The following is a 72,089-nucleotide window of genomic DNA, read 5'->3' on the forward strand; positions in this document are numbered from 1 at the left end:
AAAGATCTTGCTCCAATTCTCGGATTCAGGTAGAAAGTAAGAGCAGTAGCATATTCGTAGGAGAGATTTTTTACTTGAAATTACTAGTCCTCGTAGTTGGAAAAAAGCTCTAAATACAGATTTAAAGCATCAATATAGGTAGTCCAATCAATATATTTCCCTTTTTCCAGTCTCTGATCGGATGATTGCCGCTTGTGTGAATTTCATTGTTGTGGGTCCCATGTGTGCTCGAATAATATTATTTTAGGATTCGATTTAGTTGAATTTCTTGACTCCGCGGTGCTGGTTATCGAGTTTATGGCGCCGCCGACCATCCAAAAAGTCAAAGATGGCGCAGGCATTTACTTATTATGGTCTCTTCTAATAGTGGCCCCTTGGTATTCAGGTTGTAAAATCCTCATAGGAACGTCGATTGTTATACCTTGTTTTTGTAATGGTCTATGTTATTTAAAAAGCCGAAAGATAAACAAGCTCTTGGAACCGAAGGTATGTCTGAGCATTCTGGGCAGGTCGCAAGAAGCCGCTTTTAGAAGGTTTGGAGCAACCGCAATTTTTCACCATATTACCCGCTTCCAATTTTTCACCATGCCACCGTGGGACCGCTTTCGCGAGCTCTGCCTTCTCCGGTTTGGCCCCCCCATCCGTGGCAGCCGACTGGCAGCCCTCGGCCGCTTACCGTTTACCTCAACGGTCCAGGACTACGGCGACCGATTCCAAGCCCTGGCATGCCACGCGCCAGGCATATCCGGGACTTCAACGCCCTCACGATGACATTCTGGCGGCTCGGACGACAAATTGGCCTTGGCCTCCTCCTCCTCCTCTTTATGTCTTTTTTGAGCTAAATTACCTAATTATGTCTTTTTTGAGCTAAATTACCTAATTATGTCTTCTTGGAGCTAAATTGGCTAATTATCTCATTTTAGAGGAAAACAAGCTAAGTTTGGAGGAGAAACTTACCGTAGTGGTCATCAAGGAGGAGAAACACCACGGTTGCTCGCGCCGGCTTCGTTTGGAGACGGTTGCCCTGGAGAAGGGTCGTGCGATGCCGCTCGGGAGTTATTCTGCAGAAAAGATATTTTGCAATGTCTCAGTTAGCATGATGACACTCAATTATTAATACTAGTTTATAATGAAACTCACCGTGCCAATCGAAGAGAAGACGGGCATCGGCGGAGGGACTTGACCGCTCTTCTCGCACAGACCCTGAAGAGTGGGTCGTACTAGTTAGTATTGAAACAGACATTACACACATGATTTGGCTAATGTGAAAAAAAAACATACCACAAAAAGCTCGTACAGGGCCCGTTGACCCGCCTCATTCCGGGCCCTCTCCTCCTCAAGCAATCGTGCCGTGCTCTGGTCCCTCTCATCAAGAGCAGCCTGAAGAGCAGCCTGGCTTGCCAATCTCTCTTTCTCAAGAGCAGCCTGGTTTGCCGCTCTCTCTTTCTGAAGAGCAGCCTGAAAAACCATTCCTCGTTACCACAGTAATGATCTATGGTGACACACATAATGAAATGGATGAAAGTGTTCTTAGTCCGTACAACTAACCTCGATGGCAAGTTCGACTGGCCGTGGACGACACGTTATCTCAGGACAGTTGCTCGACTGGCGCGCCTTGATCTCCGGAAGAGTGAGTGGACAACGTATTATCCCATCTCCAATGGCTATCGAGCCATGGGGCCTCCGCCACCAGATATCATCACCAGCTCTGGATCCAAAGGTTCCTGGCTAGGGTTAAAGTCATCCCCTTTCGTAGCCTTCCCCGCGTCCCTGTATGCCACGAGCTTCTGGTGGGATGATATGTTGGTGAAGTTATTGGGATCATCCAGGTCAGACTCAGAGAATGCCTTCGCCTTCTTGTACGAGGCAGTATGGGCCATGCCATAAACGTCGTACAAGTGTGGCATCTCAGTCTTATTGTGATGCGCCTAAAAGAGAGGAACAAAATATTAGCATAAGAATGAATTGCATGAATCATGAAGCAAATCACATACCCAGTTTCGTCCAAACTGAAGTAAGTTGGCGCTGCCTTGATGGTGTGGCACACCAACCATTTGGCTACGCCGATCCTTCGCATTATCGTGGACGGCTCGCCAGCTGCCTGTGCACCACTCATCAACCAACGCCTCCCAACAATCCATCTTATCCGCACACCATCTCGGGGGCACCTGTAAGTTATTAGAAAGAATTTTCAGCGCTACGCCTATGAATGAAATCAAGAAAACTACGTAGAAGGACTTAAGAATAGGTAATTACCTTCATGTATTGCTCCTTCTTCAGAAACTTTCCGCGGCAATCCTTCTTCTCCTTCTTAATACCACGCGTGGCGTAGTAATCTCGAATAGCCTGCGGCCGAGCCTCGTGGCGCAAGTTCTGTAGTAACCGCCTACACTCGACCTCGAGAACCCTGGCCGCCGGCTCCTCATATCCATCCTCACACCTATAGAAGGTCTGCAATCAAACGTGAAAACACCGATTAGTACAATAATGAGGTATATGCTTAATTTTAGATTCTGTAAAAGGATAATTTACCCAAAAGCTCCTGATCACCATCTCGGCCCTCGTGTGGCACAAGACACCATCTATAATCTCTTCCGGTGGGGCCTGCGCAGCCTGGTAGTGCTCCCAGGTAAATCCTAGTGTAGGAACCTGACCCTCACCAGGCAACGTGACAAACCCCGGGAAATTTGTCCGGCAAAGCACACCAAGGACGGAGTTCGGCCTGCGGACTCCAAGAGGGTGTACCCATCCCCTGCAGTATGATAAGGTTAGCGCATTAGATATTTGAACAAACTTGAAGGCAAAAGCTAAAAAAAGGGTAAATGTACTTACCTATCTCCTTCAGGTTTTATCACCGGCCTCTGCTCGCGGGTAGCCGGGGCGACCGGGAGACGTGTACTACCACGCTTGTACACGGTAGTCGGGGCCCCGTCCACCTGCACATCGCCCTCGCTATCCGTAAGCTCATCCCCGCCATCCCCGCACCCTGAGCCACCCGGACACTCGGTCCAATCCGGCAACTCGGTATGATCCGGCCAAGGCTCCCATCCGGACCAAGCCACGTCGGGTGAAGCCTCCGGAACCGTAGTCTCCTCCGGCTGCTCCTAGGCCGAATGCACCTCGACCCGAGGCTGCTCCTGGACCGGAGTCTCATGGGACGAATGCCCGTGAACACCAGGCTCCTGGACCGGAGTCCCCGTAGCCTCCTCCGCAAACGGGTCGACCATACTAGTCCTATGCTCGGGTGAATGAGCTGGTGGTGGTGGCGAGGACGGCTCAACAGTCCTCCTGGATCTTCCGCGGCCACCACCTCTCCCTGTACCCTTCCCCTTCTTCCCTACCCGACCAGCACCTCTACCAGCGGGCAATGCCGCCGACGAAGAAGAACCCCCGGCTGGTGTCGAAAGACTGTCTGCCAAGGCTCTACGGAGAGATAGGGGTGGAAGGGAAGTACCACCCCTCGTGTGGGGCGCCTAGGAAGAACCCGTCGAGCGCTCTGGACCCGCGCCCACCATCTTTCAACACCTGCCATGATAAAGATTAAAAGAAATTAGTACAACATAAAAAAATTGAATGATTGACATGAATAATAATATGTACATGAATAATAAATATTAAAATATATAGATATTATCTTCTATTGCCCGGCTCTCCAAGGAGCCGGAACCCTAGCCTCCGCCGCACCTAACCCTAGCCGCGACGGCGCCATCTCACCGGCGCGTCCGCTCCAGCCCTCGCTCCCCTCCTCCCTGCCCTTACAACCTACGCCGGAGGCCCGGTAGGAACCCTAGTCCTACCAATTTGGTATCCAGAGATTCCAGGCTGATCATGTCGCTCCCTCCACCACCGCCGCCGCTCAACACCACCACCGCCCCACTGCCGCAAACCACCACCACCGCCCCGCTGGGACCCAACCCCCGCCGCCGAGCGTCGCCCCCAATACCTACGGGCCGCCGTCGCTGCCGTGGGCCACCCCGGCCTTCCAGCCACTCCACGGAGGGGCGCCGCCACTGCCGCCACAGCTGCTGCTGCAGCACTACCACGCCGCGGGCTCTCCCTGGCCGGTGTGGCCGGCCACCACCGCGCCGCTGGGGGGGCTGCCCCAACAGTCGCTACCGGCCACCACGGCGCAGGCGTCGGGGGTCGGGGTAGGGGTTCGGGGGTCGAGGGTGAGTGTTGTCGGGTGTCGGGGGTCGAGGGTCGAGGTTACCTATAAAACTTTCTAGGTTACCTATAAAACTTTCTAGGTTACCTACCAAACTTTCCAGGTTACCTATACTACTTTATAAAACTTTCCAGGTTCCATAAAAAAATATTTCATGCCGGGGTGTCGTCGAGATGTCGTGTCGGGGCGTCGTGTCGGGGTTTCGGGGCATCGTGTCGGGTGTCAGGGGTGTCGTCGAGATGTCGTGTCGGGGCGTCGTGTTGGGGTTTCGAGGCATCGTGACGGGTGTCAGGGGTGTCGTCGAGATGTCGTGTCGGTGCGACAACTACTATTGCGAGCTGTTGTAATATCCTCAACGTTGTGGCTAGTGCAAGCATAGGCGGCGACCGGAGGGCTCTACACGGTCAACTACAAACCTAACAACTAACCTAACACACAGTAGGTAATTAACAACTAACCTAACAACTAACCTAGCTCGAGGGGTAATACCACTAACAACTAACAAGTAACCTAACTAACCTAATTACCAGTACGTAACCACTAACAACTAACCTAACTAACCTAACTAACAATAGGTAATTAACAACTAACCTAACTAACCTAATTAATGAATTAAACGAAAAAAGGAAAAAAGGACTCACCGAGGAGGAGGAGGGCCGCAGGAGGGGGGGCGCAGGGCGGCGGTGGGGTGTGTAGGTGGGGAGTTGGGGGGGGGAGGTGGCGGCGGTGCGGCGGCGGCGGCGGCGGTGCGGCGGCGGCGGCGGCGGCGGCGGTGGGGCGGCGGCGGCGCTGGGGGCGCAGGGAGGAGGAGGAGGCCCGCAGGGGGGGCGCAGGGCGTGCGTGGGAGAGAAAGAGAGCGCGTGGGAGAGAGAGAGAGTGCGTGGGAGAGAGGAGAGAGGTAGGCGCGCGGCGCCGTTAACTTTTCGGGGGTCCATCTCCTTTGCCGCCTGCCACTGATCCCCTTTGCCGTCTACCACGGACGGCAAAGCTACTCAGGCAGACGGCAAAGGGGTGGGTGGGGCCGGGGTGGGATGGGGAGAGAGGAGGGGTGGGGTGGGACAGCTTTGCCGTCGGCCATCCCTACCTTTGACGTCTGTCAGCGGACGGCAAAGAGGTGGCTGATGGCAAATATTTATTTTGCCATCAGCCTCCTCTTTACCGTCTGTTTTTTGCCAACACACGGTAAAGAGGTTCTTTGCCGTCTGTCAGCAGACGGCAAAGATTTGGCGGACGGCAAATATAGGAATTCCAGTAGTGCATCCTATAGCCAATAATAATCCTCTATGGGATCAATTCATCCTTATCATTAGGGACAACGGTAATACCTCCCTTCTTAGGGACGGAATGCACCGGACTTACCCAATCACTATGAGCAGCAGGATAGATAATACCTGCTTCCAGGATCTTTAGTATTTCTTTTCTTACTACCTCTTTCATCTTAGGATTTAATCTCCGTTGACGATCGGCGACTGGTTTGGAATCAGGATCGGTTTTAATTTTGTGCTGGCATAGAGTGGGACTAATGCCCTTAAGATCATCAAGAGTATATCAAATAGCAGCACGGTGCTTCCTCGGAGTTTTTAGTAACTTCTTTTCTTCATGTTCTGAGAGGCTAGCACTAGTAATAACAGGATATATCTCTTTTTCATCAAGATAAGCATACTTAAGAGTATCAGGCAACTATTTAACCTCGAACACAGGATCACCCTTTGGTGGGGTGGATCTCCAAGCAGTTCAACAAGTAAATTATTCTTAAGGATAGGATGTTGTTCAAAGATAACTCTATCTATCTCATTCCTTTCATCCATATGCATATCATTTTCATGCTCAAGCAAGTATTGCTCTAAAGGATCAGTAGGAGGCACGGCAATAGAAGCTAGAGCAATAATTTCATCCTTACTAGACAATTCTTTTTCATGATGTTGTCTACCAGACTTGGAGAAACTAAACTCATGTGACACACCTTCAAAGCCAACAGTGACAGTTTGCTTCTGACAGTCAATAAGAGCATTGACAGTATTGAGAAAAGGTCTGTCAAATATGATGGGACAAAAGCTATCTTGTGTGGTAGCAAGAACGAGAAAATCAGCAGGATACTTAGTTTTACCACACAAGACTTCAACATCTCTAACAATTCCCAAAGGGCGGATAGTATCTCTATTGGCAAGCTGAATAGTGACATCAATAGGTTCCATCTCGATAGGTGCAATCTCGTCTTTAATTTCATCATACAAAGATTGAGGTATTGCACTAACACTAAACCTGTCTTTAATTTCAACATAGCTTTTGTCCCATCTAACCATGATAACAATGATCTTCTATCTTAACAGAAACAACAGGCGTGCCAACAACACGCCTATGTTTGTCTCTAGAATGTGGTTTAGCAATTCTAGCAGCATCTTCACAGAAGTGAATATCATGGCCATCAACATTGTCGGACACGAGATCTTTGATAATAGCAATGCTAGGTTCAACTCTAAATTGCTCATGGGGTGTAGGTGTTCTAATGTAGACCCTACGTATCACAGTTGAAACTTTAGAATGATCCTTTATCCTAACACGGAATGGTGGTTTCTCAATGTAAGCACTCGGAACAATAGGATCATTATAAGCAATGACTTTTTCTTCAACTGGATGGGGTTTAACTACATTGACTTCTAAGGGAGGATGATATTTAAACCACTTCTCTTTAGGGAGATCAATATGAGCAACAAATGATTCACACAATGAAGCTACTATCTCAGAGTCAAGTCCATATTTAACGCTAAAATAACCAAAAAGTATTTGTTTCAACAAAGGATTTAACGCAATCGAACTTAAGATTCATACCTGGCTCCTTACCTTCATCAAACTCCCAATCTTCAGAGTTGCGTTTAATTCTTTCCAATAAATTCCATTTGAAGTCAATATCTCTCTTCATAAAAGAACCGGTACAAGAAGTGTCAAGCATGGTGCGATTATCATGAGAAAGCCGAGCATAGAAGTTCTGAATGATAATTTCTCTCGAGCGCTCATGGTTGGGGCATGAATATAACATTGATTTAAGCCTCCCCCAAGCTTGAGCGATACTTTCTCTGTCACGAGGCCAAAAATTATAAATATAATTCCGATCACGATGTACGAAATGCATAGGATAAAACTTTTGATGAAATTCCAATTTCAATTGGTTGTAGTTCCATGATCCAGTATCATCACATAGCCTATACCATGTCAATGCTTTATCCCCCAAATATAAGGGGAAGACATTCTTCTTGACCTCATCCTCGGGCAAACCTGAAAGCTTAAATAAACCACAAACTTCATCTACATAGGTTAGATGCAAGTCGGGATGTGATGTTCCATCTCCTGTATAAGGATTAGCCAGCAGTTTCTCTAGCATACCCGAAGGAATTTCATAACAAGTATTTTCAGTAGGTGCAGAAGGTTGAGGAGCAACTCTTTGTGCTTCCGTTCGAGGTGAAGATACCCCGAACAAGCTCCTCAAAGGATTAGTTTCCATAGTGACAAGTGACAATAAATTTCAACACACTGTATAAATGTCTCCTTACCAAATTCCACTTACCAAAGGCGCTTCACTCCCCGGCAACGGCGCCAGAAAAGAGTCTTGATGACCCACAAGTGTAGGGGATCTATCATAGTCCTTTCGATAAGTAAGAGTGTCGAGCCCAACGAGGAGCAGAAGGATCTGACAAGTGGTTTTCAACAAGGTATTCTCTGCAAGCACTCAAATTATCGGTGACATGTAGTTTCGTGATAAGGTAATTCGTAACGGGTAGAAAATAACAAATGTAAAAATGGTGCAGCAAGGTCACCCAATCCTTTTTGTAGAAAAGGACAAGCCTGGACAAACTCTTATATAAGTAAAAGCACTCCCAAAGACACATGGGAATTTATGTCAAGCTAGTTTTCATCATGCTCATATGATTCGTCTTCTCTACTTTGATAATTTAATATGTGGGTGGACCGGTGCTTGGGTGCTTGCCTTACTTGGACAAACATCCCACTTATTATTAACCTCTCTTGCAAGCATCCGCAACTACGAAAGAAGAATTAAGATAAATCTAACCATAGCATGAAACATATGGATCCAAATCAGCCCCTTATGAAGCAACGAGTAAACTAGGGTTTAAGCTTCTGTCACTCTAGCAACTCATCATATACTTATTACTTCCCAATGCCTTCCTCTAGGACCAAATAATGGTGAAGTGTCATGTAGTCGATGTTCACATGACACCACTAGAGGATAGACAAAATATATCTTATCAAAATATCGAACAAATACCAAATTCACATGATTATTTATAACAAGACTTATCTCATGTCCTCGGTAACAAAGGTAACTACTCACAAAGCATATTTATGTTCATAATCAGAGAAGTATTAATAATCATTAAGGATCTGAACATATAATCTTCCACCAAATGAACCAACTAGCATCAACTACAAGGAGTAATCAACACTACTAGCAACCCACAGGTACCAATCTGAGGTTTTGAGACAAAGATCGGATATAAGAGATGAACTAGGGTTTGGAGAGGAGATGGTGTTGATGAAGATGTTGATGGAGATTGACCCCCTGTCGATGAGAGGATCGTTGGTGATGACGATGGCTTCGATTTCCCCCTCCGGGAGGGAAGTTTCCCCGGCGGAAATAGCTCCGCCGGAGCTCTAGGTTGGTTATGTCGAAGTTCCGCCTCGAGACGGTGGTGTTGCGTCCCGAAAGCTCTGATATGGTTTTTTTTTCAGGTGAAATCCTTCATATAGCAGAAGATGGCCACCGGAGGCCAGCCAGGGGGCGCACAAGCCTGCAGGGTGTGGCTAGGGGGGTAGGCTCTGCCCCCTGACTTGTGACCTCCTGGTGGGTCCCCTCTGGTATTTCTTTTGCCCATTAATTTTTTTATATTCGAAAACAATTCTCCATAACTTTTCAGGACTTTTGGAGATGTGAAGAATAGGTCTCTCAGATTTGCTCCTTTTCCGGTCCAGAATTCCAGCTGCCGGCATTCTCCCTCTCCATGTAAACCTTGTAAAATAAGAGAGAAAAGGCATAAGTATTGTACCATAATGTGTATTAACAACCCATAATGCAATAACTATTGATATAAAAGCATGATGCAAAATGGACGTATCGGGGTCCATCTTACTTTTTCTTAGAGGTGACCCTGATTTATCAAACCCACGAGATGAAGTTGCCCTTCAAGCAAGGGTTTCTCAAAATATTTTGTGAGAGAATTAAATTCCATCTTTTGACTAGATCATAAATCAAGTTGACACTAAAAACACTTATACTAAAAATATACATGGGTTTGTGAACTTATGCTTACAACTATATATTCGTGTTCGAATCACATTGAACCGGGGGCCGATGTGTCCAAATTACGTCTTGACTGGCATGCGACCTACGATAAGAGTCAGTTCTCCAACCGAGGGCCCTATCTGTCGCGTGGGGTTTCCCCGGTAATTAAGATAACAATAATAAAAAAAGCAATGGACGTTTACCTAGAGATAAGATATATGTTACTGTACTAAACCTTATTGTCACTTGTGTTCAAAATAACACGTCACAGTCTCTCTACCTTTAGCATATTCGTGGCTCGCTCTCCATGATCCTAGGTCTACCTGCAGGGATGAAGAGCGCGAACAAGGCAAGATACAACTATGGAGCAACTTCATGCTACACATCCAAGACGTTAATCCAAAGTACTTCTACTGATCCCTCTAACAAATACATTGGGTTGCATGACCTTCCCTCAACCATGAGCATTCTGAAATACTCAAACATGGAGATCAGATCACACGGAGAACTCGGTAAATAACAAACCATGAAGATTGATTGATTTATAACATATCTTACAATGCATGTAGGGTGTGGTACATGATTTTAAGTATGGCTAGATGGATGAGAACTATCGTGGTAGCCAAGGTGGCGACTTTGGCGATGTATATGTGAAACAGCGACGGCTGGGGTGGATGGAGATGACTTCTACGAAGATGACGATGTAGCGGTTTGTTTTGATGCTCATTCAGCATCGGGTCTTTTAAAAGGGCTGCTTAGGTGGATCACATGCCTCGGTCAGCACATCATACGAATGGTGGTATGGAATGTCGTCTTTGCTTTTGGTTCCTCTTCTATGATTCCAACTGTTAGAAATATGCCCTAGAGGCAATAATAAATTAGTTATTATTATATTTCCTTGTTCATGATAATTGTTTATTATCCATGCTAGAATTGTATTGATTGGAAACTCGAATACATGTGTCGATACATAGATAATACACTGTCCCTAATAAGCCTCTAAAGGACTAGCTTGTTGATCAAAGATGGTCAAGATTTCCTGGACATAGGCATGAGTTGTCATTTTATAACGGGATCACATCATTGGGAGAATGATGTGATGAACAAGACCCAAATTATGAACGTAGCATATGAACGTGTCAGTTTACTCGTACTCTTTTCTGCATGTCAAGTATCTATTCCTATGACCATGAGATCATGTAACTCTTGGACACCGGAGGAATGCCATGTGTATCAAACGTCACAACGTAACTGGGTGACTATAAACGTGCTCTACAGGTATCTCCGAAGGTGTCTGTTGGGTTGGCATGAATCGAGACTCGGATTTGTTACTCCGTATGACGGAAAGGTATCTCTGGGCCCACTCGGTAATACAACATCACAATAAGTTTGAAAGAAATGTGACAAAGGAGTTAGTCACGGGATCTTGTATTCTGAAACGAGTAAAGAGACTTTCCAGTAACGAGATTGAACTAGGTATAGAGATACCGACGATCGAATCTCGGGCACGTAACATACCGATAGACAAAAGGAACAACATTAGAGATTAATTGAATCCTTCACACCGTGGTTCGACCGATAAAGATCTGCGTACAATATGTAGGAGCCAATATGGACATCCAGGTCCCGCTATTGCTTATTGACCGGAGAGTGTGTCGGTCATGTAAGCATAGTTCTCGAACCCGCAGAGTCTACACACTTACGGTTCAGTGACAATATAAGCATAATTGAGTCATTGTGTTGGTGACCGAAGGTTGTTTGGAGTTTCGGATGAGATCCTGGACGTGACGAGTTACTCTGAAATAGTGCGGAGGTGAATATTGATATATAGGATGAAGGTCATCGAAGTGTGGAAGTGTTCCGGGGGGCACCGAGGGAATGAAGGAATACCGAAAGGGGTTCCGGAGGCCCTAGCAATTGTTGGGGGGATCATGGGCCAAGGAGAGGGGGAACTGCAGCCCACCAGGGGGCTGGGCGCAGCCCCTCACCCCTGCCCACTTTGGCCGAACGGGAGGAGGCCTCCTCCTAGGGCGCCACCAGCCCAACTTGGGTGGCAAGGCACCCAAGTTTGAGGGGCCACCCAATCCTAGCCACCGACCCCTAGGAGAAACCCTAGGGCACCCTCCCTCTCCCTTCCCCCTATATATAGAGAGGTAGAGAGAGGGCAGCCACACGACAACATGTCGTGACGCTGCTCCTCCTCTCCCTCATAATTTCTCTCCTCTAAATACCGCACGTGAAGCCCTGCTGAGCTGTCACCACCAACACCTCACCACCCCGCCATGCTGTCGGAAGACTCATGCTGCTACTTCACCATCACTCGCTGGATCGAAGAGGTGAAGGTGTCACCAATATGTACATGTGTTGAACGCAGAGGTGCCGTCCGTTCGGCACTTGAGCGGGAGTTCGCGGGACGGTTCGTGATTGGATTGCGAAGATGTACCACTACATCAACCGCATTCTTCAACGCTTCCACTTAGCGATCTACAAGGGTATATAGATTTAGTCTCTCCTCTCATAGATGTGCATCTCCTAGATTGATCTTGGTGAGCATAGGAATTTTTTTGTTTCACATGCAACGTTCCCCAACAATGGCATCATGAGCTAGGTCTATGCGTAGAGTAGAACACAAAGGAGATTGTGGGCGTTGATATTCACACTGCTTCCCTCCTTATTCTTTTCTTGATTCAACGATATTGTGGGATGAAGCGGCCCGGACCAACTTTACTCGTCCACCTACGAGAGACTAGTTCCATTGACTGACACGTAACTCGTTGCATAAAGATGGCTGGCGGGTGTTTGTCTCTCCTACTTTAGTTGAATTGGATTCGACGGAGGCGGTCCTTGTAGAAGGTTAAATAGCAACTTGCATATTACCGTTGTGGTTTTTGCGTAGGTAAGAAGCATTCTTACTAGATACGCATAATAGCCACGTAAAAAATGCAACAACAAATTAGAGGACGTCTAACTTGTTTTTGGAGGGTATGTTGTGATATGATATGGCCAAAGACATGATGAGATATATTTCTGATGTATGAGATGATCATGTTGTAATAGTTAATATCAACTTGCATGTCGATGCTACGTCACCCGATAGGAGCAATAGGGTTGTTTTAAATTATTGTATGACCTGCATGCAATTCATTAAGCGCTATGTGATGCTTTACTTTATCACTAAACGGTAGCAATAGTAGTACAAGCATCGTTGGTGCAACAACCTTGATGGCAACACAATGATGGAGATCATGGTGTTGTGCCGGTGACGATGGAGATCATGCCAGTGCTTTGAAGATGGAGATCAAAAGCACAAGATCATTGCCATATCATGTCACTTATGATTTGCATGTGATGTTAATCCTTTTATGCATCTTGTTTTTCTTAGGACGACGGTAGCAATATAAGGTGATCCCTCACTAAAATTTCAAGATAAACTCATGTTATCCCTGAGTGTGCACCATTGCAACAGTTTGTCGTTTTGAGACACCACGTGATCATCGGGTGTGATAGACTCTACGTTCACATATAACGGGTGCAAGACAGTTTTGCACACATGGAACACTTGGGTTAAACTTGACGAGCCTAGCATGTACATACATGGCCCCACAACACAAGATACTCAAAGGTCGAACATGAGTCATATAGTAGATATGATCAACATGAAGATGTTCACCATTGAAACCACCTCATCTCACGTGATGATCGGACATGGGTTGGTGTATTTGGATCATGTAGCACTCGAATGACCATAGGGATGTCAATTTGACTGGGAGTTGTTTAGTAATATGATTAGCTAAACTCATTATCTTGAACAATAGTATAAGTAATATTATCATATTTTATGTTGTAGATCAATGGCTCGCGCAGTAGCACCCCTGGATTTTAATGCGTTCCTAGAGAAAGCCAAGCTAAAAGATCATAGGAGCAACTTTGTAGACTGGGCCTGCAATCTAAGGCGTGTCCTTGCGGTTTCCCAAAAGAGTATTGTCCTTGATACACCGCTTGGTGATGCGCCCCCCTTCCCGGCAGCTGAAGACGTTATGAACGTATGGCAGTCGCGTCTAGATGACTACTAAGTAGTTCAGTGTGCAATTTTGTATAGCTTAGAACCGGGGCTTCAAAGACGTTTTGAACGTCATCGAGCATATGAGATGTTCGAGGAATTGAAGTTTATCTTTGAAATGAATGCCCGGATCGAGAGGTATGAGACCTTTGATAAGTGCTATGCTTGAAAGATGGAGGAGAATGGGTCTATCAGTGAGCACATACTCAGAATGTGTGGGTATTCCAACCGTCTAGCTGAGTTGGGAATTGTTCTCCCGCTAGAGGCAATCAGTGACAGAGTTCTTCAATCACTTCCACCTAGCTACAAAAGCTTTGTGATGAACTATAACATGCAAGGGATGAATAAATCAGTCGCCGAGCTATTTGCGATGTTGAAAGTCGCTGAGTCAAAAAATCAAAAGGAACATCAAGTGTTGATGGTCAATAAAACCACCACTTTCAGGAAAAATGGCAAGGGCAAGAAAGGTAACTTCAAGAAGAGTGTCAAAGTTGTTGCCTCTCCCGTGAAGAAACCCAAGGCTTGACCCAAGCCAGAAACTGAGTGCTATCATTGCAAGGGACTGGCCACTAGAAGCGGAACTGCCCCAAGTATCTGGTCGGCAAGAAGGCGACCAACACCAAACAAGGTATATATGATATACATGTTATTGATGTGTACCTTACCAACTCTCATTGTAGTGCGTGGGTATTTGATATCGGATTGGTCACTCACATTTGCAACTCAAAACAGGAACTGCGGAATAGAAGGAGGTTGGCGAAGGACGAAGTGACGATGTGCGTGGGAAATGGTTCCAAGCTTGATGCCATCGCCATCGGCATGCTCTCACTTTAATTACCATCGGGATTAGTGATGAACCTGAACAATTGTTATTTAGTGGCTGTGTTAAGCATGAACATTATATCTGGATCTTGTTTATTGCGAGATGGTTACTAATTTAAATTGTAGAATAATGGTTGTTCTATTTATATGAGTAATATCTTTTATGGTCATGCGCCCAATGTGAGGGGTTTATTCTTATTGAATCTCGATAGTAATGACACACATGTTCATAACATTGATGCTAAAAGATGTAGAGTTGATAATCATAGTACCACTTTATTATGGCACTGCCGCTTAGGTCATATTGGTGTAAAACGCATGAAGAAACTTCATGCTGATAGACTTTTGGAGTCACTTGATTTTGAGTCACTTGACACATGTGAACCATGCCTCATGGGCAAGATGACCAAAACTCCGTTCTCCGGAACAATGGAGCGAGCAAGTGACTTATTGGAAATCATACATACTAATGTGTGCGGTCCGATGAGCATTGAGGCACGCGATGGATATCATTATTTTCTCACCTTCACCGATGACTAAAGTAGACATGGTTATATTTACTTAATAAACACAAGTCTGAAACGTTTGAAAAGGTCAAGCAATTTTAGAGTGAAGTGGAGAATCATCATAACAAGAAGATCAAATTCCTACGATCTGATCGAGGAGGAGAATATCTGAGTTATGAGTTTGGCACTCACTTAAGACAATGTGGAATTGTTTCACAGTTGTCATCGCTTGGAACACCGCAGCGTAATGGTGTGTGTGAATGTTGTAATCGTACTTTATTGGATATGGTGCGTTCTATGATGTCTCTTGCCAATTTGCCATTATCATTTTGGGGTTATGCATTAGAGACAGTTGCATTTGCTTTAAATAGGGCACCAGAAAAATCCGTTGAGACGGCGCCATATGAGTTGTGGTCTGGCAAGAAACCAAAGTTGTTGTTTCTTAAGGTTTGGGGATGTGACGCTTATGTCAAAAAGCTTCAGCTAGAAAAGCTGGAACCCAAAGCGGAGAAATGTGTCTTCATAGGATACCCAAAAGAGACAGTTGGGTACACCTTCTATCTCAGATCCGAAGGCAAAGTGTTTGTCGCTAAGAACGGAACATTTCTTGAGAAAGAGATTCTCTTGAAAGAATTGAGTGGGGGGAAGATAGAACTTGATGAGGTTGTAGAACCTTTACTTCAACCATAGAGTAGTGCAGCATAGAAAGATGTTTCTGTGAAGCATACACCAGTTGAAGAGGAAGCCAATGATAATGATCATGAAGCTTCAAATCAAGTTTCCATCGAACCTCATAGGTTGACAAGGGCACGCACCGCTCCTGAGTTGTATGGCAACCCTGTCTTTAACATCATGTTGTTGGACAACGATGAAACTACGAACTATGGAGAAGCGATGGTGGGCCCAGATTCCAACAAAGGGTTAGATGCCATGAAATCCGAGATAGGATACATGTATGGAAACAAAGTGTGGACTTTGGTCTTTGGAAGTATTACGTGACAGGTGAAAGGCCATTCAGAATAAATGGATCTTTAAGAAGAAATGGATGCGGGCGGTAATATGACTGTCTATAAAGCTTGACTTGTGGCAAAGAGTTTTTCACAAGTTCAAGGACTTGACTACGATGAGGCTTTCTCACCCATAGGGATGCTTGAATCCGTTAGAATCATGTTAGCAATAGTTGTATTTTTCTGTTATGATATTTGGCAGATGGATGTCAAAACAACGTTCCTTAACGGTTTCCTTAAGGAAGAGTTGTATATGATGCAACCAAAAGGTTTTGTCGATCAAGATAATGCTAACAAAGTGTGCAAGCTCCAGCGATCCATTTATGGACTGGTGCAAGCATCTCGGAGTTGGAATTAGCGTTTTGATGAGGTGATCAAGGCATTTGGGTTTTTACAAGTTGATGGAGAAGCTTGTGTTTACAAGAAAGTGAGTGAGAGCTCCATAGCATTTCTTATATTATATGTGGATGACATATTGCTGATTGGAAACAATATAGAATTTTTGGGAAGCATAAAGGATTATTTGAATAAGAGTTTTTCAATGACGGACCTAGGATAAACTGCCTACATATTAGGCAACAAGATCTATAGTAATAGGTTGAGGCGCTTAATAGGACTTTCACAGTGCACATACCTTGACAAAGTTTTGAACAAGTTCAAAATGGAACAGTCCAAGGAAGGGTTCTTGCGTGTATTGCAAGGTGTGAAGTTCAGTAAGACTCAATGCCCATTGACTGCAAAAGATAGAGAAAAGATGAGTGTCACCCCCTATGCTTCAGCCATAGGCTCTATCATGTATGCAATTTTGTGCACAAGACCCGATGTAGCCTGGCCTTAAGTATGGAGGGAAGGTTTCAAAGTGATCCAGGAATGGAACACTGGACAATGATCAAGAATATTCTGAAGTACCTGAAAAGGACTAAGGAAATGTTTCTCGTGTATGGAGGTGATGAAGATCTCGCCGTAAAGGGTTACGTCGATGCAATCTTTGACATTGATCCGGATGACTCTAAGTCACAAACCGGATACATATATATTCTCAATGGGGGTGTGGTACGCTGGTGCAGTTCCAGGCAAAGCGTGGTAGCTTATTCTACATGCGAAGCGGAGTATATAGCTGCCTCGGAGGCGTCTAAAGAAGGTGTCTCGATGAAGGAGTTCATGATAGATCTTGGAGTTGTGCCCAGCGTGCTGGATCCAATGATTCTGTTCTGTGACAACACTCGTGTCATTGCCAATTCAAGGAACCAAGGTTTCAGAAAAGGACCAGACACATAAAGCGACGCTTTAATTCCATCCGCGATTACATCCAGGAGGAGGACATATGTATTTGCAAAGTGCACACGGATCTGAATATTGTAGACCCATTGACTAAACCTCTGCCACGGGCAAAACATGATCAACACCAGAACTGTATGGGTGTTAGATTCATTATGATGTAAATCACATAGTGATGTGGGCTAGATTATTGTCTCTAGTGCAAGTGGGAGACTATTGGAAATATTCCCTAGAGGCAATAATAAAGTAGTTAGTATTATATTTACTTGTTCATGATAATCGTTTATTATCCATGCTAGAATTGTATTGATTGGAAACTCGAATACATGTGTGGATACATAGACAACACACTATCCCTAGTAAGCCTCTAGTAGACTAGCTCGTTGATCAAAGATGGTCAAGGTTTACTAGCCATAGGCATGAGTTGTCATTTGATAATGGGATCAGATCATTGGGAGAATGATGTCATGGACAAGACCCAAACTATGAATGTAGCATATGATCGTGTCAGTTTACTCCTACTGTTTTCTGCATGTCAAGTATCTGTTCCTATGACCATGAGATCATGCAACTCCCGAACACCGGATAAATGCCTTGTGTGTATCAAACGTCACAACATAAGTAGGTGACTATAAATGTGCTCTACAAGTATATCTGAGGGTGTCTATTGAGTTGGCGTGAATCGAGACTGGGATTTGTCACTCCGTATGACGGAAAGGTATCTCTGGGCCCGCTCGGTAATACAACATCGCAATAAACTTGCAAGCAATGCCACTAAGGAGATATTCACGAGATCTTGTATTACAGAACGAGTAAAGAGACTTGCCGGTAACAAGATTGAACTAGGTATAGAGATACCGACGATCGAATCTTGGGCAAGTAACATACAGATAGACAAAAGGAGCACCACATGGGATTTATTGAATCCTTGACATCGTGGTTCGACTGATAAAAATCTTCATAGAATATGTAGGAGCCAATATGGACATCTAGGTCCCATTATTGGTTATTGATCGGAGAATGTATCGGTCATGTCTGCATAGTTCTAGACCCCACAGGGTCTACACACTTAAGGTTCGGTGATGATATAAGCATAACTGGGTCATTCTGTTGGTGACCGAAGCTTGTTCGGAGTCCTAGATGAGATCCTGGACATGACGAGGAACTCCAGAATGGTCCGAAGTGAAGATTGACATGTAGGTTGAAGGTCATCGGAGTTCGGAAGTGTTCCGGGGCGCACAGAGGGAATGATGGAATACCGGAAGGGGTTTCGGAGGCCCCGCCAATTGTTGGACGGCCTCATGGGCCAAGGAGAGGGGGCACCGCAGCCCACCAGGGGGCTGGGTGCGGCCCCTCACCCCTGCCCACTTCGGCCAAAGGGGAGGAGGCCTCCTCCTAGGGCGCCACCAGCCCAAGTTGGGTGGCAAGGCACCCAAGTGGGAGGGGCCACCCAACCCTTGTCGTCGCCCCCTCTTGGCCGTCGGTCCCTAGGGGAACCCCTAGGGCGCCCTCCCCTCTCCCTTCCCCTTATATATAGAGACATAGAGAGAGGGCAGCCACACGACAATTTTCCGCGGTGCTACTCCTCCTATCCCTCGTAGTTCCTCTCCTCTAAATACCGCACGGCGAAGCCGTGCTGAGCTGTCACCACCAACACCTCACCATGTCATCGTGCTGTCGGAAGACTTGGGCTGCTACTTCACCATTTCTCGCTGGATTGAGGAGGTGAAGGTGTCACCAAGTTGTACGTGTGTTGAACGCGCAGGTGTCATCCGTTCGACACTTGATCAGGAGTTCGCAGGACGGTTCGTGATTGGATCGCGAAGACATACCACTACATCAACCGCGTGCTTGAATGCTTCCGCTTAGCGATCTACAAGTGTATGTAGATTCAATTTCTCCTCTCGTAGATGTACATCTCCTAGATTGATCTTGGTGAGCATAGGAATTTGTTTTGTTTCCCATGCAACGTTCCCCAACACGTACTTGATCTCTTCTATCTCCACTTTACTCATTTCCATGTATTGGATTGATTTCATTCATAAATAGCCTATTTCCCACGGAAACAAAATAAAATTAGTTTTTTGGAATGATTTGCATTCATTAGTCAATAGTAGCAATATCGGAGCAAATAGTCAGTTTAAATTTCAATGAAATAATTTGATTAAATCCATGTTAGAGGAGTGTAAAAATAACACTCACCAGCACCACTAAGAGCAAGTCACGTTGTGTTTGGCAACACGATGATGGATATCATCATATCGAGATCGCCCTAAGAATATCCCTCTATTGTCAAAGGAGCAAATCCTAGTTTCATGTTATCTATTCCCTCGTCATACGTTGTTGATGAATATATAAGTTGATCACCCTGTTACCGTTAATCTTTAACAAACTCTAAAGTGCATCATCTAGTATGGAAGGACTCCATACTCTCATGGTCTAAGGAATTTGTGCATACGACAAATTGTTTATGTTACAATTTATAAACCAGTGATGATAAAATTGTTGGGGAATGTTGCATGGAAAAACAAAAAAATTCTACGCACACGCAATATCTATCCATGGAGATGCATAGCTACGAGAGGGAGAGAGCTTCTACATACCCTTGTAGATCGCTAAGCGGAAGCGTTTATCAACGCGGTTGATGTAGTCGTACACCTTCACAATCCGGTCCGATCAAGCAGCGAACGCACGGCACATCCGCGTTCAACACACGTTCAACTCGATGACATCCTCGCTTTCTTGATCCAACAAGATGCGCAAAGTAGTAGATGAGTTCTGGCAGCACGACGACGTGGTGTCAGTGGTGGTGAGACTATTTCCGCAGGGCTTCGCCAAGCACAACAGAATTAGATCGGAGGATGAACTAGAGGCAGGAGATTAGAACCACAGTGGGCTTCTAACTATGAGTATTAGAGGTAGCTAGGGCTAGCTCTAATTAGTCAACTAGGACCAACTAGAACTAGAACTAGATCAACTAGAGGAGGCTCTAAAACTTGTGTTCTAGGGGCTAGCCCTGCTCCTCTATTTATATGTTGAGCCCCGGGGTCGTAACTTGGGGAGAGGGCCTCCCCAAAGTTGGTTTGGAACGCAAGGAAGAGTCCTTCTCGGATTCCCGCACCAGACGCCACGGTCTTCGGCGTCCAGGGCCAGACGCCAGGGACCCTCGCTTCTGGTCCCTAACCTGTGCAAAACTTCCTTTTGCACCGACCTAAAGCCACATGGGCCTTACCTCTTGGCCCAACCAAAGTATCCTCGAAACATCCAAAACTCTTCGAGTGAATTCCGGAACCCTTCTAGAGACCATACAATATATCAATCTTTACCTCCGAACCATTTCGTATCTCCTCGTTATGTCCATGATCTCATTAGGGACTTCGAATAAACATTCGGTCACCAACATACATAACTCATATAATACTATATCATCAATGAACATTAAGCGTGTGGACCCTACGGGTTCTAGAATGATGTAGACATGACCGAGACGCCTCTCCAGTCAATAACCAGTAGCGGGATCTGGATGTCAATATTGGTTCCTACATATACTACGAAGATCGTTATCGGTCGAACCTTTATGACAACTTACGTAGTTTCCTTTGTCTGTCGGTATGTTACTTGCCCAAGGTTCGATCATCGGTATCTTAATACCTAGTTCACTATCATTATTGGCAAGTCTCTTTACTCGTTCCGTAATACATCATCCCATAACTAACTCCTTAGTCACTTTGCTTTCAAGCCTTTTGTGATGTTGTATTACCGAGAGGGCCCAGAGATACCTCTCCGTCATACGGAGTGACAAATCCCAATCTCCATCCATGCCAACTCAATAGACACCTTCGGACATACCTGTAGAGTACCTTTATGATCACCAGTTATGTTGTGACCTTTGATACACACAAGGCATTCCTCCCGAGTCCGGGAGTTGCACAATCTCATGGTCTAAGAAACATGTAATTGATAAATAAGAAAGCAGTAGCAATAAACTGAACGATCATATGCTGTGCTAACGGATGGGTATTGTCCATCGCATCATTCTCCTAATGATGTGATCCCGTTATCAAATAACAACTCGTGTCTATGGTTAGGAAACCTTGGCCATCTTTGATCAACGAGCTAGTCTTGTAGAGGCTTACTAGGGACACCATATTTGTTTATGTATCCACACATGTATTCAAGTTTCCGGTCAATACAATTCTATCATGAATTTATCATGATTAAGGAAATATAATAATAACCACTTTATTATTGCCTCTATGGCATACTTCCAACAGTCTCCCACTTGCACTAGAGTCAATAATCTAGATTACATAGTAATGAATCTAACACCCATGGAGTCTTGGTGTTGATCATGTTTTTCCCTTGGAAGAGGTTTAGTCAATGGGTCTACCACATTAAGATCTGTCTGCATTTTACAAATATCTATGTCTCCATCATTAACCTTTTCATGAATGGAGTACACGCGAGGCTTGATGTGTTTGGTTCTCTTGTGAAACTTTGATTTCTTTGCTAAGACAATTTCTCGAGTGTTGTCACCAATGATTGTCATTGGACCTGATGCACTAGGTTTTACACCCAGATCGGATATGAACTCCTTCATCCAGACTCCTTCATGCGCTACTTCTGAAGCATCAATATATTCTGCTTCACATGTAGATCCCACCACGACGTTTTGCTTGGAACTGCACCAACTGACAGCTCCACCATTCAATATAAATACATATCCAATTTGTGACTTAGAGTCATCCGGATTAGTGTCAAATCTAGCATCAACATAACCCTTTACGACGAGCTCTTTATCACCTCCATAAACGAGAAACATATCCTTGGTCCTTTTCAGGTACTTCAGAATATTCTTGACCGATGTCCAGTGATCCACTCCTGGATTACTTTGGTACCTCCCTGCCAAACTTATGGCAAGTCACACATCAGGTCTGGTACACAGCATGGTATACATTATAAAACCTATGGTCGAGGCATACGGAATGATTTTCATTCTCTCTCTATCTTCTGTCGTGGTCGGGCTTTGAGTCTGACTCAATTTCACACCTTGCAACATATTCAAGAACCCTTTCTTTGACTGGTCCATCTTTAACTTCTTCAAGACTTTGTCAAGGTATGTGCTTTTTGTGAAACTCCTATTAAGCGTCTTGATCTTTCCCAATAGATCTTGATGCCTAATATATAAGTAGCTTCACCGAGGTCTTTCATTGAAAAATTCTTATTCAAGTATCCTTTTATGCTATACAAAAATTATATATCATTTCGAATCAACAATATGACATCCACATATAATATTAGAAATTCAACAGAGCTCTCACTCACTTTCTTGTAAATACAGGCTTCTCCGTAAGTCTATGTAATACCAAATGCTTTGATCACCTCATCAAAACGTATATTCCAACTCTGAGATCCTTGCACCAGTCCATAGATGGATCGCCGGAGCTAGCATACTTTGTTAGCACCCTCAGGATCGACAAAACCTTCTCGTTGCAGCATATACAACTCTTATTTAAGGAAATCCTTAAGGAATGCAGTTTTGACGTCCATTTGCCTGATTTCATAATCATAAAATGCGGCAATTGCTAACATGATTCTGACACACTTAAGCATCGCTACGGGTGAGAAAGTCTCATCATAGTCAACCCCTTGAACTTGCCAAAAACCTTTTGTGACAAGTCGAGCTTTGTAGACAGTGATATTACCATCATCGTCTTTCTTCCTCTTGAAGATCAATTTATTCTCAATGGCTCACCGATCATCGGGCAAGTCCACCAAAGTCCACACTTTGTTCACATACATGGATCCCATCTCAGATTTCATGGCCTCGAGCCATTTGTGAGCATCTGGGCTCATCATAGCTTATTCATAGGTTACAGGTTTGCCGTTGTCTAACAACATGACTTCCAGGACAGGAATTCTGAACCACTCTGGTGCGAAACGTGTCCTGGTTGACCTATGTCGTTCAGTAGTAACTTGATCCGAAGTTTCATGATCTTAATCATTTGCTTCCTCTCATGTGCTACTTTCCAATTCGAGAGAAGGTACAATTACCTCATCAAGTTCTACTTTCCTCCCAGGTACTTCTTTCGAGAGAAACTCCTTCTCTAAAAAGGATCCATTCTTGGCAACAAAGATTTTGCCTTCGGATCTATGGTAAAAGTTATACCCAGTTGTTTCTTTATGGTATCCTATGAAGATGCACTTCTCTGCTTTGGGTTCGAGCTTATCAGGTTGAATCCTTTTGACATAAGCCTCACATGCCCAAACTTTAAGAAACGACAGCTTAGGTTTCTTGACAAACCACAATTGATACGGGGTCGTCTCAATGGACTTAGATGGTGCCCTATTTAATGTGAATGCGGTTGTCTCTAATGCATAACTCCAAAATGATAGCGGTAAATTGGTAAGAGACATCATAGAATGCAACATATGTATCCAATAAAGTACGGTTATGACGTTCGTACACACCATTACGCTGTGGTGTTCCAGCTGGTTCCACATTGTCTTGAATGAAGGCCAAACTCATAACTCAAATATTCACCTCCATGATCAGATCGTAGAAACTTTATTTTCTTGTTATGATGATTCTCCACTTCACTTTGAAATTCTTTGAACTTTTCAAATGTTTTAGACTTGTGTTTCATCAAGTAGATATACCCATACCTACTCAAATCATCTGTGAAGGTTAGAAAATAACAATACCCGCCGCGTTCTTCAACACTCATCGGGTCGCATACATCGGTATGTGTTATTTCCAGTAAGTCATTAGCTCCCTCCATTTTTCTGGAGAACGGAGTTTTAGTCATCTTACCCATGAGGCATGGTTCGCAAGCATCAAATGATTCATAATCAAGTGATTCCAAAATTCCATCCGCATGGAGTTTCTTCATGTGCCTTACACCAATATGACCCAAACAGCAGTGCCATAAGTACGTTGCTCTATCATTATCAACTTTGCATCTTTTGGCATCAATATTATGAATATGTGTATCACTATGATCAAGATTCAACAAGAATAGACCATTCATTAAAGGTGCATGACCATAAAAGATGTTAATCATATAAATAGAACAACCTTTATTCTCTAACTTAAATGAATAACCATCTCGTAATAAATAAGATCCAGATATAATGTTCATGTTCAACGCTGGCACCAAATAACAATTATTGAGGTCTAAAACTAATCCCGGAGGTAGATGTAAAGGTAGTGCGACGACGGCAATCACAACAACCTTGGAACCATTTCCGACGCGCATCGTCACCTCGTCCTTCGCCAATCTTCGTTTATTCCGTAGCTCCTGTTTTTAGTTACAAATATGAGCAACCGAACCAGTATCAAATACCCATGCTCTACTACAAGCATTAGTAAGGAACACATCAATAACGTGTATATCAAATATACCTTTGTTCACTTTGCCATCCTTATTTTCTGCCAAATACTTGAGACAGTTCCGTTTTGAGTGACCATTCCCTTTGAAGTAGAAGCACTCGGTTTCAGGCTTAGGTCCAGCTTTGGGTTTCTTCACAGAAGCGGCAAATTGCTTGTCGTTCTTCTTGAAGTTTCCTTTATTTCCTTTGCCCTTCTTCTCGAAACTAGTGGTCTTGTTAACCAACAATACCTGATACTCTTTCTTGATTTTTACCTCCGCCGATTTCAGCATCGCGAAGAGCTCGGGAATTGTTTTCTCCATCCCTTGCATATTGTAGTTCATCACAAAGCCTTTATAGCTTGGTGAGAGTGACTGAAGAACTGTGTCAATAACACTCTCGACTGGAAGATCAATTCCCAGCTGAGTCAAGTGGTTGTGGTATCCAGACATTCTGAGTATGTGTTCACTGCCAGGACTGTTCTCCTCCATCTTACAGCTAAAGAACTTGTTGGAGACTTCATATCTCTCAAATCATACCGCCTAATTTCAACAACCGCCCGAGAGTAGCAATTGGACAGGTGAACCACTCCTCCCTCCCTCCGTCTACGACATTGTAGGTCCTAGTCTCCTTCATCGTCTTCTCCCATGACTGAAGGGGGTGGGGACCTTGGTGATTCTTCTCTGACGCACAGGTAGGGTAAGCTTTGTTTGTGGGGTGGTGTTGCTTCTGACAGTGACGGTGACGACGCATCCAATAAAAATGCCCATGCTCCAATATTGTCTCGATGGCGCCCATGGCAGCGTTCATGGCGGTGTTGAGGGGACGGTGGGCTTTGTCTTTCGTCGACCCTTCAGGTTTGCGTGTTTATATCTTCGATCGGTGGTTGTGGTTCCTGGCAACGTCAGCGGTGGGCGAGAGCATATGGCGGTTCCAGATCTGGACTTGAGGATTGATGGTGGCGGATCTAGCTAATGGCCCAAACAATGGCGATGTCTTCTGGACTTGAGATAAATGAGTATAATCCCCGGTCGACGCGTCACAATGACAAAGGCCTTGCCGGTGGCAGGTTTCTTCACCGACTCACAACGCCATTCTGGGCTAAGGCTCTCCTCCGAGTCCAGCAATGGTTAGCGGCAACGACGGCGATTGCAAGATTACCTAAAGATTCTTTTGTAAAAAGATCTTCACGAAAAAGCCCCCCTTCTCACTTTGTATTACAAAGCAACCAACCAATGATAGTTGCTCGGCAGAAGTAGCACAATCTCCCCTAATAATAAAGCACGTAGTGCTTCTGCCGTCCGTCATGGCGTTTTTGTAGAAAGGACCCTGTAGTTTCCTTTAATTAACCTGCAGTCCATTTATAAGTGAGGCCGAACCGTTTTTTCCACATTTTACACAAAACCCCCTTGCTTTCATGCTAAATAACCAACGGTCTAAATTGCGTGGGCTAGGAAGGGCTTGTCAGCGATGCGGCACCCGTCGAGGGACCCGTCGTCCATGTACTTGAGCAGGATCTGCAGCTCCCCGCCGCGCTCGCACATGTCGTGGCAGCGCACCACCATCGGGTGCTCGGCGGTGCGCAGGATGGCGATCTCCCGCGTGATCTGGCACTACACCGCATCGTCGTGGTTCCCGTAGAGCACCTTGAGCGCGTAGCAGCGGGCCATGGGCCTGTGCCGCACCATCCACACCGACCCGCCCGTGCCGCTGCCCACGCGGCGCACACGCTCGAGCTCATGCAGCGGGGGCGGGGGCGGGGCCGTCGCGGCTGGGCGGGTCCGGCGGCCCTAGCGGGGGGAGCGGCGGTGGTGGGGAAGGGAGGGGAGCGGGGTGGCCAGGGAGGAGGAGGCGTCCGGGCGCTGCGGCATCAGGAGGTTGAGATCCGGGAGGCGGCGCGGGCGGCCCGGCTGGGCCGGGAGGCTGCTGCTCGTGCCGACCGGATGCATGGCGCCTGCTCGCCGCGCGCGTGGGGGTGGGGATGGGGATGGGGTGGCAGTGGCCCGGATGTCGTGGAGGAGGTGGTCGCTGCGGCAAGCCCTGGAAGAGAGCTGAGGTGTGTGTAATGGACAACACGTCGCTTTTACATGTTTGTGCATGTTTAGTCACTTTTTTTGTCGAAGTAAGGAGCTCTTTTCCCCGCTTTCGGTGATTGAAAACCGATAACACACATAATTCAGCAGTTGTATGCCTCATACTGACAAGCATAAAGACACAAATCTTGATTCTAGACTACCAACTACCGCAGGTTCCCGGCACGAGCCATATGTCAATCCAGCACTACATAATACTACAAGTAACAGAACATCAGGATCACCACTTTAAGCACCCTACCATGTAGGAGTACAAAGGAGAAGCTAACAACAACCACTCCTGTTAGCAGACGGCTTCTGTACGTGAGTGACAGTGGTCAACCCACTCCAATTATGCACGTTGTGTTCCCCATCTTCTGTTTCTTGCAAAAATGTCAATTGCCACTTTAGTTAGCAGCATTGTTGGCCTGCAGCGCCTGCCTGTCTTCTATCTGCAGACCAGCCCAATGAGATATTCAATGTGAGATTTGATTTTATTTTGATTTAGATCATGGGGTTTAGATCAATGTGAGACATGATCAAGCATAGCTGCATTTCTGACTTTCCATACAATCACACCCACAACCATCATATGGGATTTCTGACTTTCCATACAATCACACCCACAACCATCATATGGCATTTCTGACTTTCCATACAATTACACCCACAAGCATCATATGTCGTTCTCTACGAGAGAATTTCAAGATCCATGTTAGTAACTTGTGTTTGTTGTGGTGTCTCTTAATGATTGTTTCTTTGCAAGCAGTTGAGTGAGCACAAGGAATCACCTGCGCTCTTTACTGCTAGAGAAGGTGGTCACGCCACCACTCTCCCCACTGAATTGTTCACCTATGGCAGCAGCCGTTGGTTCAACTCCTGATATGGAACTCAGGTAGATGAATGAAATGTTGCATCCTTTCTGTATGAATTATTATGCAGATTATGTGCCTGTAATATATGCGACCTTTCATGATATGTAGGGAGGTGAGTGAAGAGGATAACCGCAGTGGTGGAAAGAACAAAGTCACATTTGACATGAATGTTACAACATATGAAAATACATCGTCACCTGACCAAGAAGAGGAACCTTCTGAGCTTGTTGAGTGGAGGAAAGATGAAGATGAAAAACACATGCAGAAGACTATTCTATTCTCACAGAATCATCGGTACAGGAATTGCACAGACAGTGATGATGACAATGGAGATGAGTATGGTGAGGATGACAACTATAGTGATGATAGTGATGTAGAGGAGGATTTTGTGGACTGCAAAATTGACTTGCTGGATGAGGAGGAAATAAGAACTGAAGAGAACCCAGAGGAGTCTCAGGAGTCTCAGCTGCTTCTTCGCCTCGGAGAAAAATGTGTGTGTGTGCCGTGTTGCATTGCACCTCTCACTCTCGAGTGCCGGATTAGCTCACGTAGTCAAGTTACTACTTTCCACGAAAATAGAGCTCGGGCTACGCTACAGGGTCATACCACGTCCAAGCACGGACAATTTAGTTTTTTTTGTTGCGAAGGGAAAGAATTGTACTTTCTCCGTAAATAGTGATCAAAATGCTGTTACATTAGTTTATAGAGGGAGTATTATCAAGGTAGCTCATTACAATCCTGCTGACACAAGATGCCGATTTAATCGGGTCTGTTCCGTAGCCAAACAGCAGTATGAGGGATCGAGAGTCCCATTTAAGCTAACATAGGACTAACTTTATTTCTACTCCTACAGTCCTACTCACATGTGATATTACATGTTGTGGGCCTACACAAAAGAAGCCTCTTTATCTCACCAACTCGAGCTGCTACACGTGATCGGTTTTGGTCCGGCTCCATGAACATTTTGTCTGCAATGATGCTATTAGTTTCCAGTATCAACGGTTCGTTGTTGCTCCACTCCAAGGCTAGGGAGATTCCCTCCCTACATGATTTTTACGAACAATTTAGTGTTTTCGGACTCCTTGGATTTAAAGACATTTTATAGAATTTTTGGTGGATTGAAATCCTTAGGATTTTTCCGACATTAGGGCCTCCTTTGATTCAAAAGAAATAAATAGGATTTTTGAAGGATTGAAATGATTTTAAATTATTGCTATGTTGGTCCTTTTATTCATATGATTGAATCCTATTTGGATATTTTCGATGGAATCTTTTGTACTACATTTCATAGAAATTCTAACATCCACTTCAACCTTTTTTACAATTCCTTTGTTTTCCTGTGGCATCAAACACTCATAGCTAATCCTATAGGATTCAAGTGGACATGCCACTTCAACCCTATACTTTTCTTATTCCTACGTTTTCAAAATACTATGAATCAAAATCTGATGCATCTCAAAGATAGTTAGTGGTTGTGTCCCGAATCTAAGTAGCACACAACTGTTGAAGGGTTATGACAGAATCAAAATTTTCAGCATTCATAGAATGAATTTGAAAACCTATTCATCAAACAGATTAGGGACTTGGGAGAATATATGTGCCACTGTAGCAACGCACGGCCATTGTCCTATCTCCCCTAATAATAAAGCGCGCAGAGCTTCTACCGTACGTCGCCGACATTTTTGCATAAAAGTCCCTCTGCTTCTGGGTATTCAACCCGCAGTCCCTATATAAGTGCATCTGGATAAAAAGACAACGACGAGGCGGCGGCGCCGATCCACCGCCTGTCGTCCGACGCGCTGCACAATGTGTTGCTGCGGCTGCAGCTGTGGCACGCCGTGGCGTGCCGCCCCGTATCGCGCCTCTTCCGGGAGGTCCTCACGGCGTCGTTCCTCGCGCTGCTGTCGGCGCTCCGCCTGCTGCTGCTCCGCCACCCGCGCCCGGAGGGCGGGGGATGCCTCCACGCCTTCGACCCCGACCGCCGCGGCTGGCTCCGCCTCCCCTTCACCTCCTTCCTCCCCCACCAGGCCTTCTCCCCCATCACACTACAAGGAATATGCTAATACACGACGCTATTTTTTCGTCGCTACATCGTCACGGTTTTTAATTTACGACGATCTCACGATGAAAAACCAAGCGTCGAAAACGGAGCGTCACAAATGAACAGCAGCGACGTTTTGATCGAAATCGTCGTAACTTTTAAGATGATTCCTGGATCGTCGTAACCTTTACGACGATCCTAAATCGTCGTTGGCAATCAAACCCAGTCCTATGTGGCAGTCCTACGTGGCAAAATTACGACGAAATCAAAACATCATGGTCGAAATCAGCCCAACCCATTTCAATTGATCACATGGGTTGGTTTTATTTTTTTGGGCTTTTTCTTATTGGGCTTCTTTTTGGGCCTTAGCCTATTTACATCCACTTCTAGTATATTTTTTCGATTTTTTTTATCATTATAATTTGGGCCCTAGCCTTTTAATGCCCAAATACATTTGGTCCAGTTTTAGTTTTGGCCTTTTTTTCTTTTTTGAATTCAGCAACTTTTTGTTCTAGAACTTGGTTTCATTTCTATTTGTTGGGTCTTTTCAACCCAATTATTTATCCAATAATAAATCCAACACTATTTCATATTCAAATCAAGAAAATTCCCAAGTCGAATTAAAATCATCCATCATATAACATCACATAATACATCTCTCAGGTTTACATAACACAATAACTAACTCATGAATACATTTCCAAACACAGGAATATAGCAAGAACAGACAGAATTGCACAATAGAACAATGATACATTGCTAACAGTGGAGTTCATTCCACTCTCCTATGAGACATAGGTTCGGAAATTTTTATGTTGTGTTGATTTGAATGTCCCAAGGAGGGATCATCGACATCTTCTCACCACTTTCCTATCAACAGAGACTTTCCTATCAAAGTTGTATAAAAGCTGCTAGTTGTAAAAAAACTATTATATGTATGAGTATGAACTTGTATTTAATTTTATAGATCCACCTACAATATATAGAAAATTATCATCCAGTTGAGCAAATATGCTAACGTGTATGAATAAGCATCACAGATAAACGAGAGTTGATTCCTTTATAGCTATTCAATATCAGGCATGAAGAGGACATTAGTTGAAATAATTTTCTACCAAAATAATATCATAGCTATTCAATATCACCTCCTCCGGCTCCCTCCTCTACCTCTGGATCGAGACCGGCCCACCCCCCGCGCCCCTCCCTTCCTCCTCCTCCTCAACGTCGTCGCCCGCAGCCAGCGCAGCCCACCCGCCCAAGGCGCTCGCCGTCTGCAACCCGCTGGCGGGCACCTACCGCCTGTTGCCCCCGCTCGGATTCGCCTGGGCGCGCCACGGCATCGTCCTCGTGGGGCCCGGCGGCGTCGTGCTCGTCCTCACCGAGCTCGCCGCGCTCTCCTACTCCCCGTCCGAGGGATCTGGCAAGTGGATGAAGCACCGCCTCTCGCTCCCCTCCAAGTCGCGGAGCCCCATCCTGGCCGCCGGCGCCCGCGTCGTCTTCATGCTCTACGACGTTAGCACCCCGTAGCGCAGCCAGGGGAAGCTCTTCTCCTGCCCGCTCGCCAGGCTCACCGGCGGCTGGGCCCCCATCGACCGCGCCTCCCGGGGCGACGTATTCGAGATCCTCAAGCGCCCCCGCCTGCTGCCCGGCGCGGGGGGGGGGGCGCGTCCTCATGATCGGCGGTCTCAGGTCGTCCTTCGCCCTCGATGCGCCTTGCTCCACGGTGCTCATCCTCCGGCTGGATCTGGCCACCATGGAGTGGGACGAGGCTAGCCGCATGCCCCCCAATATGTACCGCTGCTTCACTGGCCTCTGCGAGGCTGCTGCACAGGGAAGCGCCATGCCCCCCGCCCCTGTTGCCGGTGGCAACAACAAGGTAAAGGTGTTTGGGGGTGATGGCAAGGTGTGGTTTGGAGGAAAGCACGTTCGCGGGAAGCTGGCAATGTGGGAGGAGGATGACGTAGGGAGCAGCGGCGACAAGTGGGACTGGGTGGACGGTGTTCCTGGATATGGCGATGGTGTAACCACGGCTTTGTGTTCGATGGTGGGTTCACAGCAATGTCGTGACCCTATGAAGGCTGATGGAAAAAATATATCCCAAACTGGTGCGTATGCGCTCAACTAATGGTTTTCCATTGATCCGGGACATCCATCTACTGCCTCAAGAGGAATTGATATCTCCATACATTTTATTTACATCGTACTTGGTTCTTAGCTTGATGAAATACTTCAGTTGTTGTACTTAATGAACATGAAATGATCTGTTGGTTCGTTGTTTCAGACATTGAAATGATGCAGACTCTTCTATGTTTAGACGATAAAATGTTACATGTCGCATTTATAGGAACACGATTTTAGTGTGTTTAACTCGTAACTACATAGTATGCATTATTAATGTGTGTTGGCCACATGCTCATGGTACCTTGATATATTAGTGATGTGCATCTGATGGATGCTTTGAACCGTTAGTAGCCTAATAAGTTTAAATTTGGATGATCAGGTTTGCTTTTTTTATCAGCTACCATTTTGGAAGTTGTGTATATATTTTCCTGTGATGCCATCTTTATTTTCGTATCTAGAGTGGTATCAACTATTACTGCTGTTAGTGCTAGGAGTTCTGTGATATGTATTTTGTTGCCTGTGTCGCATCTAGGTCAACTTGATTGGACTTTTAGTTGAGACACGGCTCATCAAATGATCGGATTAATTTAGGCAGCGAGTGTTTATACTGGCCGCACGGATTGCAGAGCCACTGCATATGAACTAACTGGACGTACATAAGTGTGGTCATTGTTCAATACTTTGATGCCATAACAGTGGTAGTCATGCATTTGAGTCATAGGATCCCTGAGGTAGATGCCCTGATAGAGATTCTGAAACTACATGTAGGGAATCCCAATGGGCATATGTGTTCAAAACTTACCTGTAGGCTAGCCACCGGCCAAGTCTTATTTGCGAGTTTAGTGCGCTTTTTCCGTACGTCGCCAGCATTTTTGCATAAAAGTCCCTCTGAAATTATTTTTATATGGCTGTTTGACTGATTACAATGTTGTTTTAGTGGTAGTTTTTCCAACTATCTAAGCATATTTTTTTACACCCGCTGCAACGCACGGGCCTCGGGTGACGTATTCGAGATCCTCAAGCGCCCCCTCCTGCTGCCCAGCACGGGGGGTGCCGCGTCCTCATGATCGGCGGTCTAAGGTCGTCCTTCGCCCTCGATGCGCCTTGCTCCACCGTGCTCATCCTCCGGCTGGATCTGGCCACCATGTAGTGGGACGAGGTTGGCCGCATGCCCCCCAATATGTACTGCTGCTTCACTGGACTCTGCGAGGCTGCTGCACAAGGAAGCACATGCTCCCCGCCCCTGTTGTCGGCGGCAACAACATGGTAAAGGTGTTTGTGGGTGATGGCAAGGTGTGGTTTGGCGGAAAGCGCGTTCGCGGGAAGCTGGCAATGTGGGAGGAGGACGACGTAGGGAGCAGCGGCGGCAAGTGGGACTGGGTGGACGGTGTTCCTGGATATGGCGATGGTGTATACCGCGGCTTTGTGTGGTGGGTTCACAGCAATGCCGTGACCCTCTGGAGGCTGATGGAAAAAAGATATCCCAAACTAGTGCGTATGCGCTCAACTAATGGTTTTCCATTGATCCGGGACATTCATCTACTGCCTCAAGAGGAATTGATATCTCCATACATTTTATTTACATCGTACTTGGTTCTCAGCTTGATGAAATACTTCACTTGTTGTACTTAATGAACATGAAATGATCTGTTGGTTCGTTGTTTCAGACATTGAAATGATGCAAACTGTTCTATGTTTAGACGATAAAATGTTACAAGTCGCATTTATAGGAACACGATTTTAGTGTGTTTAATTGGTAACTACGTAGTATGCATTATTTATGTGTGTTGGCCACATGCACATGGTACCTTGATATATTAGTGATGTGCATCTGATGGATGCTTTGAACTCTTAGTAGCCTAATAAGTTTAAATTTGGATGATCAGGTTTGCTTTTATTTATCAGCTACCATTTTGGAAGTTGTGTATATATTTTTCTGTGATGCCATCTTTTTTTCGTATCTAGAGTGGTATCAACTATTACTGTTGTTAGTGCTTGGAGTTCTGTGATATGTATTTTGTTGCCTGTGTCGCATCTAGGTCAACTTGATTGGACTTTTATTTGAGACACGGCTCATCAAATGATCGGGTTAATTTAGGCAGCGAGTGTTTATACTGGCCGCACGGATTGCAGAGCCACTGCATATGAACTAACTGGACGTACATAACTGTGGTCATTGTTCAATACTTTGATGCCGTAACAGTGGTAGTCATGCATATGAGTCATAGGATCCCTGAAGAAGATGCCCTGATAGAGATTGTAAATCTACATGTAGGGAATCCCAATGGGCATACCTGTTCAAAACTTACATGTAGGCTAGCCACCAGCCAACTCTTATTTGGGAGTTTTGTGCGCTTCAGTCGTACGTCGCCGAAATTTTTGCATAAAAGTCCCTCCGAAATTATTTTTATATGGCTGTTTGACTGATTGCAATGTTGTTTTAGTGGTGGTTTTTTCCAACTGTCTAAGCATATTTTTTTTACACCCGGTGCAACGCACGGGGCTCGGGTAACGTATTCGAGATCCTCAAGCGCCCCCGCCTGCTGCCCGGCGCGGGGGGCTGCCGCGTCCTCATCATTGGCGGTCTCAGGTCATCCTTCGCCCTCGATGCGCCTTGCTCCACAGTGCTCATCCTCCGGCTGGATCTGGCCACCATGGAGTGGTACCAGGCGGGCCGCATGCCCCCAATATGTACTGCTGCTTCACTGGCCTCTACGAGGCTGCTGCACAGGGAAGCACCATGCTCCCCGCCCCTGTTGTCGGCGGCAACAACAAGGTAAAGGTGTTTGGGGGTGATGGTAAGGTGCGGTTTGGCGGAAAGCGCGTTCGTAAGAAGCTGGCAATGTGGGAGGAGGACGACGTAGGGAGCAGCGGCGGCAAGTGGGACTGGGTGGACGGTGTTCCTGGATACGGCGATGGTGTATACCGCGGCTTTGTGTTCGATGGTGGGTTCACAGCAATGCCGTGACCCTATGAAGGCTGATGGAAAAAAGATATCCCAACTTGGTGCGTATGCGCTCAACTAATGGTTTTCCATTGATCCGGGACATCTATCTAGTGCCTCAAGAGGAATTGATATCTCCATACATTTTATTTACATCGTACTTGGTTCTTAGCTTGATGAAATACTTTAGTTGTTGTACTTAATGAACATGAAATGATCTGTTGGTTCGTTGTTTCAGACATTGAAATGATGCAGACTCTTCTATGTTTAGACGATAAAATGTTATATGTCGCATTTATAGGAACACGATTTTAGTGTGTTTAACTGGTAACTACGTAGTATGCATTATTAATGTGTGTTGGCCACATGCTCATGGTACCTTGATATATTAGTGATGTGCATTTGATGGATGCTTTGAACTGTTAGTAGCCTAATAGGTTTAAATTTGGATGATCAGGTTTGCTTTTTTTATCAGCTACCATTTTGGAAGTTGTGTATAAATTTTTCTGTGATGCCATCTTTATTTTCGTATCTAGAGTGGTATCAACTATTACTGCTATTAGTGCTTGGAGTTCTGTGATATGTATTTTGTTGCCTGTGTCGCATCTAGGTCAACTTGATTGGACTTTTATTTGAGACACGGCTCATCAAATGATCGGGTTAATTTAGGCAGCGAGTGTTTATACTGGCCGCACGGATTGCAGAGCCATTGTATATGAACTAACTCGACGTACATAAATGTGGTCATTGTTCAATACTTTGATGCCGTAACAGTGGTAGTCATGGATTTGAGTCATAGGATCCCTGAGGTAGATGCCCTGATAGAGATTCTGAAACTACATGTAGGGAATCCCAATGGGCATACCTCTTCAAAACTTACCTGTAGGTTAGCCACCAACCAACTCTTATTTGGGAGTTTTGTGCGCTTTTGCCGTACGTCGCCAGCATTTTTGCATAAAAGTCCCTCCGAAATTATTTTTATATAGTTGTTTGACTGATTGCAATGTTGTTTTAGTGGTAGTTTTTCCAACTGTCTAAGCATTTTTTTACACCCGGTGCAACGCACGGGCCTCGGGTGACGTATTCGAGATCCTCAAGCGCCCCCGCCTGCTGCCCGGCACGGGGGGGCGCCGCGTCCTCATGATCGGCGGTCTGAGGTCGTCCTTCGCCCTCGATGTGCCTTGCTCCACGGTGCTTATCCTCCGACTGGATCTGGCCACCATGGAGTGGGACGAGGTTGGCCGCATGCCCCCCAATATGTACCGCTGCTTCACTGGCCTCTACGAGGCTGCTGCACAGGGAAGCACCATGCTCCCCGCCCCTGTTGCCGACGGCAACAACAAGGTAAAGGTGTTTGGGGGTGATGGCAAGGTGTGGTTTGGCGGAAAGCACGTTCGCGGGAAGCTGGCAATGTGGGAGGAGGACGACGTAGGGAGCAGCGGTGGCAAGTGGGACTGGGTGGACGGTGTTTCTAGATACGGCGATGGTGTATACCGCGGCTTTGCGCGGTGGGTTCACAGCACTACCGTGACCCTGTGAAGGCTGATGGAAAAAAGATATCCCAAACTAGTGCATATGCGCTCAACTAATGGTTTTCCATTGATCCCGGACATCCATCTACTGCCTCAAGAGGAATTGATATCTCCATACATTTTATTTACAACGTACTTGGTTCTTAGCTTGATGAAATACTTCAGTCGTTGTACTTAATGAACATGAAACGATCTGTTGGTTCGTTGTTTCAGACATTGAAATGATGCAAACTGTTCTATGTTTAGACGATAAAATGTTACAAGTCGCATTTATAGGAACACGATTTTAGTGTGTTTAATTGGTAACTACGTAGTATGCATTATTTATGTGTGTTGGCCACATGCTCATGGTACCTTGATATATTAGTGATGTGCATCTGATGGATGCTTTGAACTGTTAGTAGCCTAATAGGTTTAAAAAAATCAGGTTTGCTTTTTTTTATCAGCTACCATTTTGGAAGTTGTGTATGTATTTTTCTGTGATGCCATCTTTATTTTCGTATCTAGAGTGGTATCAACTATTACTGTTGTTAGTGCTTGGAGTTCTGTGATATGTATTTTGTTGCGTGTGTCGCATCTAGGTCAACTTGATTAGACTTTTATTTGAGACACGGCTCATCAAATGATCGGGTTAATTTAGGCAGCGAGTGTTTATACTGGCCGCACGGATTGCAGAGCCACTGCATCTGAACTAACTCGACGTACATAACTGTGGTCATTGTTCAATACTTTGATGCCGTAACAGTGGTACTCATGCATTTGAGTCATAGCATCCCTAAGGTAGATGCCCTGATAGAGATTGTAAATCTACATGTAGGGAATCTCAATGGGTATACCTGTTCAAAACTTACATGTAGGCTAGCCACCAGCCAACTCTTGGGAGTTTTGTGCCCTTCTGAAGTACGTCGCCGGAATTTTTGCATAAAAGTCCCTCCGAAATTATTTTTATATGGCTCTTTGACTGATTGCAATGTTGTTTTAGTGATAGTTTTTTCCAACTGTCTAAGCATATTTTTTTACACCCGGTGCAACGCACGGGCCTCGGGTGACGTATTCGAGATCCTCAAGCGCCCCCGCATGCTGCCCGGCGCGAGGGGCCGCCGCGTCCTCATGATCGGCGGTCTCAGGTCGTCCTTTCCCTCGATGTGCCATGCTCCACAGTGCTCATCCTCCGGCTGGATCTGGCCACCATGGAGTGGTACGAGGCTGGCCGCATGCCCCCCAATATGTACTGCTACTTCACTGGCTTCCGCGAGGCTGCTGCACAGGGAAGCGCCATGCCCCCCGCCCCTGTTGCCAGCGGCAACAACAAGGTAAAGGTGTTTGGGGTGATGGCAAGGTGTGGTTTGGCAGAAAGCGCGTTCGCAGGAAGCTGGCAATGTGGGAGGAGGACGACGTAGGGAGCAGCGGCGGCAAGTGGGACTGGGAGGACGGTGTTCCTGGATATGGAAATGGTGTATACCGCGGCTTTGTGTTCGATGGTGGGTTCACAGCAATGCCGTGACCCTGTGAAGGCTGATGGAAAAAAGATATCCCAACTTGGTGCGTATGCGCTCAACTAATGGTTTTCCATTGATCCGGGACATCTATCTAGTGCCTCAAGAGGAATTGATATCTCCATACATTTTATTTACATCGTACTTGGTTCTTAGCTTGATGAAATACTTCAGTTGTTGTACTTAATGAACATGAAATGATATGTTGGTTCGTTGTTTCAGACATTGAAATGATGCAGACTGTCCTATGTTTAGACGATAAAATGTTACATGTCGCATTTATAGGAACACGATTTTAGTGTGTTTAACTGGTAACTACGTAGTAGGCATTATTTATGTGTGTTGGCCACATGCTCATGGTACCTTGATATATTAGTGATGTGCATCTGATGGATGCTTTGAACTGTTAGTAGCCTAATAGGTTTAAATTTGGATGATCAGGTTTGCTTTTTTTATCAGCTACCATTTTGGAAGTTGTCTATATATTTTTCTGTGATGCCATCTTTATTTTCGTATCTAGAGTGGTATCAACTATTACTGTTGTTAGTGCTTGGAGTTGTGTGATACGTATTTTGTTGCGTGTGTCGCATCTAGGTCAACTTGATTGGACTTTTATTTGAGACACGGCTCATCAAATGACCGGGTTAATTTAGGCAGCGAGTGTTTATACTGGCCGCACGGATTGCAGAGCCACTGCATATGAACTAACTGGACGTACATAAGTTTGGTCATTGTTCAATACTTTGATGCCGTAACAGTGGTAGTCATGCATTTGAGTCATAGGATCCCTGAGGTAGATGCCCTCATAGAGATTCTGAAACTACATGTAGGGAATCCCAATGGGCATACCTGTTCAAAACTTACCTGTAGGCTAGCCACCAGCCAACTCTTATTTGGGAGTTTTGTGCGCTTCTGCCGTACGTCGCTGGCATTTTTGCATAAAAGTCCCTCCAAAATTATGTTTATATGGCTGTTTGACTGATTGCAATGTTGTTTTAGTGGTAGTTTTTTCCAACTGTCTAAGCATATCTTTTTACACCCGGTGCAACCCACGGGCTCTTTTACTTGACATGCCAAAAAAAGCGAAAGAGAAAATATAAAAGAACAAATGCCGACAACGACATATCGGCAAAAAGAAGAAGCCTCGTGACCACTGCGCCCATCGGAGATCTCCCACCAAACTCCAAGACTTCGAAACGCCGGTACCAATCAACACCTCCAAAAAAGGACGGGACGATGACGACGCTGCTGCCAAGAGTTTCTCCTCGTATGCGGTGAGGAGAGAGGAAGGGTAGGCCTCGACGCCCTCCAGGAATGTCTGGCACCACTCTTAGGCGATACCATTTTTGTGTCGGCCAGACCGATAGGGATTTCTGCCGATCCCAACCTTCACCTCGGGCGCTCTGGAGATCGCCACCAATCCGACCACCACGCAGCGCCAACACGGTATTGAATCTTCCCACGCTGCCTCACCACGGCACCGCGCAGTAGTACCTGCACAACAAAGAAGAGGAGCCGAGACTCGAAGCAGCAGCACCGTCAGCACGCGGGAGGGCCCAACCTCCTGTTTCACCAACGGGATCCGACCAGACCCAATAGCAGGAGCATACTAGGCCCGTGGGCCCATAGGCCAGGCCAGGCCCTCAAGCGCCGGTGAAGCTACCTCCGTCGCGCTGCACAAGATCCACCACTTCACTACATCGGAGGTAGCGAAGCCATGCTGACGCTAGGCCGCTAGGACCCAGATGGGACCCTCGGGGCCTAGATCTAGACCGGGGTCACGCCGCCAGACACCCAGCGTCACCAAGACACCCTGCCGCCAAGAGCCGCATCAGCATCGCGCCTGCCGCCAGGACGCCGGACCGCCACCTGCCTGCCGCCAGGAGGGCCCAACCTCCTGTTTCACCAACGGGATCCGACCAGACCCAATAGCAGGAGCATACTAGGCCCGTGGGCCCATAGGCCAGGCCAGGCCCTCAAGCGCCGGTGAAGCTACCTCCGTCGCGCTGCACAAGATCCACCACTTCACTACATCGGAGGTAGCGAAGCCATGCTGACGCTAGGCCGCTAGGACCCAGATGGGACCCTCGGGGCCTAGATCTAGACCGGGGTCACGCTGCCAGACACCCAGCGTCACCAGGACACCCTGCCGCCAAGAGCCGCATCAGCATCGCGCCTGCCGCCAGGACGCCGGACCGCCACCTGCCGAGCTGCATACGCCACTGAACCCAACTCTGGGAAGGGCGCCGCACGCGGGGAAAGGAAGTCCCGCCGCTGCTGAAACCACCTGGCTAGATCCGAGGGCACCTTTAGATGACGGTGGGGGAGAGGGGATGGAAGGGACAACGAAGAGAGGAGGCGGCGTGAGGCGGGGTTGGGAGAAGGGGGTCGGAGTCCAACCAAAGCTCCACTAGCTTTCGGTTCCAGTGGCCTAATCTTTTTTCTTGGATTGGGTATCTCCAAGAATTTGTGGACACGTGTTTCCTCTCGACCCTTCTGGTCGAATTCCGCGTGCATTCTTTATATTCTTCTTGTTTGTGATTAATGATACATGTGGTTACCTACAAAAAATGAGTGTTTCCAACTTTGGCTGTGATATGGATTTCACATGTTCCAGCTTGGGGTATAGAATCGGGATCCGCCTGGTCTCTTGCCTCGGTCGGTGTACAACTCGGCCTGAGTATTTCACGGAAGGATTTGTCACCACTCACCACGATACATCTCTCGCCCGAAATCGTCGACGATTGCACACGGACACGGCACGTCTGACCGGCGAAAACACACCTTATGGGCCGAGCTCGGCGTGACCGCGGCTCATCAACGAGAAAGCCTTATGCGGCCGATGGAGAAAAACCGTAAGAGACCTCTCACGTGCGGCTCGCAGAGGCGAACCGCCGGTCACACGTTTCATGATCGTCTTCTCCAATCCAACTTTACTTTTCCAACCTACGTAGGCCAACTGGATATTTTTTTAGGGGAAATAGCGCCGCTTTATTTAACTCGCACAAGGAATCTCATCGGAAATTACACATAAAAGGAAGTCTCGTGGAACACCCACCCAAGTCTGTGACCTATTGTCACCTACAGCAACTTTAGCAAGCTTGTGCGCAGCACCATTCCCAGATCGACGGACCCATGTTACCTTGGCTTCCAACCTTGATCTTAACAGCTCCTTGATCTCCTGTACCCAGTGTCCCAGCGGTGATAAATTGTTGGAGGATTGGTTAATCTGCCGCACCACCTCCTTGCTATCTAGCTCTACATGAACACGCTGAAAATTCCTGTCAACCGCCACCTGAAGTGCTTGTTTACAGGCCATTATTTCCACCGCCTCCGGCTCAGTAATGTTTGGGAGAGATTGGCACATTCCCAAAATGAACCCCCCATTGTGATCTCGGAACACCGCCCCACCACCACCCTTTCCACCCTGTTTAGAAACTGCGCCATCGGAGTTGATCTTTACCCATCCATTAGCAGGGGGCTCCCACTTCTGAATAGGTTCTGGCTCCTGGTTAGACGCCTTTGTTTTGTGAGAGTTTTTCCAGTCCGTTAGTTGAACCTTAACTGAGGCAACAATCTCACTTGGCTGCACAATCGGTCTCCCTTCCCTAGCATTGTTTCGAGCCAACCATAGGCCATAAGCTGCTTGTACCAATATTCCCCTCTCTTCATCTGAAGCCGCAGCAAACCAGCCAAGAAGCCATGCTGACAGAGCACGAGGGGACTCGATGTGTAGAGGAGGAACATCAATCTGCACTCCCAACTCTGATTGCAATAGTTACGAGAACAAAACTGAATGTGGACATGCCCAAAAATGGTGCTTGAGGGTCTCCTCTCTGCCGCATGCAATGCAAAAAACTCCAGGCTTAATCCTTCGGCGATGAAGCTCCACCCCTACAGCAAGTCCATTCCTGATCAAACACCACATATGAATTTTGACCTTAGGAGGGGCACTAGTTTCCCAGAGAGCCATGTATCCCTTGTGCATCATGACCGAGCTAGATGAGCCCGGCTGTCCGGTTCTCGCTCTATTCATGGACATCCTCTGGTGGTAGGTGGATTTCACCAAGAAAACTCCATCCTTTGTGTAATTCCATGCGAGGAAATCTTCTGTCCCCGGCCCTCCTATTGCAATCTTACTAATATCAGCTACGCCATCGGGTGTGAACATAGCTGCTAGTTTGCTTTCATTCCAACCTGTCCCCATATCATCAATCAGATCAGCCACCCGAGTGATACCTTGGATAAACACCTGGCCCAAGGGTTTCATGCTTCCATTCCTTGGGATCCAAGAATCATGGTGAATATTAATGGGCTCTCCACACCCCACCCTCCATATAAGTCCTTCTCTGAGGAGATCTCTACCGTGAAGTATGCTACGAAAGGTGAACAATCCTGCCGCCGGGCATGTAGCAGTCAAGATCGAGTTATCCTTGAAGTATCTAGCCTTTAGCACTCTCGCACACAGCGAGGCAGGGATCTGTAGGATACGTGTGACAGCCCGATGCCGATGTTCCAGAAGATTCCCTTTCCTTTCCGTTTTCGTCGTGTGAAAATTTTATTCTGTCGCATCATCATCGCATCATGCGCATCATCAGCATTGCATCGGCATCTCCGTCGCCGCCAATTTCAAAACTTGCATCCGTTATTAGTTGCCGCTTCTCTTCGCGTTCGTCGTTGTTTGTTTCGAATCCGACCGCACACGCACGCGCCCGCGGCACCGTCGTAACCCTGTTTTTAAAATGTGCGTAAAACTTTCTCTGATTGAGTCGAAGCTTGACGTGCGGTCTTAATTAGTTATCGCTAGACCGCCTGTCGAATTTCGTCGCGATCGGAGACCGTCTGGTACCCGAACGGTCGACCGTAGCGGCACCGTATTCGGTCTACCGTCGAACGCCTGTCGGTGTTTTAAAAATTCATGCCGCGCCGCCCGTTTTCCCTCTCGTCTCCGGGTGCCCCCTCTACACGGCCGCGTACCCATTCCCGCGTTCGGAATCGTCCCAATCCGACCCCGCGGTTGGATCCGGAACGAAATTCCGGCTAACCTAGCCCCCCGTTTGTCTATATAAAGACGCCCAAGCATTTATTTCAGCCCCCCCCCTCTCTCGGCCTCGAAAACCATGCATACCCTAACCCTATCCACTCTCTCTCTCCTCCCTCCCTCCTGTGCGCAGCCGCCGGGCCCGGGCAGGCCCATATGCCGCCGCCGGCGCCCCGCGTCTGGCCAAGGAGCCCTCTGCCCCGAGCCCCTCATCTCCCTGCCTCAAGCGCCCCTCGCCGGAGGTCGCTGCTGCCTCTCGCCGGAGATCGCCGTGCCCAGCTGCCGGTGCTCGCCGCCCCGACCTGCAGCGTCGTTCCTCCCGGCTGGAGCCCCAACCGTGTTGCATCCATCAGCCCCGACATGCTGCTGCTCCCGAGAAAACCATCGCCCCTCGGCCTCCTACAACCGCCGGCCGCCGCCCTTGCCCAGATTCGATGGCGGAGGACCGGATCCGGCCATCCCTCGCGTCGGCGGCCACCGGGGCCCGACGAAGCCGCCGCCACCATTCCCGCGGCCTCCCTGCCGAGCTCCCGTCGGGAGGAGGACGATGGACGAGGTCGGGGGCAGCATTCCCCCGCCTGGGCCTCCTCTACCCCGACCGGCCCAGCTCGCCCCTCCGCGTCTCGGCCCAGGCCAGAGCGCCCAGCTCCCCAGGCCGGCCCAATCCCCCAGCTTGGCCTCCCCGCAGCCGGCCCGCACCAGCGTCCCTCCGCCTCGCCTCTCCTCGGCCCATGCTGCAAGGCCCAACTCTCGCCAGCAAGGTGAGCCCCGCAAGCCCTATCCCTCGCCCCAGGCGTGTAATGCTATGTTGCGCCCACCAGATTCGGCCCGTTAGAGTTTAATAGCTTTCCTTTTCGATTAGTGGCATTTCAGGAAAAAACGTATATTGTTTCACCCATAACTTTTAATCCGTAAGTCGGATCGCGATGATTTTTATATGCTTTTCGTGTAGATTTGCGCGTAGAACCCGTTTATAGAACTTGCACATTTATTTGACGTAGTTTAACGCGCCAAATGCACTGTTTACTGTGCTGTCTCAATAGGAAGTGCCCGCATTTATTTTCCGCGCGTGTTTGAATTGCTCAAATGCCATGATAGAAATGCCTATGTTTTAGGGGCTATTTTTCCATGTATTTTAGAGCGGTCACTCGTAAATTTGCGTGTAGGATTTGCCTCTAGTTTATTTTCCCGTATATAGGTTATTCTCCCGCATTATTGTGTGGCATTATTTTGTGTTGCAAACCCCACATATTTTATATGTTTTCGGGGTATGGATTTTTCTGTGCAATTAGTTTTAGCTTTTGAGGAAGTTAGTTCGCGAGTTATTTTGCTTTGTTGCCCTTTTGATTAATTCGTAGGATTTATTCCGAGCCCCGTTCGAATTAGTTGTCAACTAGAGAGTTGATCTTGGATGTTTTGTTTAGTCCCTGGTATTTTTAGTTGTAGTAGAAATGCTTGTTTAGGTGTTGTTTGCTTGCTCTCAAGTTGCTAGAAATAGTGCTGTTTTAGAGGAGCTGAAATATTTCTAAGTCTGGAATCTGTTATTATTTTGTTGTTGTCTTGTCTTGCTTGCATCTTGTGATCTGTAGCTCTTTTGAGGTTGGTCCAATGGAGTTAGTTGTACCCCTTATGTTTCTCTGGCATGCTGTAAATTTTCATACCATTTGGAGTCCTGTAGCTATGAATTTTGCTGCTGTCAATATGACTTCAGGCTGAAAACTGCACTTTCATGAGGTGTAATTTTCACTAAGTCTGAAATAGTGTGTGAGATGACATTTTGTGTCTTCTTTTCCTAGTGCTCCTTGCTGCAATGCTAGTTGTTGTTAGATGTTTGTGGTAGTGCTTCTTGCCCTCTTCCATGCCATGCCTTGCTTGAGCTTATCGGAGTTGTGTATCCGAAGTTGTGAGGCGTAGAAATGCTAAGTGGCTGATTTTGGCAGATTGTAGTGAGTTCTTGTTATGCTCGTAGTTTACGAACCGTAGCTCCGATTTGATCGTGTCCTACATGAAACTTGCTTAGGATCTCGTGTAGTTTCATTTTCTCTTGCTGGTTGTTTGTTTTGAAGTGCTCGTAGCCGTCGTTGCATACATATTGCATTCATGCCATCATATCTTGCGGTGCTTGTATCTTTTGAACCGTAGCTCCGTTGAAGATGTTCTTTACGTGTAGATTGCTTGCCTTGACGCGTAGAATCACGTGAACCTATTTGTTTTACTGTTTAACAACTAATTAAAGGTGTTAATTCAGATCTGGACATAATTGTAAATTAACATGTGAGGTCGTCTCGGAGATGCTATATGTCATTTCCGACCTCATTTAAAATGCCTAGATAGGTAGTTTATTTACGCTTCACCTCTTGCCATGTTTAACCACATTTAATATTGCCGTGTATTTAATCGGGATAGAACTAAATAATTAAACGTGAAGTTTCGTCAATATGCAACCCGTTGCATATTGAGCTTCACTTAATGTGTAGTGTTTGATTGTTGTGATTGTCATGCCTTGCATTAGACAGTTCATGCATCATGTGTGTCTTGCATCGTGTGGTGTATATCGTGTGTTGATGCTTGTTTCCGTTTCCCTCCGTCTCGATAGAGTTCCGCAAGCGTGTCGGATGTGAGGACCCGTTCGACTACGTCGGTTCGTCTGCTTCACGGAGGCATTCTTCTTCCAAGCGGGATCTCAGGCAAGATGATCATTTCCCCAGATACCATTACTATCATTGTCATGCTAGTTTTACCGTCTCTATCGTTATGTCTCATTGCCTACCACATGTTAAATATTAGCCTCTCAACAATGCCATGAAACCTTCAACCTGTTCGACCTAGCAAACCACTGATTGGCTATGTTACTGCTTGCTTAACCCTTTTGATAGTGTTGCTAGTTGCAGGTGCAGTTCCTTCCATGTGATTACATGGGTTCCTTGTCATATCACTATATTAATGCTATTTAATTTAATGCATCTATATACTCGGTAAAAGGTGGAAGGCTCGGCCTTTTTAGCCTGGTGTTTTGTTCCACCTTTGCCCCCTTAGTTACCGGCTACCGGTGTTATGTTCCATAAATGAGCACTCCTAACACGATCGGGGTTGTTATGGGGACCCCCTTGATAATTTGTTTTAGATTAAAGCTGGTCTGGCAAGGCCCAACTTTGGTACTACATTTGCCTAATCACTAATGAACTGCATAGGGAGTAATTAACCCGAGGATATTTAATCAACTCCCGGGCCAGTGCTCCTCGTGAGTGTTGGTCCACCCACCTAGCAGTCGGCGGTGCCACCACGGGGCAACTCGAGGTTTGGTTCCCGTCCACTTTGCATAGACGGTGTGTCCTGAGAACAAGATACGCGGCTCCTATCAGGTTCGTCGACACACCGGGTGGCCTTGCTGGATTAGTTTTACCTTTGACGAGATATCTTGTGCATCGGGATTCCGGTGATGCTTTGGGTAATCTCAGAGTTGAGGTTTTCCACTAGGGAATCCGACGAGATCGCGAGCTTCGTGATTGAGGATTTCTATGCGGCTTGTGGTAATTTGTGATGGACTAGTTGGAGCACCCCTGCAGGGTTAAATCTTTTCGGAAAGCCGTGCCCGCGGTTATGTGGCAACGTGGAAGCTTTGTTTAACACTGGTTCTAGATAACTTGAAGTTAACTTAATTAAAATATGCCAACTGTGTGCGTAACCGTGACTGTCTCCCGGGTGGCCGGAGGATCCCCGGAGCATCCTACTCGAGGATGATGTACTCCGGGTCGTCGACGAGGTGGGCCGGCAGCCCCGAGGCTCGCGGAGGGGTGGGTGGCTGCGCTGGCGCCACCGGCAGCTCCAGCGGTGAACCAAGGCTCGCACGGCCGGTTCTCGTCGCGCTCCTCCTCGTCGTCCTCCTCCTCGGCCATGGCCGCCACGGCCTCGGCTACGGCCCTCGCCTCCGCCGCGTCCGCTTCCTCGGCCTCCCGGGCAGACGCCTCGATGGCCATGGCTAGCTCCAGCTCCTCGCTGGGCTGGGGCATGGCCTCATCCTCGTCGTCGTCGTCCTCGTGGTCGTTCTTGGCCTTGCCAAAGGGGAGCCACCCGCGACCCGTGGCGCTAGGGTTTGCTGGCCGCCGGCGAGGTGGGGAGGGAGTGGAGTGGGAGGGAGTGTGGGGACGGGCGCGTGGCGGCGGTCCAATTTAATATGACCGTGGGGGAGGCCAGCCGTTGCCGCAGTCACTGACCGGTGGGCCACGCGCATTGACCGAGCGGGGACGGGGCCGCGCCGCGCGTCCGTTTTCTGTCCGCGGGCTGCTCATTTCTGGACCAAATTTGGTCTGGGATTGAGCAGCCACGGACCGAGGCCAGAGATGAGCAGCCCCGTAGGGGCCTGCTTTTAGCCCGGCCTGCTCAAATCCGTCCTGTCCGGGGCAATTGAGCAGCCCCGTAGGAGATGGCCTAAGGGAGGGATTGAGAGTATGTGCGACTTCCGAGTTCCGAATGCATTTTTTATTTATCTTTCCTAGTTGGATGCAAGTTTCCTTATGAAGTGTTGTTTCAGGGTGTGGAGTTTGAACTAGATGAGCTTCTGCATCAGTGTTTCAGTGTGGAGACACATGATAAGATGTTCCACCACTATAACTTCACGGTGAAGATGAAGGAAGCTGGTTCAGACAAGTGGTCATCATCAACTCTCTATTTTGCGCAAGTGAAGGAAATGTATGGTCGAAAGTTTTACTTCTGCTACCCACTTGATCCAAATGAAGATGGTATATGCCATTTCTTCTCTTTTGTTTTGTCAAATTTACTCCATGTTCAGTAACTGATATCTAGATTTCGTTAAAGTAAGTTTGTAATGTGTTGAACTGCAAAACTTCTGTTAGGTATCTGTTACGCATGCAAGAATCAGGGGATGAATGCATTGCAGCACCCTGCAGTTCCTATCGGATACGAGACTGGCCAGCCTGATGCGGGATGTCCCTTCGTCGATGACGACTCTGATGATGATTGTGTAGCAGACAATGACGCGTTTGTGCGGGCCTTTGAACAGGTCTTCTGTAACGGACGGCGTGTGTAATACTACCTCGGTTCTGTTCTATTAGTCCCTTATATATTTAGGGTCATATTTTGATCAGGATTTTGTTGAGTAAATGGATAATTTTTTGATTAGATTAATCCATGAAATAATTAGTATCATAACATTGACTAAATTAATGACATACTGATTACGGAACAGACTAGCATGTATTACACATAGTAAAAACATATACGCATGTAGCTAGTACTGCTAAGACTAAACGGGTTATACCCTCTGATCAACCAGTTGGTAGCAATGTCGTTCGAACAAGGACATTTCTTAGGTTGAAAATGTCGCTAAATGACATTTGTAGTCGCTAATTATATGTATCTGATGAATTTTTTGTTTCACCTTATTTATATTTTAATTATAGTTTTTTTTAATTTCTCATGTTAAAACATGTGTTTAGTATGTCTACTTTGAGATTAAATTGCCCATGGATTTCTTAAGAAAATGAAAAAAATCAAATAAATGAGAATATATAAAAATCGCATTATGGCGACTTTGTGTTTGCGCACACCGTTGGAGATTCCATATTCAGATGAAGCACCACATATGTCAATCGCAAATTTGACAAATTTTCTAGAGTTGCTCTTACGATAGCATATGCCTTTCATGCTTAGTAGATAAACTTTTGGACACTCCTATCGTGTACTCCTATGTTTCTTGTATTCCTATGTTTTTGGAATACTACAAAATCAAACACGCCCTAAGAATGTCCCCATGTTTTTGGCAAATTAAATTAATATTAATTAGGAGTGCCTAGAACTTATCTAGAAAAGATAAAGTTTCATCTCATTCATTCATCTGACATCAGTTTTCGCACATCACCTATTGTTGCTATAAGCCGTATTCATTTGCCAGCCCAATAGCACACGAGAAATGAAAAAGAAAACGATAAGTAGCGAGAATTGAACTAGCAGCCTCATGAAAATGAAATGACATCTGTCCACTACACGATATTAATGGAATTGGGTGACATTTTGAACTTTTTTGAATTTTAAATAAAAAGGACTTTTAGCTTTTTTGTGTTCTTTGCACTTGGGATGCACATAAAAATGACTAGCAATATCGCCGCAAAAAGATTGAATAGTAACCTTCCAGTTTGGATAGTTGTGCGCAAAAATTGTGACCCCTCTGAAAACTTATTCTGGTGAGCCCTTTCAAAAAGTTGTATTTTATGCCCCTCCTTGATACCTTCCAGCTACGTCCTTTATGAAAACTTGCAATTGCGATCCTTCTTAAAAAATATAAGTGCATCACTCCTTAATAACATGCAATTGCGACCTAACTTGTAAACATGCAATTGCTACCTCATTTAAAAACATGCAACTGGGTCCCTCTATGAATATTTGCTGCTGGGACCCGACTTGAAACTTCAAATTACCATCCGACTTGCAGTTGCGACCCTATTTGAATACTTGTAGTTGTGACCCCATTTAAAAACTTGAAGTTTAGACCGAACTTGAAAACTACCCGCTTTGAATACTTGCAGTTGGGACCACATTTAAAACATTGTAGTTGACAGTTGTGATCCCTGACTTAAAAGCTTGCACTTGCGACCATATTTAAACCCCTGCAGTCGTGATTCAATTTTGAAGCCTTAGAGTTGCGACCCCATTCTAAAACTTACAGTTGCAGCCCGATTTGAAAACTTGGAGTTGCAGCCTGAATTTAAAACTTTGTCCATATCAAAGTTTTGACTAAAATTCATGGAAAAACATTTTCACTCGAATGAAAAAAGAGTACATGAAAAAAATAAGATTAATAAGTAAATATGGGATAAAAACTAAAATAGGAAAACAGAAAATGTAGAAAATGGAAAATCTAAAAGAACAGAAAGAGTAAAAGAAAAAGCAAACGCGCAAGATCAAACAAAGGCAGAAAAAGACCAAAGTTGAAAAGGCACACATGGTCCATTACGCACATGTAGCTCAACACATAAAAAGAAACAAGGCAGCCTTGTTCCCAAAACATATGCGCCGAACCTATATCTCGCTTGCAGCGAGATATATGCTTCCCTCGCCTCAGGCTTGGCGTGGCCAGCGCTTCCGATTACTGTAGCAATTCGTTTCTTTTTTCCGCTTTTTTTTTCCTTTCTGTCCTTGTCCAGGTTTATTATTGTGTGGTTCTTTTGTTCGTTTTCACTGTTTCGCCTTGGAGCTTTTTTGTTCTCTTTTTTCTTTGTTTTCTTTTTTTCTTCAGTTTATTTTTCTCTTCATTATAATTCGATTTCGTTTGTGTTTTTCACAGATTTTTGGTATTTTTTTAATTCTACCTGAGTTTTATTATTTTATTTGTTTTTCTATTATTTTCTGATTTGTTGTTTTTTATTTGTTCTCTATTATTTTTTGATTTGCTGGTTTTATTGGTTTCTTTGACACACGGCTATCTTTTATAGTACAGAATATACATTTTTAAGTGTACACATAAATCATTTTTTATACACGCTAAATATTTTGTAAATACATGATGTGCATCTTTCTCTTAAGACATGTTTTTAACACCTTTTTTAGTGCATGATAAACAAAATAGTTTAATTTGAGCTGTCTGAAACGTCTAATAAAAAGTATGAAATGAGTAATACACATTTTATAAAAACTGCACAAATATTTTCTTTCAGTGTATACATATTTTTAATCCATTAGTCGAGCTCGTGAACGGGACTAAATCAAGCTACTCTTCATATCCAAATCAATTGGCGCAGGCCCTACACAATGTTCATCTTATATATTGTATAGAGGCTATGTCAATTAATTTGGATAGGAGGAGTAACTCAGTCTTAGCAACCCCTCGTTAAATTGTAGCGTTCACCCTGTGCAAAGAAAACGAAAATGCAGTGTTGATGCCTCGGAATGTTCTCTTTTTCTTAAGGAATCAGCAAGAGCTCTACCTTTTTATATAGAAGAAGAAGAATTGGTCAGTTAATAAGGAAAACCGATCGAAAACTGATACAACAAACGATCCACACACCGACCCCGAGGCCGCGCATCCGCCGAGCCGTCAACTCCGTTGCCCGAGCAACTGAAATCGACACCCTACAACCCTATTCCGGAGCCGCCGCTCTGACTTACAACCAACAAGAACACACACCGACCCCGAGGCCGCGCATCCGACAAGCCGCCAACTCCGTCACCTGAGCAACCGAGGCCGACACCCAACAACCATCTCTGGAGCCACTGCTCCGACATCCACACTTGCCCCGAGGCCACGTTTCAGCCGAGTCGATGGTTTTGTCGCCCAAGCTACCAAAAGCAACACCAGACGCAGAGGAAATCTCCGGAGCCGTTGCTCCGACTTCCACACCGGCCCCAAGGCCACACAGACACCTGGCAGGCAACAAAACTCCAAAGCCACGAGAGCTGACAAGGGACCGGACCTCCAAAGACATCGCCCCCAAGAAGAAAGCGACCGAACGCATCGATGCCTGCTGCGGCCAAGGCCGGAGCTAAGGTTTTCACCCGGAATTTGACTGAGACGATAAGGGAGGTGAAGAGGTTCCACACGACAACGCCTCAAAGGAGGGAAACGACGTTCAAAGACGTAGTCGCCGTCGGCATCAACCGAGGTCATGCTAGGCTTTCGCCCGGAGCTCACCAAACCCATTGCCATCGCAGCCCGCCGACGTCCCTTGCAAGAATCCCTGATGCACCAGAGAGCCTGCCTCCGCCAACCACCAATCACACACGGCTAGCAAAAATCACACCGCACCTCACACCGTCGTAGCCGACCCGCTCCAGCCACGACTTGCAACGCCGCCGCGCTGCCATCCTCCACATCTCTGAGAGCGGCAAAGCAGCACCACCGCCTTCACCGGGAGCGGCAAAGCACCGACTGCCCAAGACGAGCAAGCTCGCTGAGCCTAGATCTGGCCCAACCGGGCCCAGATGCATCGTCGCGTCCAGATCCAGGACGCCGTCGGCCTCGTACTGCCGCCCCTCTGCCCGCTCGCGCCGCAGCCACTCCGCCAACTTGCGCCGCCCCACCACCCGCGCGGCGGCCGCGCACCGTCCAGCCATCCGCGCGCATTGGCTGCGTCACAACGCCTCCAGCTCGCTCCGTCCGTGCCGCGTACGCGCGCGTGCCGGCCTCGCCGTGTTCGCGTCGGCCGCACACCTTCGGTGCCACCCAAGCTGCCGCCGACCCGACGCGTCCTGCGGAGCCGCGCACCTCCACAGAGCTGGTCGTCCCGCGCCGCCCGGACGCCTTGTGAGGAGGGATGAGCCCCGCCGCCACCGACGCACGCACAGGCTTTGCCTGGCGGCGTCTCCCGACAACGGCGAGGGAGGGGAGAGGCGAGATGTGGGTTGGCGGCGGCAGAGGCTAGGGTTGCGCCCGGACCGCTCGCGGGAGCGGCATAGAAACTATGGATCTCCTCCCCTCCTTTTTTCTTTTAGGGATTGATGCCTCGGACGTCTTTTTTTTCTTTTCTTTTTGAGGGATTGATGCCTCGGATGTCCGTCGTGTCCTCACGGTGACTGTTGTTGTTTGGCTTGGTCGCCTCACGACTGGCACGGGAGGGAGAAGAGCCGTCCGGCCGGCCGGCTACTTTTCCGCGTGCATCGATCCAAATCCAACACCACGTCGAGTCGACGCAGGCACATGATCAATCAATCAGCAGGGTCCCTACAGTTCCCGACCTTGACTTTAGCAGCCATGGTGGGAACTCACGGCCACGCGTATTCAAGGAAGGCGGTCCAGCCAGCGAACACCAGCGCCATCCTACTGTTCCTCTCCTCGTCGCCGGCCGGGTCCTCTGCTCTTGCTCTGCTGCTACCGTGGCCAGCACACGTACACTGCACCTGCACCTGCATGACTTGTCAAACAAACCAACCAACGACAACCCAAGCTCTATAAAAACAACCCAGGCCAGGCGAGTTAAGCACCCATTACTGCTGTGCAGTTGACGCTCACTGTGCCGTCCTTGTGAGGGTGACAAGTACTTCAGCTAAGCTAAGCTAGCCACCATGGCGAGCAGCGGCAGCCTGGCCGGTCTGGCGGTGCTGCTCACCGCCGTGCTGTGCCTGCAGCTGCCGGTCCACAGCCGCGCCCAGCTGCGCGTCGGGTTCTACAACACCACCTGCCCCAACGCCGAGGCCATCGTCCGGCAGGCCGTCACCGCCGCCTTCGCCACCAACTCCGGCGTCGCCGCCGGCCTCATCCGCCTCCACTTCCACGACTGCTTCGTCGAGGTACGTGCGCGCGTGCGTACCTGTTGCATGTGTAGCATGCATGATCAGGAGCAGTCGCACATACTAGTTGCTTTGCTTTTTGTACTCCAAGAGCTACTACGTTTTTTCAAGACATACGCTCACAACATGCATGCATACCCATCTCTTATAAACATATGTACGTACACATTATTACTACTGGCACGTTTGAAAGATTGGACTGACATCTCTTAAGATTGAGCTAACAGATCATACCTACGTCGAAATTCAAATGAATTCAGAGAGTATGGCAGCAGTCATGTCAAATCTACGATGCTTGTTCTACCATAATTAAATAACCTAACCAATTAAGTTTTGCTTAGTTTGCAATTTCATGCTAAGAGCGTCTACAGTCCAACCCCTCAAACATATCTCAAACACCCGGACAACCCGTCCTGTCATTGACCGACCACAAAAAAAAAATCCAGCCGAAACCCTTACACCCATCTCAAACACCCGGACTGACCAGTACGTCCGGTCAGTCTGCCACGCAGGGACGAAGCCAACATGCAAGCATAAGGGGGACAAGTTTGTTCATGGAGGGGGCAAAGTTCATACGAAGTAAAAAAAAATAGCTATAACAACCATTATATAGAAAAATCAATTTGTTAGGGGGGTCTAGCCCCCCTTGTCCCCCCTAGAATCGTCCCTGCTGCCATGTAAGACGCGACCGCATCCTGGACTATTTTTTTCTCTTTCTTTATTCATTTTTTTTTTCATCAATCACGTGCACTGAGTAGGCACGTCCGCGGACGTTTGAATGAACAGATTTGCAAGTTCTGGTTGTAGATGCTCTAAGCTACCTAGCCGCATATGTTTTTCATATATACGACGCGTGTATCTTTTCTGCATTTTTGTCATGTCTAAACTTTGTTCATGAAATTAAATAGCTCATGTAATTGCCAAGGTCCTTATTCATCTTCGAACGGAGAACATGCTAACCATCTTTATTATTGGTCTCAAATGGATGAGAATAAAGAGGAGCCTTTGGACATGATAGTAACAAAATGGCCCTTTTGAAGTCAGATGCATGGTAACCAGAAACTTTCCAACTAACTAAAAACTTTACGTCTGCGTCAGGGCGTTCAAAACTTCACATGTTAATACCTAATTTGGTACTATTAGCGATAAGCTTGTAATCCTTCATGAAAGGGAAAGACATGCCCAAAGGTGTACACAAGGACAATTAACTTGGAACGTAACGATTTTGAGTTGAACACAACAAGGTACGCGACGGTGACTACTAATACTAATCAATTAATGGAGGGAAACATGTGGAGCTCACTCTTGTTCTGACCACATACCATACGTTGACGGCGTGTCACCTCGCTAGTTTGGTAGTTTAGGTGTCACATTTCACACTATTCAGTGAGTCAGACAATTATACATGCGACTACTAAACAACTATACCAATCGCCAAACATGAAATGAGGCACAGGTTATTAGATGTATATATATGCGTATATGCTTGCTACGCCATATATACCTGCCATGTGTGGTAGGTTAGGTGTCACATTTTCACAGATATGGACTATTCAGTAAGTTAGACAATTATCCGCATATATACTTGTTTGAAGTATACGTACATGCGACTACCAAAAAACTACTACTCGTAGTAGTCAAACATGGTATATGATGCACATATGATTAAATACATGCTTGCTACGTCGTGTACTACCTACTATGCCACGGACATAGAGGTTGATAATGTCTAATTTGTCTCCGTCCAGCACGTACCTGTCTTTGCAACAGCTAGGTTCAGGAATGGTACGCTGGCATTTTCTATAAGCATAAAATTAATTAATACTGTAGTTGAACAACAGCATCAGAGACTAGGTCAAACACAGTGCAGTAGTATTGGCTATGACCAGGACGACATGCACATATATATATAGTTAATCAGTGCACTTAATTAATAATGCATCAAATATAGTACTTCCTCAGTCTTAAAATTCTTGTCTTAGCTTTCTCTTAAAATGGATGTATCTAAATACTAAAATTTAACTAGATATATTCATATTTAAACAAATATTTTGAAACGGAGGGGAGTATGCATGGTAGTACATCATCTTAATTATTACGGTGTTATGCATATGACCCATGCAGGGCTGTGATTCATCGGTGCTCCTGTCCGTCAACCCCGGCGGAGGCACGACGGAGCGTGACGCGGCGCCGAACAACCCGAGCTTGCGTGGCTTCGAGGTCGTGAACGCCGCCAGGGCCGCATTGGAGCAGAGCTGCCCGCGCACGGTGTCATGCGCCGACATCCTGGCCTTCGCCGCCCGGGACAGCGTGAACATCACCGGCAGCAACGCCTTCTACCAGGTCCCCTCCGGCCGCCGCGACGGTAACCTCTCGACCGACGCCGGCGCGTTCACCCTCCCGGGGCCGAACCTGACGGCGGCCGGCCTCGTCACAGGGTTCGAGATGAGGGGCCTCAACGCGGAGGACATGGTGGTCCTGTCGGGCTCCCACACCCTGGGCCGCTCCCACTGCAGCTCCTTCATCTTCAAGAACCGCGAGAGGCTGGCGAGCGGCACGATCAGCCCGGCGTACCAGGCGCTGCTGGAGGCGCTGTGCCCGGCCAACACGGGGCAGTTCACCAACGTGACGACGGAGATCGACCTGAGCACGCCGGTGGTGCTGGACAACAACTACTACAAGCTGGTGCAGCTCAACCTGGGCCTGCACTTCTCCGACGACCAGCTCATCCGCAACGCCACCCTCAAGGCCTTCGTCGACGCCTTCGCCGCCAACGAGACGCTGTGGAAGGACAAGTTCATCGCCGCCATGATCAAGATGGGCAACATCGCGCCCAAGACCGGCACGCAGGGCCAGATCCGCCTCAACTGCAGCCTCGTCAACCCGTCCTCCTCCTCTTCGTCCGCTTCTTACGCTGGGGCGATCGAGATGCTCCGCCGCCCGGGCTCGCACGACAAGGTCGCCATGGCCTGATGTGTGCGTGCTTGAATGCCAATGCACGGGCGTGCTGGCTAGTCGGTGTCCGTTCGCGCCTATACTTATGAATAATAAACGTTGCCGTGCTCCAAGTTTGCTGAAATGCCCTTTCCGATGGTCCATCTTGTACAAGTGTTAAAGTTGTTAATTGAGCAAAAATAATAATGTGGCATGTTAATTAAGAAGAGATATATTATTATGGTGATCTAGGAAAAAAACAATGCTAAGCATTCGTGTACCTAGGTGAAAACAGAAATCTGAGTTTATACCTAGCTAAATGAAGTGAGTTTGGCGACCAAAATATAAGAGTAATTATAATAGTGAGCTTATAGACCGTATTTTTGTTTACGTGGAAAAGAGAAACATTGAAAAATGATCAGAGTGGATTCTCATGCAAAAAACCTAACTATATGTGTATTCCTAGATAAATGTAATAAATACAATGAAAGAGAAAGAGAGAAGGTAAAAGAGAACAATAGTCCAACAGCCAACTTTATAGACAACTTTATTATACGAGTGACTATAGATAATGATTGCATATGACATGGCAGCTGCATATAGCCAATAATTGGCTATATTACTAACCATGCTCTAAGACAAACCATAGTGGGAAGTAACTTCAACTAGCAACATGGATATATTACCACTCTATGTTACTACCTCTATACACTAGTAGAAAAAAGGGTTTTGGTCCACTTGATGAAATCCCATTAGTCCGAGTTCACTTATGAACCGGGGCTCATGGGGGCATCGGTCCCGGTTCGTGAGGCCAGGGCGCCGGTCGGGCCTTATGGGTCATTGGTCCCGGTTCGTCTGACCCCTTTGGTCCCAGCTTCAAACACGAACCGGAACCAATGTGCCTCGCTCCTGGCCCACAACCACTAGTCCCGGTTTTTGGCTGGAACCGGGACCCTATGTTGAACTTTAGTCTCGGTTCTGTCCACAAACCGGGACCAATGCTTGGCCTATTATATACCTCCTGCCCGCGAGCAGGGCAGTGCACTGTTCTGTTTTTTTGGCCGGTCGTGGAAGAGCTTTGTGGTGCTCTAGCTCACCTCCTATGCATATGAGGTGTTCGACGAAATGCCCAAGCCACACTTAAGCTTTCTCCTCTCGAAGCTCCTTGTACAAGCTCCATTTTCCTCTAGTTTTGTGTAGCTTTGGCGGACTGTCCGTGTCCCGTCCCCGTCCTCATCGCCGTCGATCGCCCGCGCCCATCTCGGCGTCCGCACCACCGTGGTTAGTCTCTTCTTCTTATATTCTTTCGAAAAGAAAAAATTTTCTTACTTGTATGATTTAGATAGATACTTGTGTAATTTTCTTACTTCTATTATTGTTTGTTATTATATAGTGCGATGGTTTTGGTATCCACCTCCGTCGGTCCTCGTCCTCTCTATGATTCGGATGTGGTATATATTATCTTTTATAATTATTTGTTTTATTTAGTGTTTATGACAATTATGTGGACCGACGTGACATAGATTTTTTAATCTAGAAGGTATGTGAACTGGAAATTCGAACCGACATACAAATTCTTGCCGAGAAGTTAAATTTGGTTGAAAAAGAAAACAATTACTTGAAAGAAAATTTACAAAGAGTTGAAGAGGAGAAGATGATATTGGAGTTGGATGTTACCGATGTGCGTGACTATCACAAGATCAATATGAATGCAATGCACTTGAAGATTAGAAACATTACAAAATATGCCATTCATACGGAGGCTTGGTATCATTATGCCGTTGGATCAATTTGTACCTTAGTTGCGGTTATGATCGCATTTGTTGTTGCATTTAAATTTAATAGTTTCAATGTATGTTCTAATTAGATGCTCTAGAGAGCTATATGTTGTTCAATAATGACAACTATGTAAGAACGTTATGTATTTATTTTGGTCACTACTGTACTTTGGCTTTAATGTGATGATGAAGTTCTATTAATTTGGTCACTTCTTTATTCATGATATGTTGTAATGGTTTTTAATACACTTTATTATATAACGAACACAGATGAACCGACAAAGAATGTACAGTGACCGACGCACCTCCGAGTATATTAAGGGCCTGCACAATTTTTTCGAAGCGGCTGATGCAAACAAGCATAATGGTTTTATGCATTGTCCATGTACTGTCTGTGGGAATACAAAGGAATTATCCGACTATAAAACCCTTCAATTCCACATGCTTCAGAAGGGTTTTATGCCACACTATAATGTTTGGATAAATCATGGAGAAAGAAAGGTTATGATGGAAGACAACGTAAAAGAAGAGGATGATGATGACTACCCGCCCCCTGAATACGGTGATGTTGCAATGGGGGAAGCTGAAGATCAAGAGGAACCAGACGATGTGCCCGATGATGATCTTCGTCGGGTCATTGTTGATGCACATAGAGAATGCGAAAGTGAAAGGGAGAAGTTGAAGTTCGATCTCATGTTAGAGGATCACAAAAAAGGGTTGTACCCAAATTGCAAAGATGACAACACAAACCTCGGTATCACACTGGAATTGCTGCAATGGAAGGCAGACAACGGTGTATCTGACAAGGGATTTAGTTCGCTAATGAAATTAATGAAGAAGAAGCTTCCAAAGGATAACGAATTGCCCGGTGATACGTCCATTTTGCATCATGCTTTTATGTTGATATTTATCGCATTATGGGTTGTTATTACACTTTACGGTACAATACTTATGCCTTTTCTTTCTTATTTTATAAGGTTTACATGAAGAGGGAGAATGCCGACAGTTAGAATTCTGGGGTGAAAAAGGAGCAAGTTTGAGATATCTATTCTGCACAACTCCAAAAGCCATAAAAATCAACGAGGAATTATTTTGGAATGTATAAAAAATACTGGGCGGAAGAAACACTGGAGGGGAGCCACCAGGAGGCCACAAGCCTGCCAGGCGCGCCCTACCCCCCTGGCCGCGCCTGGGTTGCTTGTGGGCCCCCTGTTACCCCTCTGGCTCCCATCTTCTGCTATAAGGAGGGTTTCGTCCCAGAAAAAATCAAGAGGAGGATTTCGGGCAGAGACACCGCCGCCACGAGGTGGAACTTGAGCAGAACCAATCTAGAGTTCCGGCAGGGCTATCCTGTCGGGGAAACTTCCCTCTCGGAGGGGGAAATCGTCGACATCGTCATCACCAACACTCCTCTCATCAGAGGGGACTCATCTCCATCAACATGTTCATCAACACCATCTCATCTCCAAACCCTAGTTCATCTCTTGTAACCAATCTCCGTCTCGCGACTCCGATTGGTACTTGTAAGGTTGCTAGTAGTGTTAATTACTCTTTGTAGTTGATGCTAGTTGGATTACTCGGTGGAAGATCATATGTTCATATCCTTAATGCTATTCAATACCTCTCTGGTCATGAACATAATTATGCTTTGTGAGTAGTCACTTTTGTTCCCGAGGACATGGGATTAGTCTTGCTATAAGTAGTCATGTGAATTTGGTATTCGTTCGATATTTTGATGCGTTGTATGTTGTATTTCCTCTAGTGGTGTTATGTGAACGTCGACTACATGACACTTCACCATTATTTGGGCCTAGAGGAAGGCATTGGGAAGTAATAAGTAGATGATGGGTTGCTAGAATGACAGAAGCTTAAACCCTAGTTTATGCATTGCTTTGTAAGGGGCTGATTTGCATCCACTAGTTTAATGCTATGGTTAGACTTAGTCTTAATTCTTCTTTCGCAGTTGCGGATGCTTGCGAGAGGGGTTAATCATAAGTGGGATGTTTGTCCAAGTAAGGACAACACCCACGCACCGGTCCACCCACATATCAAACTATCAAAGTAGCGAACGCGAATCATATGAACATGATGAAAACTAGCTTGACAAAAATTCCCATGTGTCCTCGGGAGCGCTTTACCTCATATAAGAGTTCGTCCAGGCTTGTCCCTTGCTACAAACGGATTGGGCCACCTTGCTGCACCTTTGTTACTATTGTTACTTGCTACTCGCTACGAATTATCTTATCACACAACTATCTGTTACGAATAATTTCAGTGCCTGCAGAGAATACCTTGCTGAAAACCACTTGTCAGTTCCTTCTGCTCCTCGTTGGGTTCGACACTCTTAGTTATCAAAAGGACTACGATAGATCCCCTACACTTGTGGGTCATCAAGACTCTTTTCTGGCGCCGTTGCCGTGGAGTGAAGCGCCTTTGGTAAGGAAGCATTTATATACCGTGCTGAAATTTATTGCCACTTGTCACTATGGAAACTAATCCTTTGAGGAGCTTCTTCGGGGTATCTTTACCTCGACCGAAAGCACAAGGAGTTTCTCCTCAACCTACTTCACCTACTGAAAATATTTATTATGAAATTCCTTCGGGTATGCTAGAGAAACTGTTGGCTAATCGTTTTAGAGGAGATGGAACATCACATCCCGACTTGCATCTAATCTATGTAGATGAAGTTTGTGGTTTATTTAAGGTTGCAGGTCTGCCCGAGGATGAGGTCAAGAAGAAGGTCTTTCCCTTATCTTTGAGGGATAAAGCATTGACATGGTATAGGCTATGTGATGATACTGGATCATGGAACTACAACCGGTTGAAATTGGAATTTCATCAAAAAATTTATCATATGCATTTGGTACATCGTGATTGGAATTATATCTATAATTTTTGGCCTCGTGATAGAGAAAGTATCGCTCAAGCTTGGGGGAGGCTTAAGTCAATGTTATATTCATGCCCCAACCATGAGCTCTCGAGAGAAATTGTTATTCAGAACTTCTATGCTCGACTTTCTCATGATAATCGCACCATGCTTGACACCTCTTGTACCGGTTCTTTTATGAAGAGAGATATTGACTTCTAATGGAATTTATTGGAAAGAATTAAATGCAACTCTGAAGATTGGGAGTTTGATGAAGGTAAGGAGTCAGGTATGAGTCTTAAGTTTGATTGCGTTAAATCCTTCGCTGAAACAAATACTTTTTGTGATTTTAGCGCTAAACATGGACTTGACTCTAAGATAGTAGCTTCATTATGTGAATCATTTGCTGCTCATATTAATCTCCCTAAAGAGAAGTGGTTTAAATATCATCCTCCCATAGAAGTCAATGTAGTAAAACCCAATCCAGTTGAAGAGAAAGTCATTGCTTATAATGATTCTACTGTTCCTAGTGCTTACATTGAGAAACCACCTTTCTATGTTAGAATAAAGGATCATGCTAAAGCTTCAACTGTGATACGTAAGGGCTACATTAGAACACCTACACCCCCTGAGAAAATTAAAGTTGAACCTAGAATTGCTATTATCAAAGATCTCTTGTCCGACAATGTTGATGGGCATGTTATTCACTTCTGTGAAGATGCTGCTAGAATTGCTCATGCTCGAGACAAACATAAGCTTATTGTCGGCATGTCTGTTGTTTCTGTTAAGATAGGAGATCACTGTTATCACAGTTTATGTGACATGGGTGCTAGTGTTAGTGCAATACCTCAATCTTTATATAATGAAATTAAAGAAGAGATTGCACCTATCGAGATGGAATTTATCGACGTTACTATTCAGCTTGCCAATAGAGATACTATCTGCCCTGTGGGAATTGTTAGAGATGTTCAAGTCTTGTGTGGTAAAACTAAGTATCCTACTGATGTTCTCGTTCTTGCTAGCACACAAGATAGCTTTTGTCCCATCATATTTGGTAGTCCTTTTCTCGATACTTTCAATGCTCAGATTAATTGTGAGAAACAAACTGTCACTCTGGGCTTTGAAGGTGTGTCACATGAGTTTAATTTTTCCAAGTTTGGTAGACAACCTCATGAAAAACAATTGTCTAGTAAGGATGAAATTATGGCTCTTGCTTCTATTGCTGTGCCTCCTACTGATCCTTTAGAGCAATACTTGCTTGAGCATGAAAATGATATGCATATGGATGAAAGGAATGAGATAGATAGAGTTATCTTTGAACAACATCCTATCCTGAAGAATAATTTGCATGTTAAACTACTTGGAGATCCACCCCCACCAAAGGGTGATCCTGTGTTTGAGCTTAAACAGTTACCTGATACTCTTAAGTATGCTTATCTCGATGAAAAAGAGATATATCCTGTTATTATTAGTGCTAGCCTTTCAGAGCATGAAGAAAAGAAATTATTGAAAACTCTGAGGAAGCACCGTGCTGCTATTGGATATACTCTTGATGATCTTAAGGGCATTAGTCCCACTCTATGCCAGCATAAAATTAAAACTGATCCTGATTCCAAACCAGTTGTCGATCATCAATGAAGATTAAATCCTAAGATGAAAGATGTGGTAAGAAAAGAAATACTAAAGCTCCTGGAAGCAGGTATTATCTATCCTGTTGCTCATAGTGATTGGGTAAGTCCGGTGCATTGCGTCCCTAAGAAGGGAGGTATTACCTTGTCCCTAATGATAAAGATGAATTGATCCCATAGAGAATTGTTACTGGCTATAGGATGGTAATTGATTTTAGGAAATTGAATAAAGCCACTAGGAAAGATCATTACCCTTTGCCTTTTATTGACCAAATGCTAGAAAGATTGTCTAAACACACACACTTTTGCTTTCTAGATGGTTATTCTGGTTTCTCCCAAATACCAGTTGCATAATCTGATCAGGAGAAAACCACTTTTACCTGCCCTTTCGGTACCTTTGCTTATAGACTTATGCCTTTTGGTTTATGTAATGCACCTGCTACCTTTCAAAGATGTATGATGGCTATATTCTGTGACTTTTCTGAAAAGATTGTTGAGGTTTTCATGGATGATTTCTCCGTTTATGGGTCTTCTTTTGATGATTGCCTGCGCAACCTTGATCGAGTTTTGCAGAGATGTAAAGATACCAACCTTGTCTTGAATTGGAAGAAATGCCACTTTATGGTTAATGAAGGCATCATCTTAGGACATAAAATTTCTGAAAGAGGTATTGAAGTCGATAAGGCTAAAGTTGATGCGATCGAGAAAATGCCATGCCCTAGAGACATTAAAGGTATAAGAAGTTTCCTTGGTCATGATGGTTTTTATAGAAGGTTCATTAAAGACTTCTCTAAGATTTCTAGGCCTCTTACCAATCTCTTGCAAAAAGATATTCCTTTTGTTTTTGATGATGATTGTGAAGAAGCATTTGAAATACTTAAGAAGGCCTTGATAACTGCACCTATTGTTCAACCACCTGATTGGAACCTACCTTTTGAAATTTTGTGTGATGCTAGTGATTATGTTGTTGGTGCTATTCTAGGACAAAGATTTGATAAGAAATTGAATGTTATTCATTATGCTAGTAAAACTTTAGACAGTGCCCAAAGAAACTATGCTACTACTGAAAAAGAATATTTAGCAGTCGTTTTTGTATGTGATAAGTTCATATCTTACATTGTTGATTCCAAAGTTACTATTCACACTGATCATGCTGCTATTAAGTATCTCATGGAAAAGAAAGATGCTAAACCTAGACTTATTAGATGGGTTTTCTTGCTACAAGAATTTGATTTGCATGTTGTTGATAGGAAGGGTGCTGAGAACCCCATAGCAGATAACTTGTCTAGGTTGGAGAATGTTCTTGATGACCCACAACCTATTGATGATAGCTTTCTGATAAACAATTGAATGTCATCAATGCTTCACGTAGTACACCTTGGTATGCTGATTATGCAAATTATATTGTTGCTAAATATATACCACCTAGTTTCACATACCAACAAAAGAAGAAATTCTTCTTTGATTTGAGACATTACATTTGGGATGATCCTCACCTTTATAAAGAAGGAGTAGATGGTGTTATTAGACGTTGTGTACCTAAGCATGAATAGGGACATATCCTACAGAAGTGTCACTCTGAGGCTTACGGAGGACAGCATGCGGGAGATAGAACTGCACCCAAGGTATTGCAATCCGGTTTTTATTGGCCTACTCTCTTCAAGGATGCTCGTAAGTTTGTCTTGTCTTGTGATGAATGTAAAAGAATAGGTAATATCAGTAAACGTCAGGAAATGCCTACGAATTATTCACTTGTCATTGAACCATTTGATGTTTGGGGTTTTGATTATATGGGACCTTTTCCAAAGTCTAACGGGTATACTCATATTCTAGTTGCTGTTAATTACGTTACTAAGTGGGTAGAAGCTATCCCAACTAGTAGTGCTGATCATAACACCTCTATTAGGATGCTTAAAGAAGTTATTTTCCCTAGATTTGGAGTCCCTAGATATTTAATGACTGATGGTGGTTCACATTTTATTCATGGTGCTTTCCGTAAAACGCTTGCTAACTATGATGTCAACCATAAAATTGCATCTCCCTATCACCCTCGGTCCAGTGGTCAAGTAGAGTTAAGTAATAGAGAGATTAAACTAATTATGTAAAAGACTGTTAATAGGTCTAGAAAGAATTGGTCTAAGAATCTTGATGATGCACTGTGGGTTTATAGAACTGCTTATAAGAATCCCATGGGCATGTCTCCGTACAAAATGGTTTACGGTAAAGCATGTAATTTACCTCTTGAGCTAGAGCATAAGGCTTATTGGGCAATCAAAGAGCTCAACTTTGATTTCAAACTTGCTGGTGAGAAGAGGTTATTTGATATTAGCTCACTTGATGAATGGAGAACTCAGGCATATGAAAATGCCAAGTTGTTTAAAGAAAAAGTTAAGAGGTGGCATGATAGAAGGATACAAAAACGTGTTGGGTAACGTAGCATAAATTCAAAATTTTCCTACGCATATTCAGATCTTCCTATGGAGAGACCAGCAACGAGAGAGGGGTAAGAGCACCTTCATACCTTTGAAGATCGCTAAGCGGAAGCGTTGTTAGAACGCGGTTGATGGAGTCGTACTCGCAGCGATTCCGATCTAGTGCCGAACTAGGGCACCTCCGCGTTCAACACACGTGCAGCCCGGTGACGTCTCCCGCACCTTGATCCAGCAAGGAGGATGGAGAGGTTGGGGAAGAACTCCAGCAGCACGACGGCGTGGTGTCGATGGAGAGACGAGGTCTCCCGGCACGGCTTCGCCAAGCACCGGCAGAGATGAGGAGAAAGAAGAGCAGGGCTGCGCCGAGGGAGAGGGAAAAGTCTATCTCTCAATGGCCAAAAGTGCCCGATATATACAGGGGGAGGGGAGAGGGGGTGCCACCCCTAGGGTTCCCACCCTAGGGGGTGCGGCAGCCCCCCCAGATGGGAGGTGCGGCGGCCAGAGGGGGGAGGAGGGGGTGGCTCACCATCTGGTGGGCCTTAGGCCCACCTGGCTTAGGGTTTGCCCCCCTTTTCTCTCCCCTGCGCATTGGGCTGAGCGGGGAGGCGCACCAGCCCACCTAGGGGCTGGTTACCACCCCCACTTGGCCCACCTTACCTCCCGGGGTCGTTGCCCCCTTTCGGTGGTCCCCCGGTGCCACCTCCGGTGGTCCCGGTGGTCCCGGTACGTTACCGGTGATGCCCGAAACACTTCCGGTATCCGAAACCATCCGTCCTATATATCAATCTTTACCTCCGGACCATTCTGGAGCTCCTCGTGACGTCCGGGATCTCATCCGGGACTCCGAACATCTTTCGGTAACCTCATATAACAATTCCCTATAACCCTAGCGTCATCGAACCTTAAGTGTGTAGACCCTACGGGTTCGGGAGACAGGCAGACATGACCGAGACACCTCTCTGGCCAATAAACATCAGCGGGGTCTGGATACCCATGGTGGCTCCCACTTGCTCCACGATGCTCTCATCGGACGAACCACGATGTCAAGGATTCAATCAATCCCGTATACGATTCCCTTTGTCTGTCGGTATAGAACTTGCCCGAGATTCGATCGTCGGTGTACCTATACCTTGTTCAATCTCATTACCGGTAAGTCTCTTTACTCGTTCCGTAGCACGTCATCGTGTGACTAACTCCTTAGTCACATTGAGCTCATGATGATGTTCTACCGAGTGGGCCCAGAGATACCTCTCCGTCACACGGAGTGACAAATCCCGATCTTGATTCGTACGAACCCAACAGACACTTTCGGAGGTACCCGTAGTGCACCTTTATAGTCACCCAGTTATGTTGTGACGTTTGATACACCCAAAGCACTCCTACGGTATCCGGGAGTTTCACAATCTCACGGTCGAAGGAAAAGATACTTGACATTAGAAAAGCTTTAGCATATGAACAATACGATCTAGTGCTATGCTTAGGATTGGGTCTTGTCCATCACATCATTCTCCCAATGATGTGATCCCGTTATCAATGACATCTAATGCCCATGATCAGGAAACCATGATCATCTATTGACTAACGAGCTAGCCAACTAGAGGCTTGCTAGGGACACATTGTGATCTATCTATTCACAAATGTATTACTGTTTCCTGTTAATACAATTATAGCATGAACAATAGACGATTATCACGAACAAGGAAATATGATAATAACCATTTTATTATTGCCTCTAGGGCATATTTCCAACAGTCTCCCATTTGCACTAGTGTGACATCCCGATGCCGACGTTCCAGAAGATTCCCCCTTCTTTCCGTTTTCGTCGTGTGTCTATTTTTTTTTCTTTTGTCGCATCATCATCGCATCATGCGCATCATCAGCATTGCATCGGCATCCCATTGCCGCCAGTTTTCAAAACTTGCATCCGTTATTAGTTGCCGCTTCTCTTCGTGTTCGTCATTGTTTGTTTTGAGTCCGACCGCACACGCACGCGCCCGCGGCACCGTCGTAACCCTGTTTTTAAAGTGTGCGTAAAACTTTCTCTGATCAAGTTGAGATTTGACGTGCGGTGTTAATTTGTTATAGCTAGGCCGCCTGTCGAATTTCGTCGCGATCGGAGACCGTCTAGTACCCGAACGGTCGACCGTAGCGGCACCGTATTCGGGCTACCGTCGGACGTCTGTCGCTGTTGTAAAAATTCGTGCCGCGTCGCCTGTTCTCCCTCTTGTCTCAAGATAACCACCCTACACGACCACGTACCTGTCCCCGCATTCGGAATCATCCGAATCCGACCCCGCGGTTGGATCCGGAGCGCGATTCCGGTTAACCGAGCCCCCCCGTTTGTCTATACATAGACCCCTTCTAATTTTCGGACAGCCTCCTCTCTCCTCCTCATTTTCCGCGCCCCGCCTAGACCTAACCCTAGCCACAGCCTCTCCCCACCAGCGCCGCCGGCCCGCCCGAGCCCGTGCGCGGCCCGCCGAGGCCCATCCGGCCGCCCCCCGGGCCCGGCCGCCGCCGCCCCCGTTCGAGCTCAGTGCCCCGAGCTCCTCCCGCGCGCGCCTTCTGATCCTCGAGCCGCCGGCACCCCTACAGCAGCTGCCGCCCCGCTCGTCGGAGCTGGCGCGTCGCCGCCTGTCGGAGCATCTGCCGGTGCCCCTCGTCCAGCCCCTCCCTGTGTTCCGGCCGGCCTCCGGTCGCCCGAGCGCTCGCCGGGTCGCCCCGAGCAGGAGCAGCCCCGCGCCGGCTTTCCGCGTCGCCTCCGGCCAGGGTACCGGCCAGATCCGGCCGGCCAACCCCAGATCTGCCCGTTCCACGCCAGGTCCGGCCAGCCCCCTCGCCGGAGCCCTGTCGGCGACGCCGTTGACTGCGCCTGCGTCGCTGGAGGTCGTCCTCCCCGTGCGGTAGGAGAAAGACGCCAGGGACGGGCAGCCCCCTCGCCAGCTGCGTGGGCCACAGCCAGGCCCAGCATTGGCCGCCCGACCAGGCCGACCCAAGGCCAGGTCGGCCTCCCTGCCGCCAGCGCCCCCTCGGCCTGCTCCTCCAGCCGGGCCAAGGCCCGAGGTGAGCCACCCCGTTAAACCCCGCTCAGGCGCATGCTAGTTATCTAGCGCCCATTTGCTGTTAGGCCCATTTAGAGTAGGGTTGTTTTTCTGTAAAAATATTATTTCCAGAAAAATAGGTAAATATTTGGAACCCCGTAACTTTTTATCCGTATGTCGGATCGCGATGAGTTGTATATGCTTTTCGGGTAGTTTTACGCGTAGAACCCGTTTATAAAACTTGCATAATTTTTTGGCGTAGTTTAATGTGACAAATGCATGGATTTACGTGCTGTCTCAATAGGAAGTGCCCGCATTTATTTTCCGCGCGTGTTTGAATTGCTCGAATGCCATGATAGAAATGCCTATGTTTTAGGGGCTATTTTTCCATGCATTTTAGAGCGGTCACTCGTATTTTTGCGTGTAGGATTTGCCGGTTATTTATTTTCCCGTATCTAGGTGATTCTCCCGCATTAATGTGTGGCTTTATTTTGTGCTGCAACCCCACATTTTTATATGTTTCCGGGGTAGAAAAATCCCATGGATTTTTTTGTGCAATTAGTTTTGGCTTTCGAGTAAGTTAGTTCGCGAGATATTTTGCTATGTTGCCCTTTTGATTATTTCGTAGGATTTATTCTGTGCGTCGTTTGACGAAGTTGTCAACTAGAGAGTTGATCTTGGGTGTTTAGACTAGCCCCTGGTATTTTTAGTTGCAATAGAAATGCATGTTTAGGTGTGTTTTGATTGTCCTCAAGTTGCTAGAAATAGTGCTGTTTTGGAGGAGCTGAAATATTTCTAAGTCTGGAATCTGTTATATTTTGTTGCTGTCTTGTCTTGCTTGCATCTTGTGATCTGTAGCTCTTTTGAGGTTGGTCCAATGGAGTTAGTGGTACCCCTTATGTTTCTCTAGCATTCTGTTAAGTTACATGTCATTTGGATTTCTGTAGCTATAGGTTTTGCTGCTGTCAATATTGCTTCAGATCGAAAACTGCACTTTCATGAGGTGTTATTTTCACTAAGTCTGAAATAGTGAGTGTGATGCCTTTTTGTGACTTCTTTCTCTAGTGATCCATGATGCCATGCTAGTTGTTGTTAGCTGTTCGTAGTAGTGCTTCTTGCCCTCTTCCGTGCCATGCCTTGCCTGAGCATATCGGAGTTGTGTAGCTCGTAGATGTGGGGCGTAGAAAGTGCTATGTGGCTGATTTTGGCAGATTCTAGAGATTTCTTGTCTTGCTCGTAGTTTGTGAACCGTAGCTCCGTTTTGATCGAGTCCTACATGAAACTTGCTTAGAATCTCGTGTAGTTTCATTTTCTCTTGCTGTTTGTATGTTTTGAAGTGCTCGTAGCCGCCGTTGCACACATTTTGCATTCAAGTCATCATATCTTGCGGTGCTTGTATCTTTTGAACCGTAGCTCCGTTGGAGATGTTCTTTACGTGTAGATTGCTTGCCTTGACGCGTAGAATCACGTGAACCTATTTTTTTTGCTGTTTAACAACTAATTAAATGCATTAGTTCAGATCTGGACAGAATTTTGAATTAACATGTGAAGTCGTCTCGGAGATGCTATATGTCATTTCCGACCTCATTTAAAATGCCTAGATAGGTAGTGTAATTTCCGCTTCACCCCTTGCATGTTTGACAACATTAATATTGCCGTGGAGATAACCGGGAGTGAACTAAATAATTAACATGGAGTTTCGTCAATATGCAACTCGTGCATATTGAACTTCACTTAATGTGTAGTGTTTGATTGTGTGGATTGTCTTGCCGTGACATGCCTGTTTTCAACTGCTCATGCATCATTTGTGTTGTGCATCGTGTGGTGAATATCGTGTGCTGATTCTTGTTTCCGGTTTCCCCATCTCGATAGAGTTCCGCAAGCGTGTCGGATGTGAGGAGCCGTGCGACTGCGTCGGTTCGTCTGCTTCACGGAGGCATTCTTCTTCCAAGCGGGATCTCAGGCAAGATGATCATTTCCCCAGATACCATTACTATCATTGCCATGCTAGTTTTATCGCTTCTATCGATTATGTCTCGTTGCCTACCACCTGTTAAATATCAGCCTCTCAACAATGCCATGACAACCTTCAACCTGTTCGACCTAGCAAACCACTGATTGGCTATGTTACTGCTTGCTTAACCCTGTGTTAGCGTTGCTAGTTGCAGGTGCAGTTGCTTCCATGTTATAACATGGGTTCCTTGTTATATCACCATATTTAAATGCTATTTAATTTAATGCACCTATATACCTGGTAAAAGGTGGAAGGCTCGGCCTTTCTAGCCTGGTGTTTTGTTCCACTTTTGCCCCCTTAGTTTCGGCTACCGGTGTTATGTTCCATAATTGAGCGCTCCTAACACGATCGGGGTTGTTATGGGGACCCCCTTGATAATTCGTTTAGATTAAGACTGGACTGGCAATGCCCAACTTTGGTACTACATTTGCCTAATCACCAAATAAAATTGCATAGGGACTTCCCGGGCCCCGAGGATAATTTAATCAACCCCCGGGCCAGTGCTCCTCATGAGTGTTGGTCCAAAACAGAGCAGCTTATTAACGCTACCCGGGGCAACTTGGCGTTTGGCGTGGTAACCATCGCTCATCCGTCGTGTCCTGAGAACGAGGTATGCGACTCCTATCGGGATCGTCGACACGTCGGACGGCCTTGCTGGATTAGTTTTACCTTTGACGAAATATCTTGTGCATCGGGATTCCGGTGGTGCTTTGGGTAATCTCAGAGTTGAGGTTTTCCACTAGGGGATCCAACGAGATCGCGAGCTTCGTGATTGAGGATTTCTATGCGGCTTGTGGTAATTTGTGATGGACTAGTTGGAGCACCCCTGCAGGGTTAAATCTTTTCGGAAAGCCGTGCCCGCGGTTATGTGGCAACGTGGAAGCTTTGTTTAACACTGGTTCTAGATAACTTGAAGTTAACTTAATTAAAATTGGCCAACTGTGTGCGTAACCGTGACTGTCTCTTTCGTGATTTCCTTCTCCGATCGAGGACACGGTGGGGTTATGTCTGATGTAGGTAGGTGTTCAGGATCATTCATTTGATCATCAGTAGTCACGTCCGCTATGCGTAGATCTTCCCCCTCTTATTTATGGTACTCGTAAGTTAGCCACCAAATATATGCTTAGTCGCTGCTGCAACCTCACCACTTAACCATGCCTCACCCATTAAGCTTTGCTAGTCTTGATACCTTTGGAAATGAGATTGCTGAGTCCCCAGTGGCTCACAGATTACTACAACACCAGTTGCAGGTACAGGTAAAGGTTACTTGACGCGAGCGCGTTGATTGTTCTTTTGGAGTTGCCTCTTCTTCTTCTTCTTCTTCTTCATCGATCTAGGATGGGTTCCAGGCTGGCAGCCTGGGATAGCAAGGATGGACGTCGTTCTTCTTTTGTCGTTTGTTTTTGTCCGTAGTCGGACCCTGCTCTTACTCTTGATGATTATGTAATGTACTGATGTGACTCTGATGTAGCTTGTGGCGAGTGTAAGCCAATTCTTTATATATCTCTCCTTTTCAGTACATGTACTTGTAACGATATCCATTCTTGCGACACGACGAGATGCGCTTCTATCCCTGACGAGGCCCCCGTGCCAAATTGAGGATAGGGTCGCATCTTGGGCGTGACAAATAGAGTCAATAATCTAGGTACATTGTGATGTATCGAACACCCATAGCATTATGGTGTTGATCATGTTTTGCTCGTGGAAGAGGTTTAGTCAACGGGTCTGCAATATTCAGATCCGTGTGTACTTTACAAATATCTATCACTCCACTCTGGACATGGTCCTGGATGGAGTTGTAGCGGCGTTTGATGTGCTTCGTCTTTCGGTGAAACCTGGGCTCCTTGGCTATGGCAATGATCCCAGTGTTATCACAGAAGAGTGTCATTGGATCCGACGCGCTTGGAACCACTCCAAGGTCGGTGATGAGCTCCTTCATCCAAATTCCTTCATGAGCTGCTTCTGAAGCAGCTATGTACTCCGCTTCACATGTAGATGCTGCCACGACTTCTTGCTTGCTGCTGCACCAGCTCACTGCCCCACCATTCAACACATATACATATCCGGTTTGTGACTTAGAGTCATCCGGATCTGTGTCGAACCTAGCGTCGACGTCACCTCCATAAACGAGAAACATTTCCTTAGTCCTTTTCAGGTACTTAAGGATATTCTTGACCGCTGTCCAGTGTTCCATACCGGGATCACTTTGGTACCTCCCTACCAAACTTATGGCAAGGTTTATATCAGGTCTGGTACACAGCATGGCATACATTAGAGAGCCCACGGCTGAAGCGTAGGGGACATAACTCATCTTCTCTCTATCTGCTGCCGTGGTCGGCGACTGAGTCTTACTCAATCTCATACCTTGCAAAACTGGCAAGAACCCTTTCTTTGAGTTTTCCATATTGAACTTCTTCAATATCTTGTCAAGGTATGTACCTTGCGAAAGACCTATGAGGCGTCTCGATCTATCTCTATAGATCTTGATGCCTAATATGTATGCAGCTTCTCCAAGGTCCTTCATTGAAAA

The 72,089-nt window shown here is 46.2% G+C and overlaps 1 protein-coding gene and 2 pseudogenes across 1 annotated transcript; all 3 read left to right on the forward strand.

Annotated features, from left to right (window-relative positions):
* The first annotated feature begins 25,292 nt into the window (after positions 1–25,292).
* Positions 25,293–34,582, forward strand: LOC123409129 (annotated as a pseudogene).
* Positions 34,583–36,916: 2,334 nt separating this feature from the next.
* On the forward strand, positions 36,917–37,613 carry LOC123409130 (annotated as a pseudogene).
* A 14,939-nt stretch (positions 37,614–52,552) lies between these two features.
* On the forward strand, positions 52,553–56,024 carry LOC123411638 (peroxidase 1-like). Its single transcript, XM_045104601.1, has 2 exons — positions 52,553–52,866; positions 54,991–56,024. The coding sequence occupies exons 1-2, from the start codon at positions 52,642–52,644 to the stop codon at positions 55,837–55,839; spliced, it is 1,074 nt and encodes a 357-aa protein (XP_044960536.1). The 5' UTR covers positions 52,553–52,641; the 3' UTR covers positions 55,840–56,024.
* The last annotated feature ends 16,065 nt before the right edge of the window (positions 56,025–72,089 follow it).

This window comes from Hordeum vulgare, chromosome 7H, assembly GCF_904849725.1.
Source record: "Hordeum vulgare subsp. vulgare chromosome 7H, MorexV3_pseudomolecules_assembly, whole genome shotgun sequence".
Taxonomy (NCBI): domain Eukaryota; kingdom Viridiplantae; phylum Streptophyta; class Magnoliopsida; order Poales; family Poaceae; genus Hordeum; species Hordeum vulgare.

Coding starts and splice junctions, on each gene's coding strand:
- LOC123411638 (XM_045104601.1), top strand. CDS start 52,642: ATGGCGAGCAGCGGCAGCCTGGCCGGTCTGGCGGTGCTGCTCACCGCC. Junction 52,867..54,990: donor TCCACGACTGCTTCGTCGAG/GTACGTGCGCGC, acceptor TGACCCATGCAG/GGCTGTGATTCATCGGTGCT.